Source organism: Misgurnus anguillicaudatus, chromosome 19 (genome assembly GCF_027580225.2).
Source record: "Misgurnus anguillicaudatus chromosome 19, ASM2758022v2, whole genome shotgun sequence".
Lineage (NCBI taxonomy): Eukaryota > Metazoa > Chordata > Actinopteri > Cypriniformes > Cobitidae > Misgurnus > Misgurnus anguillicaudatus.
The window spans coordinates 53,104,081-53,176,169 of record NC_073355.2 but is presented as its reverse complement, the minus strand read 5'-3'; the positions used below and the strand labels follow the sequence as shown (position 1 = coordinate 53,176,169).

At 39.6% G+C, this 72,089-nt stretch overlaps 1 protein-coding gene and 4 long non-coding RNA genes across 5 annotated transcripts in view; 3 read left to right on the top strand and 2 right to left on the bottom strand.

Moving 5' to 3' along the window:
- The window catches only part of LOC141350944 (uncharacterized), a 10,206-nt gene extending 8,645 nt beyond the window's left edge, over nucleotides 1–1,561 (top strand). The window contains exon 5 of the long non-coding RNA XR_012359040.1: nucleotides 1,470–1,561. This is a non-coding gene — a long non-coding RNA (uncharacterized lncRNA). The remainder of the gene's footprint in view (nucleotides 1–1,469) is intronic.
- Nucleotides 1,562–5,095: 3,534 nt separating this feature from the next.
- On the bottom strand, nucleotides 5,096–5,796 carry LOC141350943 (uncharacterized). Its single transcript, XR_012359039.1, has 2 exons — nucleotides 5,600–5,796; nucleotides 5,096–5,251 (listed from the first exon to the last, which is right to left on the bottom strand). It is a non-coding gene; the product is annotated as an uncharacterized lncRNA (long non-coding RNA).
- Nucleotides 5,797–7,310: 1,514 nt separating this feature from the next.
- Nucleotides 7,311–8,451, bottom strand: LOC141350942 (uncharacterized). The gene is made up of 3 exons (XR_012359038.1): nucleotides 8,287–8,451; nucleotides 7,589–7,913; nucleotides 7,311–7,522 (listed from the first exon to the last, which is right to left on the bottom strand). It is a non-coding gene; the product is annotated as an uncharacterized lncRNA (long non-coding RNA).
- A 38,059-nt stretch (nucleotides 8,452–46,510) lies between these two features.
- LOC141350885 (GTPase IMAP family member 4-like) lies at nucleotides 46,511–53,202 on the top strand. Its single transcript, XM_073856734.1, has 2 exons — nucleotides 46,511–46,562; nucleotides 52,436–53,202. Exons 1-2 carry the CDS (start codon nucleotides 46,511–46,513, stop codon nucleotides 53,200–53,202), a joined length of 819 nt encoding a protein of 272 aa, XP_073712835.1.
- A 13,880-nt stretch (nucleotides 53,203–67,082) lies between these two features.
- On the top strand, nucleotides 67,083–70,500 carry LOC141350941 (uncharacterized). Its single transcript, XR_012359037.1, has 3 exons — nucleotides 67,083–68,161; nucleotides 68,276–68,423; nucleotides 69,160–70,500. It is a non-coding gene; the product is annotated as an uncharacterized lncRNA (long non-coding RNA).
- Nucleotides 70,501–72,089: the final 1,589 nt, after the last annotated feature.

The window sequence follows — 72,089 nt, the reverse complement described above, 5'->3', positions numbered from 1 at the left end:
TGTCATTAATCATCATTACTCTCTGTACAAGATTTAATTCTTCACATGTTTGAATCCCCAATACTGGCTTTACTTCTCTCTTTGTCACAACAAATCTGACAACCAGTGGCATAGTCTTATATTTCACTGCCAAGTCACACTGACCTTTCACTGAGATCTTCTCTCCTGTGTATGTAGACAGTTTAACATTTGAGTTCCTTAACATTCTTCTTTTGCCCATTTTTTCTAACAGGCTATAGGGAATGACATTTGCTTGTGCACCTGTATCAAGCTTAAAATTCACACAGGTTTTTCCTATTTTTAAATCAGTTGTCCATTCTTCTTTAAGTGATGCTTTTGTGTGCTTCAGTGACTGTGCTTGTACTATTCCCACAAATAAGTCATCACATAATTCTGTGACGTTTCCTGCAACAGCATGCACTTTCTTAGACCTGCACATCTTTGCAAAATGATTCATTTCGTCACAATTTCTACACTGTTTGCCAAACGCAGGACAACTACGTGGTAAATGTTCTATTCCACATCTTTTACATTTGAAACTTGCTCTCTCTGTTTTGGTCTTTGTTTTCCACTCATTCTTACACGATTGTTTTTGCTTTACTGCATCAATGTGTCTGCTCTCAGTCATAGTGAGTTGCGCTTTTTTCTCCTCATGCATTTGTTGCATCTGTGCTTTCGTCGTTTCCGACGCGATACATATTTGCACACACTTTTCAAGAGTTGCTTCACTTTCTCTTAAAAGTCTCTCTCTTAAAGAGTCTAAGTTGATTCCACAGACAAGCCTGTCTCTTATAAGAGATTCCTCCAACTCTCCAAACTCACATGATTTAGCTTTTCTCCTCAGCTCTGTTACATATTGACTGATCGACATTTCTCCTTGTACACACGTAAAAAACTTGTATCTCTCATATGTAATGTTCTTTTTCGGATTACAGTATGTCTCAAACTGCTCCATTATTTTCACCAAGTTATATCTTTCATCATCATTTTCAAAAGTAAAAGTATTATAAACTTCAACTGCATCTTCACCCGCAACATGAAGAAAAAGGGATGATTGCACTTTTGCTGTTCTCTTGGCATAGCCACTTGCCACTGAATATAATTCAAACCTTTGTCGAAATCTTCTCCAGTTTTCTGATAGGTTCCCTTGACGCAAATCAAGTCCTGCAGGAGGTTTTAATCCATCCATAATGCGAATTTTAAATCCGTCTTTTACTCTTTCACTTCTGACACCATGTTACGTGTGACAAAATAAGACCAGAGAGTCGTTCATGCTTCTCAATCACCTGGTTCTGTTTTACTAATCAAAAGGTGCAACCGGAAATACTTTTGATCATCACCATGACATACGTTATTTACAAACACTTCCGGTGGTTACAATACATAATTAAATCACATATCACAACAGGAAACCACCCTAATAAATAATAACTACTTAACTTTTAAATGTGTTCATTTCGTTGTTTTAGGTTAGAAGACAACGGAAATATTTGACATCGGAGTCCAGCAGACAGCCAGAGACACGCACACACACGGAGCAGAAGCGCGTTTGACTAATGCGGCTTTCACATAGGATGCGGTGTGCGCTGCGCTGCGCTATGAAACCCATTCATTTCAATGGCTTGCGCCGCGCGAGGGTGGTTTTTTGTTGCGCCGAGCAAAGCGCCTGTGACGATTACCCGCGCGGGCAATAGAAACGGGGCATCCAAACAAGCAAAATGGACGAAAGCTTATACTCCGGATTCTAAGGGCTTTATAATACAAGTTTATGCTCCTACAGAGACATCGGAAGGAAAGCCGTCTCATGGAAACACGTAGCAATTCAAGTTGGCATGTCAGGTGTGTTTTAAGTCAAGCAGCTTGTTGTAGGTATGCTTAAAGTTACGTGAAATGGAGACGAGCAACATCAGTCTCTGTTCCTCGTCGACTATTTAACGCAAATATAAACACCGTAGTAATTTATTGAAAACCCCGCCTACTTTGGTCTGGCCATCAGAGCACAAATCGCTTGGCTGCGCCGAACCCAGCGGCAAGCGCAGCACACACCGCATCCTATGTGAAAGCCGCATGACGCGTACGGGAGATCAGGCACGCGCACGGGAGCTCGCGCACCCACGCACACACAAACACGGAGCACAGGAAAATGACAACTGTTCAATTAAAATAAAGAACTTTGTGGTAAACAATGTTTAGCGTGTCTGCTTTCATTGGTTGTAATGAAATAAAACGACGTGCTGAGGACTTTAGGCGAACGTCCCCTAAAAGTCCCGAAAGTCCGCTGACCGTCCTGCAAACGTCCTTGTGAAAGTCCGGAGGACGTCCGCCCGACGTGACAGGGGACCCTACACGATAAAGTCCGGGGGACGTTCGCAGAGGACATTTAGGGGACGTCCAGGGGACCTTTTTTGTTAGCTGGGGGCCACTGTTGTCAGTGATATAAGTATTTGAAATGAAAATGATTTCTTAATGACATATCAGGGCCATTTTATGATTAATTGATATACATTTCTTACATACTGTTTCTTTAAATCACTCCATAAATAGTGGAAACATGTTAAACATATGCCTGAATAAGTTAAATACAGTCAGCAGTGTCAAAATGCTTTCGTATATCGATTTATTATGATAAATAAAACTAAAATCACATAATACACTATTAATTATACATATCATAGTTAAATTAAATAATTTATTTTTCTTAAAAACATGTTATAAGGACAATTTTGCTATTATTTTGTAAAAAGTGTAATGTTTGGAAAGATTTTGAGGCTTTTACACTATTTTGACCAGCAGGTGTCGCCAGCGTATGCTTTTTCAAAACGCTTCGAAAAACTGAATCATGTTGCGAAGCAATTGGTTTAATTGATTCGAAGCTTCGAAAAGCTTCGTTTCTCCCATCACTATTCGTTCAGCAAGTTGAACCAATCATATGCTCGGACACAGGTCATATTTGATCGCCATTGGCTCGTACTTTTGTCACTCTTTGTAGGCAGAAGCAAGACCGCGCCTCATTTGTCCGTGCTCCTTAAGAGGGGAGGGACATTTCAGTGAACGAGAACGATTCGTTCACCTTAAAGATTCATTTAAAATGAAAGATTTGTTCACGAACGTAACATAGTAGTATGTAGTAGAAACGCAGCTCACAAGTTTCGTTTTTGCATTTCCATTTGAAGACTTGAAAGTTGCAGATCGACTTACAAAATGGGTAACGTTATTATTCACGGTTGTAACTGTTAGTAGATTTGTTTAGATGTTTTTGTGTGTATGCATGTTTGTGTTTTAATTTGATGCGTTGTTTTGTTTAGACACAACACACGGTTTGACAACAGTGGGCATAGAGTTACGTAAGTGACAAAATATATTTTCTCAGTTTTCTAGTAACGTTAACCTTTGTTCTTCGGGTGTTGTTAGTGTAGATCTGGTTAAAGAATCTATTTTGAACTTTATTCCAGTCGTTTATGATGTTCGTTGTAAAACCTTGGCGTTTCACACGTATTCAATAATAATAACCGTTTGTGTGCGCGTGTCTTGTTTTACTTCCAGGGAGCAGAAAGCAGCAAAGTCTAATTCCTGGTATTTACAGTGCTGATATTCACAGCAGTAAGTCATTGGCACATTTACGTCCACATTATTTAGGTTAGGCTAAGATCTGTGTTTTTGAGACCGTATTAAAGTTGCTTTTAGGTTCAATTATAACGATCAATTCTCAAGAATCAACCCAGCAAACAGAGGACATTCCCCTAAGGTTCCCATTTGGTTCATTTTTGGAAACAAAATAATAACGTTCTGGGAACGTTCCCTGTAGGTTATATTTATAATAACCTACAGAGAACGTTCCATGCAGGTTATTTTTAGGTTTAATGTATATCCTGGGTCATTCTACGGAAATGTCAATTTTTCTGTCCTTAGACTTTACAGAAATATTACACTTGAAAAACACTTTAGGGTTACAATTTTTTATATTTTAAAATTAAACTATGTTTTTTTTAAACAATTACTATGGAAGTAAATCTGTGCCGTTGGGTTTTGAATTCTAATTCTTAGCACTGAATTTTTTTACATCAAATTTTTAACATTGAATTTTATTTTGCATCTAAATCATACTTTGAATTTTAAAAGCCATCGAATTTCTAGCACTGTTTTTTTGCTTATGATATTTTTTTCAATGCTTTAAAAAAATCAGTGTAAAAAAATTCAATGTCTAAAAAAATTCAGTGCAAAATAATTTAGCGTCTCAAAAAATTCTGTGTAAAAATATTCAGAGTCAACATCCGGGGAAGCAAGGAGAAGCAATCGATCCCTGTATCAAATCATTCAACATCCAGCCAATCATTTATGCTCTATTCATGTGACACCGAAACGGGAAGTCGGTGAAGTTCAGGCAAAGGGTTTATTTGCATTAACATACGAACACATTTTTCACATCTGGCAGATCGTATCATCAGTATATCAGGACCCTATTACATTTACATTTATCAACATCAAAGTGGCTTCTGTATTTAGATGTGTGATCGATCCCGTGCGGGGAGACGCGCTGGATGAATAGCTGTCAATCTAGCTACAACTGGCTTTAACCATACCCAGTCGGCATTTCAACGTTGATTCAACGTCAGGTATCAACGTTGGATTACCTTTCAGTTTAGCAAAAAATTTCAACGTTGATTTCACGACGTTGTTTCAACGTCACACTTTCAACATAGGTTAATTATGGTTGATATCATGACGCAATTTCAACCTTCTATTTCCTTGTTGTTTTTAACACTAAATATAGATTTTTACTTTACACTGCTATACTCACTAAATGATTTACTGTAAACGTGTAATTTTTAGTGCAATTATCATATGAATGCAACTTGCTACGCATAACTTACAGTACAACCCCATTCATAAAACTAAACACTTAAGGAAGGTAAAGTTTAAATGTGGAAAAATAAGATGGCAGGTGCCTACCCTTTCCAAATAAACATGAAAGCAGCTGTTAAAAATATTTTTTATGGATAAAAACACATTCTTTCAAACAGTTAGGTTTCCAGTTAGTAGTGCAGAAGTGGAATTTTCTAAATATAGAATAAAATCATAAAATATGAAAACAAAATCATGTTTAAAAGTCATTTTATTAATCTGAATAGAAAAACTTTATTCAAGAAAAACTGCAAATATGAATTTTGTTGTTGGTTTAGTTGACAGTCTTCTTATGGCCACCACCACCCATCTATTCTAGCTCATGCTGTACTTAATACGATGACAGCATCTAAAGAGGGAAAAAACAAGATATTTAATTTTCAAAAAATGCTGCATTTTAGCCCATGTACAAAAAAATCATGTTATTGCACATCAGGGCAAGATGCCTTTTCTTTGATAGTCTGACTTGAAACATTGCATAGCCATCTGATGAAGGAAGAAAGCTGTTGTGTTTACGAAGATGACAATGAGGTTCAATTAAGATCATCTACAGTGCATTCAGATATTATCATACACCTTTCACTTTCAAATTTTATGTTGTTGCATGATACTGCAATTGTTCAGATATTTTTACAAAGTAAAAACAGAATTTTAGAAACTTTTGCAAATGTATGAAAAAAGAAAACATCATATTTACATTATACATATTCAGACCCTTTGCAACAACATCTGCAATTTAGCTCAGTTGTCTCCAATTTCTCTTGAGGTTGCTGAGATGTTTCTACACCTTAAAGCGTCCTGATGAACACAAAATATTTTTTAAGGAATGTCTGGAACCAAACTGACAAGAAGCACCATTGACTTACATAGTAAGATAAAAGAATACTATGGTAGTGAATGTTTTTTTTTTTTACTCAAACCTTTATTTAACCAGGATAAAAACTCCTTGAGATTAAAAATCTCTTTTACAAGAGTGTCCTGGCAAGTGGCAGCAACGTGGTTACAAATAAATAAAAAACATTTACAGGTAAATACATAAACACACTTTCACTCATCATACACAAACAGCAATGTCATCAAAAAATTCCTGGGACCCAATTCAATTTAAAACAATGACAGACAGACTGCCTCTCTTCAAGATCCTTTAAAAAACCCTTAAAAGAATTAAGTGAAACCAACTCTTTCAAATGTAACTGATTCTGAAGCTGATTCCAAGCAGATGCAGCTGCATAACTAAACGCCTTTTTGCCAAAATCAGTGCGGGCTTTAGGGACTATCAATAAAAACAGATCATGTGAACGCAGATAGTGTGACCCAGCAGATCTAGGGAGAATATAAGTGTTCAGATAAGGAGGAAGTAGTCCTAAAACTGCTTTATAAATAAAAAGATGCCAATGCATCCAACGCCGAATGGACAGGGAGAACCACTCGACCCGAGAATATAACAAACAGTGATGAGTATGAGATTTTATATTGGTGATAAATCTTAAGGCTCCATGAAACGCCGTGTCCAAAGCATGAAGACACTGGGAGGATGAACGCATGTATAAAATATCACCATAATCCAAGACAGATAGGAATGTTGCATTTACAAGTTCTTTTTTGCATCAAAAGATAAACAAGACTTCATTCTAAAAAAAAACTAATTTCAATCTCAGTTTTTTAACCAAATCTTGGATATGCAATGTAAAAGACAATGATTGATCAATAGTTATACCCAAGTATCTGTAATGTGACACTTCTTCAATTTCTGTTCCAGAAAATGTATAAATGGCTGGAACATTGTTTTTAATTAATTTTCCACGAGTGAAAGTCATAACTTTAGTTTTTTTAACATTTAATACCAGTTTTAAAATAGCCAGATTTTGTTGCAAAATGTTAAAAGCAGTTTGTAAATTTGTGATAGCTTGAACAACTGTAGATCCAGAACAATAGAGAACAGTGTCATCAGCATAATAATGATAGTTTATGTTATTTATATTATGGCAGAGATTGTTTGTATAAATAATAAAAAGAAGAGGTCCAAGGATTGAGCCTTGAGGCACCGCTTTTAAAATATTTAGAGAGGCAGATGTAAGGCCGTCTACTTGCACACATTGTGTTCTCCCTAATAAATAACTGTTTAACCATCCCACTGCTTGTTCAGATAGTCCAATAGAGGCGAGTCTATGAAGGAGTATTTTATGGTCCACTGTGTCAAAAGCTTTTGACAAATCAACAAACAGTGCTGCATGCTAACAAATGATTCCATTAGTTTGGCTAATACTGACAATTTAGAAATAGGCCTATAATTATTTATGTTAGCCGGATCACCACCTTCATGAAGGGGGAAGACATTGGCAGATTTCCAGATAGCTGGAATGGTGTTTCTGATCGATTTGGTTACAAATTAATCCAATACCGAATGGTTAAGTGATATCAACTTTATATTTTCAACATCCCCAAATGAGATGCTTAACAAAGCAAACACTGACAGGTTGCTTTACGTTTGGGTCAAACAGCCTTTTGTGTAGTCCCTTACCAATGAAATTGAAGATGGACTTCAGAACCTCTGGACGGTCTGTGTAAGACTTTAAACTTGCCCAGACCAGCAAGGCATCTTGTTAGCAGACATCCCGACCTGATCAAAAACTTTTGATTAGGAGATGTTCTGGTTCTATTTTTAATATATGTTTTACAAACTTACCACATGTGATCTGGCAAAGCGACTTATGAAACGGCATCTTCCCAAATCTCCTCTTCAGGCTCATCTTAGCGATCATTGCATTTGATAAAGTTTGGAAAAAGAAAAACATATTTCATTAGTATAGAAATATAAATGCAATGTTTTGGTTAGAAATACAGAAAACTGTGGCCCAAGTACAACTTTTAAAGAAATTAAGAATGTTTAAATTTTTTGTCATAACACTATTCATTACCTTTTAAGGGGGAATGATTTGGGGATCTGGAAAGACACACAACTTCAGCTCTCTGTATTGTATCACACGTCTTCAAATTGCATGTTGATCTGCCTACAATTTAAAACACATAATAAAATAAAAACAAGTCATGGTCCCTTTTAAAAGGAAACATAAATTGTGAAATACAAAACACTGTATCTTAATTATTAGGATTTTTTCTGTCAATTTGAAGCCTCTCTAAAACTTGCATCAACATCCACTATGAACACTGGATTAATTTTTGTCTGTGTCTACTGAAAACAAACTGTTTGAAATATGTAGGCCTACATACTGTAGAAGGAATAGTGGCATACAAAAAGATTAATTGCTGTGCTGAAAAGTAACCATTGTCAAATTTGTTTCTTATATTTTCCTAATGACAATGATAAACCATTCTTGAGAAACAAGTAGCAGGTGTTTTTAAAAAGCCACTCTCAATTCTCACCTGTGAAGTTTCTCGTGTTTGTGTGTCATTCTGTTTCTGACCTGACAACCCTTGCTGTCTGTTTCTTGTTCAATCTTGACAAAATATAAAAAAGTAAAATTAGTGCAATATTGGGAGAGAATTCTATAATGACCTTTATCAAAACATGAATGCATACACTTGCATACTGCAAAGTAAATATTGTAGAATAGCAGGGTTAACACAACATTACCTGATCCAGACAGATGTAGTGGCTGTTGATGCATGAAAATCTCAGCATTGACAAGATCATCACTATTCTAATTTGAAGGGCTCTGATAACGAAGACATTACAAAAGAGTTATAAAAATATACTAAAAACAAGAGCACATTTGTCTAGATAACCAATATTTTCTATTTCCATTAAAACTTGCTAACTATTCATCAAGTAAGCAAAATTACACCGTTACAATGTATTTTAATTCAAATAGAACATGCCAACTTACACAACATGATATTTTCGTACAAAGAGTTAACTTAAGTGTTTTATGCGCTTAAAATCATGGATACTGCGCGAATGACCGCAGCATAAACGTAACGTGATTGACTGATTGCCATGGAAACATGAGGGTCACGTCGACTATCTTGTCCCTTTTAATTTTATAACTGCATTTATACACATTACCCCGTCGAGAAAACCTCAGCATGATTAATATTGGATTCAACGCCCATGTTATAACGTCATCAATAAGTTTGGATTAATGTCATTAACACGAACTACTATACGTATCCGTTATTGCGAATTCGTGAGCCATAAAACACCAACATCTCATCTAAGTTTTAACACTTTATCAGTAATATGAATTTGAGAAATAGAGCAGCTTAACTGACCGCACCACACTCGAGCTGCTCCTCCTTACAAAAGGCTGATAGGTGTCTGTGGCGCTTGTAAGACCTCTCGGATATAAGTTACGCTGACTGAACTACGAAATCAACACCTTTTCACCGAAGTTGTCCAAAAAAGCCCTTACATTTATAACTAGTTGCTTTACCTGAACTTGACTTTCACTCACATGCTTTTTACCAACAAAGTTAATGTGAAACATGAGGATGACCATCCCGACTCCACTGTTTTAGTCTGCCTTAATAACGGGCTTTTGGCTCTGTCTGAAGTTATACGTTTTTGTTCTGTAGCCTACTTTGTTCACTCACATATTTCTATATCAACCATAAACTGTTTTTAGTTGGCTTATAAAAGCCAACATACTGTTCTTCAGTCTAAACTTATTATTATTAGTGGTGGTGCTTGCATTTATGCAAGGCATCACTATTACTATTGCTCATACTTATTATGTTGGCTTGAAAAAGCCAACATACTGTTCTTCATCTTAATCTTATTATTAGTGCTGCTTGCATTTATGCAAGGCATCACTATTACTATTCCTCAGGGATATTATTAGCCAACATACTGTTGTTGTATCTAAACTTATTATTATTAGTGGTGCTTGCATTTATGCAAGGCATCACTTTTATTATTAGTGGTGCTTGCATTTATGCAAAGCATCACTATTACTATTCCTCAGGGATATTATTATGTTGGCTTTGAAAAGCCTTATATCTCTGGATCCGAACATCATAGAGACATGGGGGTTGGGTCTTTTGGTCATGTTAGCCTTATGCTAGCTTCATGCTAAGTCATACTAGCTTCATGCTAGTTTCATGCTAGCTTTATGCTAATTTCATAATAAATCTTGCTAACTTTATGCTAAATCATGTTAGCATGATGCTAGCTTCATGCTAATTCATGTTAGCATGATGCTAGCTTCATGCTAATTCATGTTAGCATGATGTTAGCTTCATGCTAATTCATGTTAGCATAATGCTAACTTCATGCTAATTCATGTTAGCATCATGCTAGCTTCATGCTAATTCATGTTAGCATGATGTTAGCTTCATGCTTATTCATGTTAGCATCATGCTAGCTTCATGCTAATTCATGTTAGCATCATGCTAGCTTCATGCTAATTCATGTTAGCATGATGTTAGCTTCATGCTTATTCATGTTAGCATCATGCTAGCTTCATGCTAATTCATGTTAGCATCATGCTAGCTTCATGCTAATTCATGTTAGCATCATGCTAGCATCATGCTAATTCATGTTAGCATCATGCTAGCTTCATGCTAATTCATGTAAGCTTCATGCTAGCTTCATGCTAATTCATGTTAGCATCATGCTAGCTTCATGCTAATTCATGTTAACATCATGCTAGCTTCATGCTAATTCATGTTAGCTTCATGGTAATTCATGTTAGCATCATGCTAGCTTCATGCTAATTCATATTAGCATCATGCTAGCTTCATGCTAATTCATGTCAACATCATGCTAGCTTCATGCTAATTCATGTTAGCATCATGTTAGCTTCATGCTAATTCATGTTAGCATCATGCTAATTCATGTTAACATCATGCTAGCTTCATGCTAATTCATGTCAACATCATGTTAGCTTAATGCTAATATGTGTTAACATAATGCTAACTTCATGCTAATTCATGTTAGCATCATGCTAGCTTCATGCTAATTCATGTTAGCATCATGCTAGCTTCATGCTAATTCATGTTAGCTTCATGCTAGCTTCATGCTAATTCATGTTAGCTTCATGCTAGCTTCATGCTAATTCATGTAAGCATCATGTTAGCTTCATGCTAATTCATGTTAGCATCATGCTAATTTATGTTAGCATCATGCTAGCTTCATGCTAATTCATGTTAGCTTAATGTTAATTCATGTTAGCTTCATGCTAATTCATGTTATCATCATGCTAGCTTCATGCTAATTCATGTTAGCATCATGCTAGCTTCATGCTAATTCATGTTATCATCATGCTAATTCATGTTAGCATCATGCTAGCTTCATGCTAATTCATGTTAGCATCATGCTAACTTCATGCTAATTCATGTTAACATCATGTTAGCTTCCTGCTAATTCATGTTAGCATCATGTTAGCTTCCTGCTAATTCATGTTAGCATCATGTTAGCTTCCTGCTAATTCATTTTAGCATCATGCTAACTCATGCTAATTCATGTTAACATCATGTTAACTTAGTGCTAAATCATGTTTACGGAAAGTTAGACTACTAAACTAAACTTGTTTTAAGTTTCTCTCAAACTGTTTTAAACGTTTAGGCCAAGCTTTGTCAAGCCAACATAAAGTTTGTCTTCAAACTTTTCTATCTAGTTGCTTTTAAACTTATATCTTATTATTATTCTACCCCTCCAAAATTTCTGACACTAACTCGTCCTAGAGCTTTCAAGCAACATGCACCAAATTTTCCACGGACCTTCAAACTGGTCTGACTTAGTGTGCTATATCTTTTCTAACTGGTGGGACCTTCCGAATTCCTAAACGGGGCGCTCAAACGCCCCAAAATTCCCATTGACTTAACATTGAGACAAACATCATGCTAGCTTCATGCTAACATCATGCTAGCTTCATGCTTATCATGCTAAAATCATGTTAACTTCATGCTAATCATGCTAACATCATGCTAATCATGCTCGCATCATGCTAGCTTCATGCTAATCATGCTAGCATCATGCTAGCTTCATGCTAATCATGCTAGCATCATGCTAGCTTAATGCTAATCATGTTAACATCATGTTAGCTTCATGCTAATCATGCTAGCATCATGCTAGCTTCATGCTAATCATGCTAACATCATGCTAGCTTCATGCTAATCATGCTAGCATCATGTTAGCTTCACGCTAATCATGCTAACCTCATGTTTACTTCATGCTAATCATGCTAGCCTCATGCTAGCTTCATGCTAATCATGCTAGCATCATGTTAGCTTCATGCTAATCATGCTAACATCATGGTAGCTTCATGCTAATCATGCTAGCTTCATGCTAATCATGATAGAATCATGCTAGCTTCATGCTAATCATGTAAGCGTCATGCTAGCTTCATGCTAATCATGTTAGCATCATGCTAGCTTCATGCTAATCATGCTAGCATCATGTTAGCTTCATGCTAATCATGTTAGCATCATGCTACCTTCATGCTAATCATGCTAGCTTCATGATAATCATGTTAGCTTCATGCTAGCTTCATGCTAATCATGCTAACATCATGCTAGCTTCATGCTAATCAAGAAAGCATCATGCTAGCTTCATGCTAATCATGCTAACATCATGGTAGCTTCATGCTAATCATGCTAACATCGTGCTAGCTTCATGCTAATCATGTTAGCTTCATGCTAATCATGCTAGCATTGTACTAGCTTCATGCTAATCATGCTAACTTCATGCTAATCATGCTAACTTCATGCTAATCATGCTAACTTCATTCCAATCATGTTGTCTTCATGATAAATCAAGCTGTATTCATTCTTAATCATGCATGCAAACAACCAGCTAGACTAAATTGAACATCTTAACTTTACGTTTATCCTGTGAAACTGTTCAGGCTACGCTTTTTCAAGCCGACATAAAGTTTGTCTTCAAACTTTAATATCTAGTTAGTGGTGCTTGCATTTATGCAAGGCATCACTATTACTATTGTGCGGGGATATTATTAGTGGTGCTTGCATTTATGCAAGGCATCACTATTATTATTGCTCATACTTATTATTATGTTGGCTTGACAAAGCCAACATACTGTTGTTGTATCTAAACTTATTATTAGTGGTGCTTGCATTTATGCAAGGCATCACTATTATTATTGCTCATACTTATTAGTGGTGCTTGCATTTATGCAAGGCATCACTATTATTATTCGTCAGGGATATTCTTCTTCTTCTTCTTCTTCTTACATCCGGACACTTTTTTCGGCACGTAACTCGTCCCGCACGGTTTGTTGTAGACCCATGAAAGAGGGCTCAAATCGACCGGATTATTGAGGAGAGGTGTGCTATGACTTTTATAAGGGATCGGGTGCAGGATTTCCGAAAGGGGGGCGTAAAACCACCCGAAAAATCCCATTGACTTAACATTGGGCCCAACTTTGACGGGTCATAGCTCCTCTCAAGGATTTTGTAGAAACATGTGGGTTACAGCATTTAAAGAGGGTGATAGGCTTTGTAAGAACATACATCACATTCGGGTGTGAGCTGTACCCCTGGGGTGTAAGAGGCTCCCAAAAGTGCCCTAATGAAAAGTCAATGGGGCAAAATCCCATAGACTTAACATTGCAAAAACTTTAACGGGTCATAGGAATGAGTGAGGATTTTGTAGAGACATGTTGGTTACTAAATTTGAAGAGGGTGGTAGGCTCTGTAAGAACATACATGACATTGGGGTGTAAGTTGTACCCCTGGGGTGTAAGAGGCACCCGAAAATTACCATTGACTTATAATGGGGCAGGAAAAATGCCCATATAAGGGAATAAAACAGTTCGAGATGGGATATCTTTGCTTTACAGTGTCGTAGAGATAAGTGGGTGGGCTCATTTCACTCGGGCATCCAATCAGTCTCTCAGGATCATCCCAGAGCTATTAAGCCACGCCCCTAGCAACAATTTTGGGCACCCTAGCAACATCTCCCATAGACTGCCATTATAAAATGCCCCGATGGATATCTTTGCAGCACAGTGTCATAGAGACATGGGGGTGGGCTCATTTTACTCAGGCATCCAATCAGTCTCTCAGGATCCTTACATACGTATTAAGCCACGCCCCTAGCAACCACTTTTGAGCACCCTAGCAACATAAAATTCAAATAGTTATATCTCGGCATCCGAACATCGTAGAGACACGGGGGTTGGACCGTTTGACTCGTGACTCAGTGTGTAATCATTATGGTATGACTAATTTTTCCCTAGCAACCAAATACAGTACCCTAGCAACAGAGTAAACAAAGCCTTTTATCTCAGCATCAGAACATCATAGAGACACGGGGGTTGGACCGTTTTACTTGTGACTCGGAGTGTAACAACTGGTCACATCATTGGCCACTCCCAAGCCACGCCCCTAGCAACCAAATTTTAGTACCCTAGCAACTGAATAAACAAAGCCTTATATCTCCGCATCACAATATCGTAGAGACACGGGGGCTGGACTATTTTACTTGTGACTCGACATGTAATCACTAGTGGTTGCCAATTTTTCCCCTAGCAACTAAATACAGTACCCTAGCAACAGAGTAAACAAAGCCTTATATCTCCGAATCAGAACATCGTAGAGACACGGGGGTTGGACCGTTTGACTCGTGACTCAGAGTGTAATCACTATGGGATGCAATTTTTTTCCCTAGCAACCAAATACAGTACCCTAGCAACAGAGTAAACAAAGCCTTATATCTCAGCATCAGAACATCGTAGAGACACGGGGGTTGGACCGTTTGACTCGTGACTCGGCGTGTAATCACTATGGGATGCCAATTTTTTCCCTAGCAACCAAATACAGTACCCTAGCAACAGAGTAAACAAAGCCTTATATCTCAGCATCAGAACATCGTAGAGACACGGGGGTTGGCCCGTTTGACTCGTGACTCAGAGTGTAATCATTATGGGATGCCAATTTTTTCCCTAGCAACCAAATACAGTACCCTAGCAACAGAGTAAACAAAGCCTTATATCTCCGCATCAGAACATCGTAGAGACACGGGGGTTGGACCGTTTGACTCGTGACTCGGCGTGTAATCACCATGGGATGCCAATTTTTTCCCTAGCAACCAAATACAGTACCCTAGCAACAGAGTAAACAAAGCCTTATATCTCAGCATCAGAACATCGTAGAGACACGGGGGTTGGACCGTTTGACTCGTGACTCAGAGTGTAATCATTATGGGATGCCAATTTTTTCCCTAGCAACCAAATACAGTACCCTAGCAACCGGATAAACACAGCCTTATATCTCCGCATCAGAACATCGTAGAGACACGGGAGTTGGATCGTTTTACTTTTGGCTTGAAGTATAATCATATATGGTCCCCAGAATTTTGCCACGGCAAGCACCACTCACATTTTCTTCAGGAAATGTACCTATCTAGTTAGTGGTGCTTGCATTTATGCAAGGCATCACTATTACTATTCCTCAGGGATATTATTATTTTTATATCTTTATTCTTATGTCGCATAAATTTCGGCGCGTAACTCGTCCCACACGGTTTGTCGTAGACCCATAAAAGAGGGCCCAAATTGACCGGTTTATTGAGGAATGGTGTGCTATATCTTTTTTAAGGGATCGGGTGCAGGATTTTCGAAAGGGGGGCGAAAAACCACCCGAAAAATCCCATTGACTTAACATTGCGCCCAACTTTGACCAGTCATAGCTCCACTCGAGGATTTTGTAGAAACATGTGGGTTACAACATTTGAAGAGGGTGGTAGGCTCTGTAAGAACATATATCACATTGGGGTGTAAGTTGTACCCCTGGGGTGTAAGAGGCACCCGAAATTTCCCATTGACTTATAATGGGGCAGGAAACATGCCCATATAAGGGAATAAAAAAGTTCCAGATGAGATATCTTTGCTTTACAATGTCGTAGAGACAAGGGGGTGGGCTCATTTTACTCAGAGATCCAATCAATCTATCAGGATAGTCCCAGAGCTATTAAGCCACGCCCCTAGCAACCATTTTGGGCACCCTAGCAACATCTCCCATAGACTGCCATTATAAAATGCCCAGATGGATATCTTTGCAGCACAGTGTCATAGAGACATGGGGGTGGGCTCATTTTATTCAGGCATCCAATCAGTCTCACAGGATCCTTACATAGGTATTAAGCCACGCCCCTAGCAACCACTTTTGAGCACCCTAGCAACATAAAATTCAAACAGTTATATTTCCGCATCAGAACATCGTAGAGACACGGGGGTTGGACCGTTTGACTTGTGACTCAGAGTGTAATCACTATGGGATGCCAATTTTTTCCCTAGCAACCAAATACAGTACCCTAGCAACAGAGTAAACAAAGCCTTATATCTCCGCATCAGAACATCGTAGAGACACGGGGGTTGGACCGTTTGACTCGTGACTCAGAGTGTAATCTTAATGGGATGCCAATTTTTTCCTTAGCAACCAAATACAGTACCCTAGCAACAGAGTAAACAAAGCCTTATATCTCCGCATCAGAACATCGTAGAGAAACGGGGGTTGGACCGTTTGACTCGTGACTCGGAGTGTAGTCATTATGGGATGCCAATTTTTTCCCTAGCAACCAAATACAGTACCCTAGCAACAGAGTAAACAAAGCCTTATATCTCCGCATCAGAACATCGTAGAGACACGGGGGTTGGACCGTTTGACTCATGACTCAGAGTGTAATCATTATGGGATGCCAATTTTTTCCCTAGCAACCAAATACAGTACCCTAGCAACAGAGTAAACAAAGCCTTATATCTCCGCATCAGAACATCGTAGAGACACGGGGGTTGGACCGTTTGACTTGTGACTCGGAGTGTAATCATTATGGGATGCCAATTTTTTCCCTAGCAACCAAATACAGTACCCTAGCAACAGAGTAAACAAAGCCTTATATCTCCGCATCAGAACATCGTAGAGACACGGGGGTTGGACCGTTTGACTCGTGACTCGGAGTGTAATCATTATGGGATGCCAATTTTTTCCCTAGCAACTAAATACAGTACCCTAGCAACAGAGAAAACAAAGCCTTATATCTCCGCATCAGAACATCATAGAGAAACGGGGGTTGGACCATTTGACTCGTGACTCGGAGTGTAATCATTATGGGATGCCAATTTGTTCCCTAGCAACCAAATACAGTACCCTAGCAACAGAGTAAACAAAGCCTTTTATCTCCGCATCAGAACATCGTAGAGACATGGGGATTGGACCGTTTGACTCGTGACCCGGAGTGTAATCAATATTGGATGTCAAATTTTTCCCTAGCAACCAAATAAACAAAGCCTTATATCTCCGCATCAGAACATCGTAGAGACACGGGGGTTGGACCGTTTGACTCGTGACTCAGAGTGTAATCATTATGGGATGCCAATTTTTTCCCTAGCAACCAAATACAGAACCCTAGCAACAGAGTAAACAAAGCCTTATATCTCCGCATCAGAACATCGTAAAGACACGGGGGTTGGACCGTTTGACTCGTGACTCGGCGTGTAATCATTATGGGATGCCAATTTTTTCCCTAGCAACCAAATACAGTACCCTAGCAACAGAGTAAACAAAGCCTTATATCACGGCATCAGAACATCATAAAGACACGGGGGGTGGACCGTTTGACTCGTGACTCAGAGTGTAATCATTATGGGATGCCAATTTTTTCCCTAGCAACCAAATACAGTACCCTAGCAACAGAGTAAACAAAGCCTTATATCTCTGCATCAGAACATCGTAGAGACACGGGGGTTGGACCGTTTGACTCGTGACTCAGAGTGTAATCATTATGGGATGCCAATTTTTTCCCTAGCAACCAAATACAGTACCCTAGCAACAGAGTAAACAAAGCCTTATATCTCCGCATCAGAACATCGTAGAGACACGGGGGTTGGACCGTTTGACTCGAGACTCAGAGTGTAATCATTACGGGATGCCATTTTTTTCATAGCAACCAAATACAGTACCCTAGCAACAGAGTAAACAAAGCCGTATATCTCCGCATCAGACATCGTAGAGACACGGGGGTTGGACCGTTTGACTCGTGACTCAGAGTGTAATCATTATGGGATGCCATTTTTTTCCCTAGCAACCAAATACAGTACCCTAGCAACAGAGTAAACAAAGCCTTATATCTCAGCATCAGAACATCGTAGAGACACGGGGGTTGGACCGTTTGACTCGTGACTCAGAGTGTAATCACTATGGGATGCCAATTTTTTCCATAGCAACCAAATACAGTACCCTAGCAACAGAGTAAACAAAGCCTTATATCTCGGCATCCGAACATCGTAGAGACACGGGGGTTGGACCGTTTGACTCGTGACTCAGAGTGTAATCATTATGGGATGCCAATTTTTTCCCTAGCAACCAAATACAGTACCCTAGCAACAGAGTAAACAAAGCCTTATATCTCCGCATCAGAACATCGTAAAGACACGGGGGTTGGACCGTTTGACTCGTGACTTGGTGTGTAATCATTATGGGATGCCAATTTTTTCCCTAGCAACCAAATACAGTACCCTAGCAACAGAGTAAACAAAGCCTTATATCTCCGCATCAGAACATCTTAAAGACACGGGGGTTGGACCGTTTGACTCGTGACTCAGAGTGTAATCATTATGGGATGCCAATTTTTTCCCTAGCAACCAAATACAGTACCCTAGCAACAGAGTAAACAAAGCCTTATATCTCCGCATCAGAACATCATAGAGACACGGGGGTTTGACCGTTTGACTCGTGACTCGGAGTGTAATCACTATGGGATGCCAAATTTTTCCCTAGCAACCAAATACAGTACCCTAGCAACAGAGTAAACAAAGCCTTATATCTTCGCATCAGAACATCGTAGAGACACGGGGGTTGGACCGTTTGACTAGTGACTCAGAGTGTAATCACTATGGGATGCCAATTTTTTCCCTAGCAACCAAATACAGTACCCTAGCAACAGAGTAAACAAAGCCTTATATCTCAGCATCAGAACATCGTAGAGACACGGGGGTTTGACTGTTTGACTCGTGACTCAGCGTGTAATCATTATAGGATGCCAATTTTTTCCCTAGCAACCAAATACAGTACCCTAGCAACAGAGTAAACAAAGCCTTATATCTCCGCATCAGAACATCGTAGAGACACGGGGGTTGGACCGTTTGACTCGTGACTCAGAATGTAATCACTATGGGATGCCAATTTTTTCCCTAGCAACCAAATACAGTACCTTAGCAACAGAGTAAACAGAGACTTATATCTCCGCATCAGAACATCGTAGAGACACGGGGGTTGGACCGTTTTACTTGTAACTCGGCGTGTAATCAATATGGGATGCCATTTTTTCCCCTAGCAACCAAAAACAGTACCCTAGCAACAGAGTAAACAAAACCTTATATCTCCGCATCAGAACATCGTAGAGACACTGGCTTTGGATCGTTTTACTCGTGACTAGAAGTATAATCATATACTGTCCCCAGAAATTTGCCACGGCAAGCACCACTTCACATTTTCTTTAGGAAATGTACCTATCTAGTTATAATTATTATTCTTATGTCTGGACACTTTTTCGGCGCGTAACTCGTCCCGCACGGTTTGCCGTAGTCCCACGAAAGAGGGCTCAAATCGACCGGATTATTGAGGAGAGGTGTGCTATGACTTTTATAAGCGATCGGGTGCAGGATTTCCGAAAGGGGGGCGAAAAATCACCCAAAAAATCCCATTGACTTAACATTGCGCCGAACTTTGACGGGTCATAGCTCTGCTCGAGGATTATGTAGAAACATGTGGGTTACATTGTTTGAAGAGGGTGGTAGGCTCTATAAGAACATACATAACATTGGGGTGTAAGCTGTACCCCTGGGGTGTAAGAGGCACCCGAAATTTCCCATTGACTTATAATGGGGCAGGAAACACGCCCATATAAGGGAATACAAACATTTCCAGATGGGATATCTTCGCTTTACAGTGTCGTAGAGATAAGTGGGTGGGCTCTTTTTACTCGGGCATCCAATCAGTCTCTCAGGATCATCTCAGATCTATTAAGCCACGCCCCTAGCAACCACTTTTGAGCACCCTAGCAACATCTCCCATAGACTGCCATTATAAAATGCCCAGATGGATATCTTTGCACCACAGTGTCATAGAGACATGGGGGTGGGCTCATTTTACTCAGGCATCCAATCAGTTTCTCAGGATCCTTACATAGGTATTAAGCCACGCCCCTAGCAACCACTTTTGAGCACCCTAGCAACATAAAATTCAAACAGTTATATCTCAGCATCAGAACATCGTAGAGACACGGGGGTTGGACCGTTTGACTCGTGACTCAGAGTGTAATCATTATGGGATGCCAATTTTTTCCCTAGCAACCAAATACAGTACCCTAGCAACAGAGTAAACAAAGCCTTATATCTCCGCATCAGAACATCGTAGAGACACGGGGGTTGGACCGTTTGACTAGTGACTCGGAGTGTAATCATTATGGGATGCCAATTTTTTCCCTAGCAACCAAATACAGTACCCTAGCAACCGAGTAAACAAAGCCTTATATCTCCGCATCAGAACATCGTAGAGACACAGGGGTTGGACCGTTTGACTCGTGACTCGAAGTGTAATCATTATGGGATGCCATTTTTTCCCTAGCAACCAAATACAGTACCCTAGCAACAGAGTAAACAAAGCCTTATATCTCCGCATCAGAACATCGTAGAGACACGGGGGTTGGACCGTTTGACTCGTGACTCGGAGTGTAATCATTATGGGATGCCAATTTTTTCCCTAGCAACCAAATACAGTACCCTAGCAACAGAGTAAACAAAGCCTTATATCTCTGCATCAGAACATCGTAGAGACACGGGGGTTGGACCGTTTGACTCATGACTCAGAGCGTAATCACTATGGGATGCCATTTTTTTCCCTAGCAACCAAATACAGTACCCTAGCAACAGAGTAAACAAAGCCTTATATTTCCGAATCGGAACATCGTAGAGACACGGGGGTTGGACCGTTTGACTCGTGACTCGGAGTGTAATCATTATGGGATGCCAATTTTTTCCCTAGCAACCAAATACAGTACCCTAGCAACAGAGTAAACAAAGCCTTATATCTCAGCATCAGAACATCGTAGAGACACGGGGGTTGGACCGTTTGACTCGTGACTCAGAGTGTAATCACTATGGGATGCCAATTTTTTCCATAGCAACCAAATACAGTACCCTAGCAACAGAGTAAACAAAGCCTTATATCTCAGCATCAGAACATCGTAGAGACACGGGGGTTGGACCATTTGACTCGTGACTCAGAGTGTAATCATTATGGGATGCCAATTTTTTCCTTAGCAACCAAATACAGTACCCTAGCAACAGAGTAAACAAAGCCTTATATCTCCGAATCGGAACATCGTAGAGACACGGGGGTTGGACCGTTTGACTCGTGACTCGGAGTGTAATCATTATGGGATGCCAATTTTTTCCCTAGCAACCAAATACAGTACCCTAGCAACAGACTAAACAAAGCCTTATATCTCAGCATCAGAACACCGTAGAGACCCGGGGGTTGGACCGTTTGACTCTTGACTCAGAGTGTAATCACTATGGGATGCCATTTTTTCCCTAGCAACCAAATACAGTACCCTAGCAACAGCGTAAACAAAGCCTAATATCTTTGCATCAGAACATCGTAGAGACACGGGAGTTGGATCGTTTTACTATTGGCTTGGAGTATAATCATATATGTTCCCCAGAATTTTGCCACGGCAAGCACCACTCACATTTTCTTCAGGAAATGTACCTATCTTTATTATTAGTGGTGCTTGCATTTATGCAAGGCATCACTATTATTATCTTGCATACTTATTATTATAATTATTATTATATCTTATTCTTATGTCTGCACGTTTTTTCGGCGCGTAACTCGTCCCGCACGGTTTGCCGTAGTCCCATGAAAGAGGGCTCAAATCGACCGGATTATTGAGGAGAGGTGTGCTATGACTTTTATAAGCGATTGGGTGCAGGATTTCCGAAAGGGGGGCGAAAAACCACCCGAAAAATCCCATTGACTTAACATTGCGCCCAACTTTGACGGGTCATAGCTCCGCTCGAGGATTTTATAGAAACATGTGGGTTACAACATTTGAAGAGGGTGGTAGGCTCTGTAACATCATGGATCACAATGGGGTGTAAGTTGTACCCCTGGGGTGTAAGAGGTGCCCAAAAATGCCCAATGAAAAGTCAATGGGGCAAAATCCCATAGACTTACCATTGCAAAAATTTTGACGGGTCATAGGTACAAGTGAGGATTTTGTAGAAACATGTGGGTTACTACATTTGAAGAGGGTGGTAGGCTATGTAAGAACATACATGACATTGGGGTGTAAGTTGTACCCCTGGGGTGTAAGAGTCACCCGAAAATTCCCATTGACTTATAATGGGGCAGGAAACATGCCCATATAAGGGAATAAAACAGTTCCAGATGGGATATCTTTGCTTTACAGTGTCGTAGAGATAAGTGGGTGGGCTCATTTCACTCGGGCATCCAATCAGTCTCTCAGGATCATCCCAGAGCTATTAAGCCACGCCCCTAGCAACAATTTTGGGCACCCTAGCAACATCTCCCATAGACTGCCCTTATAAAATGCCCAGATGGATATCTTTGCACCACAGTGTCATAGAGACATAGGGGTGGGCTCATTTTACTCAGGCATCCAATCAGTCTCTCAGGATCCTTACATAGGTATTAAGCCACGCCCCTAGCAACCATTTTTGAGCACCCTAGCAACATAAAATTCAAACAGTTATATCTCCGCATCAGAACATCGTAGAGACACGGGGGTTGGACCGTTTGACTAGTGACTCGGCGTGTAATCATTATGGGATGCCAATTTTTTCCCTAGCAACCAAATACAGTACCCTAGCAACAGAGTAAACAAAGCCTTATATCTCTGCATCAGAACATCGTAGAGACACGGGGGTTGGACCGTTTGACTAGTGACTCGGAGTGTAATCATTATGGGATGCCAATTTTTTCCCTAGCAACCAAATACAGTACCCTAGCAACAGAGTAAACAAAGCCTTATATCTCCGCATCAGAACATCGTAGAGACACGGGGGTTGGACCGTTTGACTAATGACTCGGAGTGTAATCATTATGGGATGCCAATTTTTTCCCTAGCAACCAAATACAGTACCCTAGCAACAGAGTAAACAAAGCCTTATATCTCCGCATCAGAACATCGTAGAGACACGAGGGTTGGACCGTTTGACTCGTGACTCAAAGTGTAATCATTATGGGATGCCAATTTTTTCCCTAGCAACCAAATACAGTACCCTAGCAACAGAGTAAACAAAGCCTTATATCTCCGCATCAGAACATCGTAGAGACACGGGGGTTGGACCGTTTGACTCGTGACTCGGAGTGTAATCATTATGGGATGCCATTTTTTTTCCTAGCAACCAAATACAGTACCCTAGCAACAGAGTAAACAAAGCCTTATATCTCCGCATCAGAACAACGAAGAGACACGGGGGTTGGACCGTTTGACTCGTGACTCAGAGTGTAATCATTATGGGATGGCAATTTTTTCCCTAGCAACCAAATACAGTACCCTAGCAACAGAGTAAACAAAGCCTTATATCTCCGCATCAGAACATCGTAGAGACCCGGGGGTTGGACCGTTTGACTAGTGACTCGGAGTGTAAACATTATGGGATGCCAATTTTTTCCCTAGCAACCAAATACAGTACCCTAGCAACAGAGTAAACAAAGCCTTATATCTCCGCATCAGAAAATCGTAGAGACATGGGGGTTGGACCGTTTGACTCGTGACTCGGAGTGTAATCATTATGGGATGCCACTTTCTCCCTAGCAACCAAATACAGTACCCTAGCAACAGAATAAACAAAGCCTTATATCTCCGCATCAGAACATCGTAGAAGCACGGGGGTTGGACCGTTTGACTCGTGACTCAGAGTGTAATCACTATGGGATGCCAATTTTTTCCCTAGCAACCAAATACAGTACCCTAGCAACAGAGTAAACAAAGCCTTATATCTCCGCATCACAACATCGTAGAGAGAAGGGGGTTGGACCGTTTTACTTTTGGGTTGGAGTATAATCATATATTGTCCCGAGAATTTTGCCACGGCAAGCACCACTCACATTTTCTTCAGGAAATGTACCTATCTAGTTATTATATCTTATTCTTATGTCTGCACGTTTTTTCGGCGCGTAACTCGTCCCGCGCGGTTTGTCGTAGACACATGAAAGAGGGCTCAAATTGACCGGTTTATTGAGGAGAGGTGTGCTATGACTTTTATAAGCGATCGGGTGCAGGATTTCCGAAAGGGGGGCGAAAAACCACCCGAAAAATCCCATTGACTTAACATTGCGCCCAACTTTGACGGGTCATAGCTCCGCTCGAGAATTTTGTAGAAACATGTGGGTTACAACATTTGAAGAGGGTGGTAGGCTCTGTAAGAACATGGATCACAATGGGGTGTAAGTTGTACCCCTGGGGTGTAAGAGGTGCCCAAAAGTGCCCCATTGACTTATAATGGGCCAGGAAACACGCCCATATAAGGGAATAAAACCGTTCCAGATGGGATATCTTTGCTTTACAGTGTCGTAGAGATACGTGGGTGGGCTCATTTTACTTGGGCATCCAATCAGTCTCTCAGGATCCTTATTGAGGTATTAAGCCACGCCCCTAGCAAACACTTTTGAGCACCCTAGCAACATAACATTGAAACAGTTATATCTCGGCATCAGAACATCGTAGAGACACGGGGGTTGGACCGTTTTACTTGTGACTCGGAATGTAATCACTGGCCACATCATTGGCCACTCCCAAGCCACGCCCCTAGCAACCAAATATGAGCACCCTAGCAACCCAATAAACAAAGCCTTATATCTTCGCATCAGAACATCGTAGAGACACGGGGGTTGGACCATTTTACTTGTGACTCAGAGTGTAATAACTGGCCACATTATTGGCCACTCCCAAGCCACGCCCCTAACAACCAAATAAGAGCACCCTAGCAACATAATAAACAAAGCCTTATATCTCTGGATCCGAACATCATAGAGACATGGGGGTTGGGTCTTTGGGTCATGTTAGCTTCATGCTAGCTTAATGCTAAGTCATACTAGCTTCATGCTAGTTTCATGCTAGCTTAATGCTAATTTCATAATAAATCTTGCTAACTTCACGTTAAATCATGCTAGCTTCATGCTAACTTCATGTTAACTTCTTGCTAATCATGCTAACATCATGCTAGCTTCATGCTAATCATGCTAACATCATGCTATCTTTATGCTAATCATTCTAACATCATGCTAACTTCATGCTAATCATGCTAACATCATGCTAGCTTGATGCTAATCATGCTAGCCTCATACTAATCATGTTAGCTTCATGCTAGCTTCATGCTAATCATGCTAGCTTCATGCTAGCTTCATGCTAGCTTCATGTTAGCTTCATGTTAGCTTCATGCTAATCATGCTAGCTTCATGCTAATCATGCTAACTTCATGCTAATCATGTTAGCTTCATGCTAGCTTCATGCTAATCATGCTAGCTTCATGCTAACTTCATGCTAACTTCATGCTAATCATGCTAACATCATGCTAATCATGCTAACATCATGCTAATCATGCTAGCTTCATGCTAATCATGCTAGCTTCATGCTAGCTTCATGCTAATCATGCTAGCTTAATGCTAGCTTCATGCTAACTTCATGGTAATCATGATAGCTTCATGCTAATCATGTTAACATCATGCTAGCTTCATGCTAACTTCATGCTAATCATGCTAACATCATGCCAACTTCCTGATAATCATGCTAACATCATGCTAACTTCATGCTAATCATGTTAGCTTCATGCTAGCTTCATGCTAATCATGCTAGCCTCATGCTAGCTTCATGCTAACTTCATGCTAATCATGCTAACATCATGCTAACAACATGCTAGCTTCATGCTAATCATGCTAACTTTATGGTAATCATGTTAGCTTCATGCTAGCTTCATGCTAATCATGTTAACATCATGCTAACTTCATGCTAACTTCATGCTAATCATGCTAACATCATGCTAATCATGCTAATCATGCTAACATCATGCTAATCATGCTAGCTTCATGCTAATCATGCTAGCTTCATGCTAATCATGCTAGCTTAATGCTAGCTTCATGCTAACTTCATGCTAATCATGTTAGCTTCATGCTAGCTTCATGCTACTCATGTTAACATCATGTTAGCTTCATGCTAACTTCATGCTAACTTCATGCTAACTTCATGCTAATCATGCTATCATCATGCCAACTTCCTGATAATCATGTTAACATCATGCTAACTTCATGCTAATCATATTAACATCATGTTAGCTTCATGCTAATGATGTTCGCTTTATGCTAGCTTCATGCTAATCATGTTAACATCATACTACCTTCACGTTAATTATGCTAACATCATGCTAATCATACTACCTTCAATAAACAAAGCCTTATATCTCCACATCAGAACATCGTAGAGACACGGGGGTTGGACCGTTTGACTCGTGACTCGGAGTATAATCATACATTGCCCCCAGAATTTTGCCACGGCAAGCACCACTCACATTTTCTTCAGGAAATGTACCTATCTAGTTATTATTATTCTTATGTCTGCACGTTTTTTCGGCGCGTAACTCGTCCCGCACGGTTTGCCGTAGTCCCATGAAAGAGGGCTCAAATCGACCGGTTTATTGAAGAGATGGTGGCTATGACTTTTATAAGCGGTCGGGTGCAGAATTTCCGAAAGGGGGGCGAAAAACCACCCGAAAAATCCCATTGACTTAACATTGCGCCCAACTTTGACGGGTCATAGCTCCGCTCGAGGATTTTGTAGAAACATGTGGGTTACAACATTTGAAGAGGGTGGTAGGCTCTGTAAGAACATGGATAACAATGGGGTGTAAGTTGTACCCCTGGGGTGTAAGAGGTGCCCAAAAATGCCCAATGAAAAGTCAATGGGGCAAAATCCCATAGACTTACCATTGCAAAAATTTTGACGGGTCATAGGTACGAGTGAGGATTTTGTAGAGACATGTGGGTTACTAAATTTAAAGAGGGTGGTAGGCTATGTAAGAACATACATGACATTGGGGTGTAAGCTGTACCCCTGGGGTGTAAGAGGCACCCGAAAATTCCCATTGAGGAAACATGCCCATATAAGGGAATAAAACAGTTCCAGATGGGATATCTTTGCTTTACAGTGTCGTAGAGATAAGTGGGTGGGCTCATTTCACTCAGGCATCCAATCAGTCTCTCAGGATCATCCCAGAGCTATTAAGCCACGCCCCTAGCAACCACTTTTGGGCACCCTAGCAACATCTTCCATAGACTGCCATTATAAAATGCCCAGATGGATATCTTTGCACCACAGTGTCATAGAGACATGGGGGTGGGCTCATTTTACTCAGGCATCCAATCAGTCTCTCAGGATCCTTACATAGGTATTAAGCCACGCCCCTAGCAACCACTTTTGAGAACCCTAGCAACATAAAATTCAAACAGTTATATCTCGGCATCCGAACATCGTAGAGACACGGGGGTTGGACCGTTTGACTTGTGACTCGGAGTGTAATCATTATGGGATGCCGATTTTTTCCCTAGCAACCAAATACAGTACCCTAGCAACAGAGTAAACAAAGCCTTATATCTCCGCATCAGAACATCGTAGAGACACGGGGGTTGGACCGTTTGACTTGTGACTCGGAGTGTAATCATTATGGGATGCCAATTTTTTCCCTAGCAACCAAATACATTACCCTAGCAACAGAGTAAACAAAGCCTTATATCTCCGCATCAGAACATCGTAGAGACACGGGGGTTGGACCGTTTGACTTGTGACTCGGAGTGTAATCATTATGGGATGCCGATTTTTTCCCTAGCAACCAAATACAGTACCCTAGCAACAGAGTAAACAAAGCCTTATATCTCCGCATCAGAACATCGTAGAGACACGGGGGTTGGACCGTTTGACTCGTGCCTCGGAGGTTAATCACTAGTGGATGCCAATTTTTTCCCTAGCAACCAAATACAGTACCCTAGCAACAGAGTAAACAAAGCCTTATATCTCCGCATCAGAACATCGTAGAGACACGGGGGTTGGACCGTTTGACTTGTGACTCGGCGGGTAATCACTAGTGGATGCCAATTTTTTCCCTAGCAACCAAATACAGTACCCTAGCAACAGAGTAAACAAAGCCTTATATCTCCGCATCAGAACATTGTACAGACACGGGGGTTGGACCGTTTGACTCGTGACTCGGAGGGTAATCACTAGTGGATGTCAATTTTTTCCCTAGCAACCAAATACAGTACCCTAGCAACCAGATAAACATAGCCTTATATCTCAGCATCAGAACATCGTAGAGGCACGGGAGTTGGATCGTTTTACTTTTGGCTTGAAGTATAATAATATGGTCCCCAGAATTTTGCCACGGCAAGCACCACTCACATTTTCTTCAGGAAATGTACCTATCTAGTTAGTGGTGCTTGCATTTATGCAAAGCATCACTATTACTATTGCTCATACTTATTATTATATCTTATTATTCTTATGTCTGCACGTTTTTTCGGCGCGTAACTCGTCCCGCACGGTTTGCCGTACTCCCATGAAAGCGGGCTCAAATCGACCGGTTTATTGAGGAGAGGTGTGCTATGACTTTTATAAGGGATCGGGTGCAGGATTTCCGAAAGGGGGGCAAAAAATCACCCAAAAAATCCCATTGACTTAACATTGCGCCGAACTTTGACGGGTCATAGCTCCACTCGAGGATTTTGTAGAAACATGTGGGTTATAACATTTGAAGAGGGTGGTAGACTCTTTAAGAACACACATGACATTGGGGTGTAAGTTGTACCCCTGGGGTGTAAGAGGAGCCCGAAAATTCCCATTGACTTATAATGGGGCAGGAAACATGCCCATATAAGGGAATAAAACAGTTCCAGATGGGATATCTTTGCTTTACAGTGTCGTAGAGATAAGTGGGTGGGCTCATTTCACTCGGGCATCCAATCAGTCTCTCAGGATCATCCCAGAGCTATTAAGCCACGCCCCTAGCAACAATTTTGGGCACCCAAGCAACATCTCCCATAGACTGCCATTATAAAATGCCCAGATTGATATCTTGGCACCACAGTGTCATAGAGAAATGGGGGTGGACTCATTTTACTCAGACATCCAATCAGTCTCTCAGGATTCTTACATAGTTATAAGCCACGCACCTAGCAACCACTTTTGAGCACCCTAGCAACATAAAATTCAAACAGTTATATCTCCGCATCAGAACATCGTAGAGACACGGGGGTTGGACCGTTTGACTCGTGACTCGGAGTGTAATCATTATGGGATGCCAATTTTTTCCCTAGCAACCAAATACAGTACCCTAGCAACAGAGTAAACAAAGCCTTATATCTCCGCATCAGAACATCGTAGAGACACGGGGGTTGGACCTTTTGACTTGTGACTCGGAGTGTAATCATTATGGGATGCCAATTTTTTCCCTAGCAACCAAATACAGTACCCTAGCAACAGAGTAAACAAAGCCTTATATCTCCGCATCAGAACATCGTAGAGACATGGGGGTTGGACCGTTTGACTCGTAACTTGGCGGGTAATCATTATGGGATGCCAATTTTTTCCCTAGCAACCAAATACAGTACCCTAGCAACAGAGTAAACAAAGCCTTATATCTCCGCATCAGAACATCGTAGAGACACGGGGGTTGGACCGTTTGACTCGTGACTCGGAGGGTAATCACTAGTGGATGCCATTTTTTTCCCTAGCAACCAAATACAGTACCCTAGCAACAGAGTAAACAAAGCCTTATATCTCCGCATCAGAACATCGTAGAGACACGGGGGTTGGACCGTTTGACTCGTGACTTGGAGGGTAATCACTAGTGGATGGCAATTTTTTCCCTAGCAACCAAATACAGTACCCTAGCAACAGAGTAAACAAAGCCTTATATCTCCGCATCAGAACATCGTAGAGACACGGGAGTTGGATCGTTTTACTTTTGGCTTGGAGTATAATCATATATGTTCCCCAGAATTTTGCCACGGCAAGCACCACTCACATTTTCTTCAGGAAATGTACCTATCTAGTTATTATTATTCTTCTGGTACAAACTTTTTCTCACAGTAACTCCTCCTAGAGCTTTCAAGCTACACCCACAAAACTTTACAAAACTTTTAAGACTGGTACGTAGATTGTTGCTATGACTTTTCTAACTGATGGGACCTACCGATTTCCTAAACGGGGCGCTCAAAGACCCCAAATTTTCCATTGACTTAACATTGCGACAAACTTTGACGGGTCATAGCTGCAAGCGAGAAATTTGTAGAAACTTGTGGGTTATCACAGTTGAAGAGGCTGGCAGGCTCTGTAAGAACATACATCACATTGGGGTATAAGTTTCACCCCTGGGGTGTAAGAGGCACCCAAATTTCCCCATTGACTTATAATGGGGCAGGAAACATGCCCATATAAGGGAATAAAAGCGTCCCAGATTGAATATCTTCACTTTAGAGTGTCATAGAGATATGGGGGTGGGCTCATTTTACTCAGGCATCCAGTCAGTCTCTGAGGATTCTTATTGAGGTATTAAGCCACGCCCCTAGCAACCAAATACGAGCACCCTAGCAACATAATAAACAAAGCCTTATATCTCTGGATCCGAAAATCATAGAGACATGGTCGTTGGGTCTTTTGGTCATGTTAGCCTTATGCTAGCTTCATGCTAAGTCATACTAGCTTCATGCTAGTTTCTTGCTAGCTTTATGCTAATTTCATAATAAATCTTGCTAACTTCATGCTAAATCATGTTAGCATCATGCTAGCTTCATGCTAATTCATATTAGCATCATGCTAGCTTCGTGCTAATTCATGTTAGCATCATTCTAGCTTCATGCTAATACATTTTAGCATCATGCTAGCTTCATGCTAATTCATGTTAGCATCATGCTAGCTTCATGCTAATTCATGTTAACATCATGCTAGCTTCATGCTAATTCATGTTAGCATCATGCTAGCTTCATGCTAATTCATGTTAGCATCATGCTAGCTTCATGCTAATTCATGTTAGCATCATGCTAGCTTCATGCTAATTCATGTTAGCATCATGCTAGCTTCATGCTAATTCATGTTAGCATCATGCTAATTCATGTTAGCATCATGCTAGCGTCATGCTAATTCATGTTAGCATCATGCTAGCTTCATGCTAATTCATGTAAGCATCATTCTAGCTTCATGCTAATACATTTTAGCATCATGCTAGCTTCATGCTAATTCATGTTAGCATCATGCTAGCTTCATGCTAATTCATGTTAACATCATGCTAGCTTCATGCTAATTCATGTTAGCATCATGCTAGCTTCATGCTAATTCATGTTAGCATCATGCTAGCTTCATGCTAATTCATGTTAGCATCATGCTAGCTTCATGCTAATTCATGTTAGCATCATGCTAGCTTCATGCTAATTCATGTTAGCATCATGCTAATTCATGTTAGCATCATGCTAGCTTCATGCTAATTCATGTTAGCATCATGCTAGCTTCATGCTAATTCATGTTAGCATCATGCTAGCTTCATGCTAATTCATGTTAGCATCATGCTAGCTTCATGCTAATTCATGTTAGCATCATGCTAGCTTCATGCTAATTCATGTTAGCATCATGCTAGCTTCATGCTAATTCATGTTAGCATCATGTTAGCTTCATGCTAATTCATGTTAGCATCATGCTAATTCATGTTAGCATCATGCTAGCTTCATGCTAATTCATGTTAGCATCACGCTAGCTTCATGCTAATTCATGTTAGCATCACGCTAGCTTCATGTTAATTCATGTTAGCATCACGCTAGCTTCATGCTAATTCATGTTAGCATCACGCTAGCTTCATGCTAATTCATGTTAGCATCATGCTAGCTTCATGCTAATTCATGTTAGCATCATGCTAGCTTCATGCTAATTCATGTTAGCATCATGTTTACTCATGCTTATTCATGTTAACATCATGCTAACTTAGTGCTAAATCATGTTAACATGCTAAGTTTTTGTTAAATCATGTTTACGGAAAGTTAGACTACTAAACTAAACTTGTTTTAAGTTTCTCCAAAACTTTTTTAAACGTTCAGGCCAGGTTTTGTCAAGCCAACATAAAGTTAAACATAAAGTGTCTTCAAACTTTTCTATCTAGTTATATTTTATTCTTATGTCTGCACGTTTTTTCGGCACGTAACTCGTCCCGCACGGTTTGCCGTAGTCCCATGAAAGATGGCTCAAATCGACCGGTTTATTGAGGAGAGGTGTGCTATGACTTTTATAAGCGATCGGGTGCAGGATTTCCGAAAGGGGGGCGAAAAACCACCCGAAAAATCCCATTGACTTAACATTGCGCCCAACTTTGACGGGTCATAGCTCCGCTCGAGAATTTTGTAGAAACATGTGGGTTACAACATTTGAAGAGGGTGGTAGGCTCTGTAAGAACATGGATCACAATGGGGTGTAAGTTGTACCCCTGGGGTGTAAGAGGTGCCCAAAAGTGCCCCATTGACTTATAATGGGCCAGGAAACACGCCCATATAAGGGAATAAAACCGTTCCAGATGGGATATCTTTGCTTTACAGTGTCGTAGAGATACGTGGGTGGGCTCATTTTACTTGGGCATCCAATCAGTCTCTCAGGATCCTCCCAGAGTTATTAAGCCACGCCCCTAGCAACAATTTTGGGCACCCTAGCAACATCTCCCATAGACTGCCATTATAAAATGCCAGGATGGATATCTTTGCAGCACAGTGTCATAGAGACTTGGGGGTGGGCTCATTTTACCCAGACATCCAATCAGTCTCTCAGGATCCTTATTGAGGTATTAAGCCACGCCCCTAGCAACCACTTTTGAGCACCCTAGCAACATAACATTGAAACAGTTATATCTCGGCATCAGAACATCGTAGAGACACGGGGGTTGGACCGTTTTACTTGTGACTCGGAATGTAATCACTGGCCACATCATTGGCCACTCCCAAGCCACGCCCCTAGAAACCAAATATGAGCACCCTAGCAACCCAATAAACAAAGCCTTATATCTTCGCATCAGAACATCGTAGAGACACGGGGGTTGGACCATTTTACTTGTGACTCAGAGTGTAATAACTGGCCACATTATTGGCCACTCCCAAGCCACGCCCCTAACAACCAAATATGAGCACCCTAGCAACATAATAAACAAAGCCTTATATCTCTGGATCCGAACATCATAGAGACATGGGGGTTGGGTCTTTGGGTCATGTTAGCTTCATGCTAGCTTAATGCTAAGTCATACTAGCTTCATGCTAGTTTCATGCTAGCTTAATGCTAATTTCATAATAAATCTTGCTAACTTCACGTTAAATCATGCTAGCTTTATGCTAACTTCATGTTAACTTCTTGCTAATCATGCTAACATCATGCTAGCTTCATGCTAATCATGCTAACATCATGCTATCTTTATGCTAATCATTCTAACATCATGCTAACTTCATGCTAATCATGCTAACATCATGCTAGCTTGATGCTAATCATGCTAGCCTCATGCTAATCATGTTAGCTTCATGCTAATCATGCTAGCTTCATGCTAGCTTCATGTTAGCTTCATGCTAACATCATGTTAATCATGCTAACATCATGCTAACATCATGCTAACATCATGCTAGCTTCATGCTAATCATGCTAACTTCATGCTAATCATGTTAGCTTCATGCTAGCTTCATGCTTATCATGCTAGCTTCATGCTAGCTTCATGCTAATCATGCTAACATCATGCTAATCATGCTAACATCATGCTAATCATGCTAGCTTCATGCTAATCATGCTAGCTTCATGCTAGCTTCATGCTAATCATGCTAGCTTAATGCTAGCTTCATGCTAACTTCATGGTAATCATGTTAGCTTCATGCTAGCTTCATGCTAATCATGTTAACATCATGCTAGCTTCATGCTAACTTCATGCTAATCATGCTAACATCATGCTAATCATGCTAACATCATGCTAACATCATGCTAGCTTCATGCTAATCATGCTAACTTCATGCTAATCATGTTAGCTTCATGCTAATCATGTTAACATCATGCTAGCTTCATGCTAACTTCATGCTAATCATGCTAACATCATGCTAATCATGCTAATCATGCTAACATCATGCTAATCATGCTAGCTTCATGCTAATCATGCTAGCTTCATGCTAATCATGCTAGCTTCATGCTAACTTCATGCTAATCATGTTAGCTTCATGCTATCATCATGCCAACTTCCTGATAATCATGCTAACATCATGCTAACTTCATGCTAATCATATTAACATCATGTTAGCTTCATGCTAATGATGTTCGCTTTATGCTAGCTTCATGCTAATCATGTTAACATCATACTACCTTCACGTTAATTATGCTAACATCATGCTAATCATACTACCTTCAATAAACAAAGCCTTATATCTCCACATCAGAACATCGTAGAGACACGGGGGTTGGACCGTTTGACTCGTGACTCTGAGTATAATCATACATTGCCCCCAGAATTTTGCCACGGCAAGCACCACTTCACATTTTCTTCAGGAAATGTACCTATCTAGTTATTATTATTAGTGGTGCTTGCATTTATGCAAGGCATCACTATTACTATTCCTCAGGGATATTATTCTTATTAGTGGTGCTTGCATTTATGCAAGGCATCACTATTACTATTCCTCAGGGATATTATTATTAGTGGTGCTTGCATTTATGCAAGGCATCACTATTACTATTGCTCATACTTATTATTTATTTATTTATTCTTATATCTGGACACTTTTTCGGCGCGTAACTCGTCCCGCACGGTTTGTCGTAGACCAATGAAACAGGGCTCAAAATGACCGACATATTGAGGACACGTCTGCTATGACTTTTATAAGGGATCGGGTGCAGGATTTCCGAAAGGGGGGCGAAAAACCACCCGAAAAATCCCATTGACTTAACATTGGGCCCAACTTTGACGAGTCATAGCTCCGCTCAAGGATTTTGTAGAAACATGTAGGTTACAACATTTGAAGAGGGTGGTAGGCTCTGTAAGAACATGGATCACAATGGGGTATAAGTTGTACCCCTGGGGTGTAGGAGGCGCCCAAAAGTGCCCCATTGACTTATAATGGGTCAGGGAACATGCCCATATAAGGTAATAAAAATGTTCCTGATGGGATATCTTCGCATTACAGTCTCGTAGAATCAAGGGGGTGGGCTTATTTTACTCAGGCACCCAATCAATCTCTTAGGAGAGTCCCAGAGCTATTAAGCCACGCCCCTAGTAACCATTTTGGGCACCCTAGCAACATCTCCCATAGACTGCCATTATAAAATGCCCAGATGGATATCTTTGCACCACAGTGTCATAGAGACATGGGGGTGGGCTCATTTTACTCAGGCATCCAATCAGTCTCTCAGGATCCTGACAGAGGGATTAAGCCACGCCCCTAGCAACCACTTTTGAGTACCCTAGCAACACAAAATTTAAACGGTTATATCTCGGCATAAGAACATCGTAGAGACACAGGGGTTGGACCGTTTTACTTGTGACTCGAAGTGTAATCACTGGCCACATCATTGACCACTCCCAAGCCACGCCCCTAGCAACAACTTTTGAGCACCCTAGCAACATAAAATTCAAACAGTTATATCTCGGCATCCGAACATCGTAGAGACACGGGGGTTGGACCGTTTGACTCGTGACTCGGAGTGTAATCATTATGGGATGCCAATTTTTTTCCCTAGCAACCAAATACAGTACCCTAGCAACAGAGTAAACAAAGCCTTATATCTCGGCATCCGAACATCGTAGAGACACGGGGGTTGGACCGTTTGACTCGTGACTCGGAGTGTAATCATTATGGGATGCCAATTTTTTTCCCTAGCAACCAAATACAGTACCCTAGCAACAGAGTAAACAAAGCCTTATATCTCGGCATCCGAACATCGTAGAGACACGGGGGTTGGACCGTTTGACTCGTGACTCAGAGTGTAATCATTATGGGATGCCAATTTTTTTCCCTAGCAACCAAATACAGTACCCTAGCAACAGAGTAAACAAAGCCTTATATCTCCGCATCAGAACATCGTAGAGACACGGGGGTTGGACCGTTTGACTCGTGACTCGGAGTGTAATCATTATGGGATGCCAATTTTTCCCCTAGCAACCAAATACAGTACCCTAGCAACAGAGTAAACAAAGCCTTATATCTCCGCATCAGAACATCGTAGAGACACGGGGGTTGGACCATTTGACTCATGACTCGGAGTGTAATCATTATGGGATGCCAATTTTTTTCCCTAGCAACCAAATACAGTACCCTAGCAACAGAGTAAACAAAGCCTTATATCTCCGCATCAGAACATTGTAGAGACACGGGGGTTGGACCGTTTGACTTGTGACTCGGCGGGTAATCACTAGTGGATGCCATTTTTTCCCCTAGCAACCAAATACAGTACCCTAGCAACAGAGTAAACAAAGCCTTATATCTCCGCATCAGAACATCGTAGAGACATGGGGTTTGGACCGTTTGACTCATGACTCGGAGGGTAATCACTAGTGGATGCCAATTTTTTCCCTAGCAACCAAATACAGTACCCTAGCAACAGAGTAAACAAAGCCTTATATCTCCGCATCAGAACATCGTAGAGACACGGGGGTTGGACCGTTTGACTCGTGACTCAGAGTGTAATCATTATGGGATGCCAATTTTTTCCCTAGCAACCAAATACAGTACCCTAGCAACAGAGTAAACAAAGCCTTATATCTCCGCATCAGAACGTCGTAGAGACACGGGGGTTGGACCGTATGACTAATGACTCGGCGTGTAATCATTATGGGATGCCAATTTTTTCCCTAGCAACCAAATAGAGTACCCTAGCAACAGAGTAAACAAAGCCTTATATCTCCGCATCAGAACGTCGTAGAGACACGGGGGTTGGACCGTATGACTAATGACTCAGAGTGTAAACATTATGGGATGCCAATTTTTTCCCTAGTAACCAAATACAGTACCCTAGCAACAGAGTAGACAAAGCCTTATATCTCCGCTTCAGAACGTCGTAGAGACACGGGGGTTGGACCGTATGACTAATGACTCAGAGTGTAATCATTATGGGATGCCAAATTTTTCCCTAGCAACCAAATACAGTACCCTAGCAACCAAATAAACAAAGCCTTATATCTCTGCATCAGAACATCATAAAGACACGGGGTTGGACCGTTTGACTCATGACTCGGAGTGTAATCACTAGTGGATGTCAATTTTTTTCCATAGCAACCAAATACAGTACCCTAGCAACCGAATGAACAAAGCCTTATATCTCCACATTAGAACATCGTAGAGACACGGGAGTTGGATTGTTTTACTTGTGGTTTGGAGTATAATCATATACTGTCCCTCGAATTTTGCCACGGCAAGCACCACTCACATTTTCTTCAGGAAATGTACCTATCTAGTTATAATAATAATTATTATTCTTATGTCTGGACACTTTTTCGGCGCGTAACTCATCCCACACGGTTTGCCGTAGTCCCATGAAAGAGGGCTCAAATCGACCGGATTATTGAGGAGAGGTGTGCTATGACTTTTATAAACGATCGGGTGCAGGGTTTCCGAAAGGGGGGCGAAAAACCACCCAAAAAATCCCATTGACTTAACATTGCGATGAACTTTGACGGGTCATAGCTCTGCTCGAGGATTTTGTAGAAACATGTGGGTTACATTGTTTGAAGAGGGTGGTAGACTCTGTAAGAACATACATCACAATGGGGTGTAAATTGTACCCCTGGGGTGTAAGAGGCGCCCAAAAGTGCCCCAATGAAAAGTCAATGGGGGAAAATCCCATAGACTTAACATTGCAAAAACTTTGACGGGTCATAGGTATGAGCGAGGATTTCGTAGAAACATGTGGGTTACTAAGTTTGAAAAGGGTGCTAGACTCTGTCAGGACGTCCCCCACAATGGGGTGTAAGGTTACCCTAGCAACCATTTTGGGCACCCTAGCAACCTATCCCATAGACTGCCATTATAAAATGCCCAGATAAATATCTTTGCACCACAGTGTCATAGGGACATGGGGGTGGGCTCATAAACCTGCGAACCTCTGACTTGCGGTCAAACCAACATTTCATCTTTCTCTGAGCTTTTTCCAGGTTTTCCTTTGCAAATTCTCCAGCCAAAATTAAACGTCGACAAAAACCCTGCACATATTGAATCAAACTCTGTGGTGGCTCCGGTGGCAAAACACCATCACACAATACTGCCAATGGTCCTCGTACACTGTGTCCAAAAACTAACTGATTAGGGCTTAGCCCCAAACTCTCCTGAATAACCTCACGAGCAGCCAGCAACATCCATGGCAACCCTTCCTCCCAATCACCCTTAAGCTTAGTACAATATGCCCTCAATAGAGACTTTAAAGTCTGATGGAAACGCTCTAAAGCACCTTGACTTTCAGCATGGTATGCACTTGACCTGTTGTGTTTGATGCCAAGCTGTCTCAACACTTCCTGAAACATATTTGACGTAAAATTTGTACCCTGATCACTCTGAACAATTTTTGGAATTCCAAAAATAGATATAAACTGGGTCAAAGCTTTAACAACAGACCGTGTTGTAAGGGAACGCATGGGATAGGCTGCAGGATATCTAGTACTTTCACCTGCCAGGTTATTTCCCAAAATAACTGAAACTCCCTCCACTGGCAGAGAAGGTTGAACTCCCAACACCACTGGTGCATTTACTAAATCTGATTGAAGGAACACATTATGCAAGGGAACAGAAAGTGTTTGCAGTCCAATACCTCTAATTAACACACTATTCCCTGTATCAGATTTCTGCGAAAAAGGCAGAACAAATTCCAAGATAAATGACTCTGATGCACCAGTATCTCTCAACACCTTAACAGGGGCCTGCTTGTCACATCCAAGTAATGACACATAGCCATCTGTAATAAAAGCAGCATAGCCAGTGTCTCCATCATTACAAAGTACCACAGGTTTCGCCACATTCTGTAAAACATCAAGGCAACAATCAATATTAATGTCACTCTCAACAGATGAAACAGTAAGAGTAGGCTTTAGTTCAGATTTGGTACGCATCACTTTTCCTTTAAGTGCTAGACAATCCTTTTTCCAATGTCCCTTTAGATGACAATAAGCACAACGGTCATTATTGTCAACATCATTTCTCAAATTCCTCTCTCCTTTATCAGAAGGGACATGACGGGGAACTGCACCATCTTCAGGATTATCAGTGAACTTTGACCTACCTTTCTTAAGTTCTACCTTATGATTGAGTACATACTCATCAGCAAGAACTGCAGCTTCTTCTGTAGATATAACATTACAATCGGTCAGAAAAATGGACACATGCTCAGGCAAAGTACTTTTAAATTGCTCTAACAAAAACAATTCAAAGATTTTCATACGCATCTGTTCCTGAGGCAGAACACAATCTTTCACAAATTCAGAATACGTCTGTTCTGTAAGTTTCCGCATGTTCCTAAATTTCTGCCTATAGGCCTCTGGCACCAACTCATAAACCTTTAACACAGCCTCTTTTACCTTTTGATAGCTTTGACCATCATGAGTACTTAAGGCAGAAATGGCCTTTTGTGCCTTACCCGCCAACACACACTGCAGCATTACGGTCTGCTCCTTCTCAGGCCATTTCATCATACTTGCCAAACGTTCAAATAAACTGAAGAAAGTATCAACATCAGTTTCACTGAACTTGGGCAACAGTCTAATATTATTGGCAACATCCAACCCCATTACAGAACTGGATACACCAGTCCCTGCCAACTTGCCTTCCCCAATCAACTGAAAACGCACAGCCTCAACCTCCAATTTACGAATCTCAACTTCACGATTCAGTCTTACCTTTTCTAACTCTAAAAGCATCAGTTCTTTCCTCTGCTCAAAAGAGAATGTTGAAGCCATTTCGCCAACACGATCAGAACCAAACTCACTAGTATCAAGGACATTCAAGTTAATAAGAGCAGTTTTAACAATTAATGCAACACTGTCCTTCAACTTTTTATCCTAAGTATTTAACTGTATATCATATTTTGCAGCAACCACCAACAATTGTTTCTTTGTTAGCTGATCAAACAGTTCCTCACTAGGAGACTCAAAAAATAAGTCTAACTCAACCATTTACAACGAGATTCAACTGTTCTCAAACTACCTGTAAACACAAATCGTGATTATTCCCCCCTACTCTATTTCCCTTTTTCCCTACAATAAGTAGACCCTAATCTTCATGCCCATGCCAAGAGTTGAGTCTTTTTAAGCACTCAAATACCGTCAATCGTATAATCTCACGGACAAACCAGTGAGACACGCAAAAGCGGCAGTGCTCTCAACCCAGCAAAAAGCACAAAAATAACAAACTAAAACAACAAACCAACGCAACGCGTTGTTAAACCTACTGGGGAAATACCACAACTGTGCTACAGAATACAATGAGTTTGTTGACAAACTAACATGTCAATAATAGATTATTGAATATTATGAATAAACTAGACATCATTCTCTACACAAAAATAGAAAAACGTTCTCACGACAATTTGGGAGGAAAGCAAAAGTAACTTACCCAACGTAATGTGGTTTCAGTTTAGTTTTCCTTAAATTTCTCTTTCTTCACCAACCAACAACCAAAGATGAAGCATATCTAATATACAAAAGGACACCAAACAGACTCCTTACTACTCCCAACTAAACACATGTGTGCTTGCTAACACATTAGCTGAGTTAAACACACAGGTGAATCAAATAATGTGCTCCGCCTACATTTCTGCCGGTGCTAGCACAAATTCAAGAGACAAACGTTCCTCTAAATAAAACTGGACCTTACCAAATTTGCTAACAAAATATTTTCCGGACGAGCCCCCATTTTGTTACCACCCATTTCAAGGAAGCAACAAAACACAAAGGTGCAAGTTCAAAATATAATTTATTTAATAAAGGGGTTTAAATGTAACCAAATTAAACATAAACATACACCTAACTTAACAGAAAAATCAACTTAAATATAAAGAGGCACAACAAAACAAAAGGTCCAGCCAGACTCAAAACCAAGCCAAATGAGAATGAGCCCTGGTGTGAGGATCCAGATCTCTTAAGTATCCAACGGAAATTGGAAACAGGTGGATCCAATTAACCTATAAAGAGAAAAGGTAAACAAAACAAACACTACCTCGTAACACACCACATATACCACAGATTCCCAACGATCGGAAATTTTATGCTTTCCTCGGATGTTGACGTTCTTTACAAGAACCCGATCGCCAACTTCTACTGCAGCAGCTGTCACCTTACTATCCCACCTAGCTTTATTCATCAATTGTCGCTTTTCAGCATTTTGAACAGCCAACTGGTAAGCATATTTCAACCGTCGTTTCAACTCTGTCACATAATGAGTATGAGTTGTGGGGTTATGCCCCTTTGGGTTAATACCAAAACAAAGGTCAATCGGCAAGCGAGCTTGACGACCAAACATCAAGAAGAAAGGAGACTCTCCGGTCGCATCACTCCTAGTGCAATTATACGCATGGACTAGGGGACGAACATATTTCCTCCATTGCTCTTTCTTTTTATCACTCAGGGTTCCCAGGAGATCAAGGAGAGTCCGATTGAACCTCTCTACTGGGTTACCCCGAGGGTGATAGGGTGTAGTGCGTGATTTAACCTCAGCTATTGTGCACAATTCTTTCACCAACTCAGACTCAAAATTGGCACCCTGATCACTGTGAATTCTCTTAGGAAAACCGAAATTGCAAATCAGATTTTCCCACATCACTGAAGCCACCGTTTTGGCTGTTTGATCTTTTGTGGGAAATCCCCACGAGAACTTTGTGAAATGGTCCGTAATGACTAAAATGTCATGGGTGTCACTCGAATCCGGTTTTAAGGACAGATATTCAATAAAGACTAACTCTAAAGGAGCATATGCTTTGATGTTTACTAGCTCTGCAGCTCTTTGTGCCCGAGCTTTTCTCTTCACACACCTCTCACATGTTTTGCATTTTCTTTCCACATATTCTGCCATTTTAGGCCAATAAAATCGAGCTCTTGCTAGTTCCAAAGTCCTTTCATACCCCATGTGCCCAGTTTCATCATGAACTCCATCAAGAGCCCTTTTCCTGAAACTATGGGGAACTACCAACTGTCCATATTTTTGGCCATACTGATCAGATACCATACGATATAGCACACCTTCAACTAAACTCATTTTGTGTATCTCTCTCAGCATTAGATTCACTTCTTTTGATTCTTTGAGTTTTTCTGCTCAAGATAAATTCTCAGCAGACTCGACCAGGTGGATTACTCTCCTGATAGAGACATCCTCTCTTTGTAACTTGTACCAATCTGCCGGAGTCATACTGGGTAAAGCAGTTTGTCCAGGCCAGTGGCAAGGCTCAATCAGGCTATCTGGGACAACATTACCATCGCAAAGAAGCATTTCTACAGCCGGAGACGGACTGATGTTGCCTTCCTGCAGGTCTTCTTCCATACCTGACTGTACCGTATGTGTCTCGCAATAAGCCAAATGCTGTAACTGCACGGTCTTAATAGCTTCCTGATCAAACTTCTCAAACTCAGCCTCTGCACACTCTGCTCTATTAATCAAATTAGCCACTCGCTCATCCATACTGATGGTCTCTGCATCATCAATTAATGGCTCTTGAGGATGCCGGGAGAGCCCATCGGCGTCAGCATTAGTTTTGCCGGCTCTGTATTTGATATCAAAATCATACATTGACAGGGCTGAGAGACACCTATGACCAGCTGCAGTGAGCACATACACTAATGGGTTGTTGTCCGCTAATATGGTAAATTTTGTACCATACAGAAAATCGTGAAATTTCTCACACACAGCCCATTTTAGTGCTAAGTATTCTAACTTATGCACAGGGTAGTTTTTCTCGCTCTTTGAAAGGCCACGGCTGGCATAGGCAATTACTCTGGTCTTCCCATTCTGAACTTGATATAAAGCAGCACCTATGCAACTGACGCTGGCATCAGTGTGGACGATATAGGGTAACCTCCAATCTGCAAAACCCAAAATGGATGCTGTTGTAAGCTTCAGTATGATAGAGTCAAAAGCAGCTTGGCAATTATCATCCCATCTTCCAGCTAGAGGTTGTACTTTACCCTTACCACGGTAAGATGAAGTTGAATGTCTGGTAGAGAACTCACACTGCAATAAAGCATTGAGGGGCTTAACTATCTGAGAGTAACCCTCAACAAAACGACGATAGTACCCTGTGAATCCTAGAAATGACCTCAAATCTCTGACAGTTTTTGGGACTGGCCATTGTCCGGGTCAGGGTGTATACCTTGAGCAGAAATAACATGCCCTAGATAATTTACAGAGGTTTGAAAAAATTTGCACTTGGAAGGTGCCAACTTCAGCCCAAAAGCTGAAATCCGTTGGAGTACCTTCATGAGCCTATCCTCATGCTGTTCAAGGGTGTCAGAAAAAATAATCAAGTCATCAAGAAAAGCTATAACCTCCTGCAAATTCAGACCAGCCATGACCTTTTCCATGGTCCTTTGAAAAGTTGCAGGAGAGTTTGTCAGCCCTTGTGGTAAACGTTTGAATTGCCAGTTCCCGAACGGTGTAGTGAATGCCGTTTTATGGTGGTCACTCTCTTCCACTTCCAGCTGATAATACCCACTCTTTAAGTCTAGGACTGAGAACCATTTAGAACCTGACAACAAGGCAAATGTCTCCTCAATCCTAGGGAGAGGGTATGCATCCTTCTTGGTCAACTTGTTAAGCTTACGGTAGTCTACCACCATTCTCAAGTCACCATTTTTCTTCCTCACCAGTACTACTGGGGAAGCATATGGGCTGTTAGACTCCTCTATAATCTCACTAGCAAGCAGATCTAATAAGTGTTTCCTCAGATCCTCAAAATCAGCTGGAGAGACACGTCGAGTACGCTCTTTAAAGGGGACATGTTCAACTAACTCTATGCGATGTGCCACTCCTGACACTCGCCCCACATCTAAGTCATGCTTTGAAAATGCGCTTGATGTTTCACAATTTATTCTTTCAGTGATGTGGGTTTTAAGCTCTTCACAAATAGGAGAGTCACCAAAATCCAAAATCACAGGGTCTTCTGACTTGGCTGAAAGCGGTGCCATCAGAGACGTGATCACTTGGGAGGTGCTAGAGTTTTCATGAATGGGGACAGGCTTAATCCAGTCCACCGCTGAACACTCTGCAAGCACTCCCTTTGGCTGCAATGTCACATTGTGGTTCGAAACGTTTCGAATGACTACTTTGACTTTATTTCGAGCTCTCGGCTCTGCTTGTATCAATTTACATTCCACTACTAAACCTCCTGGAACATGTTGCATCAGCGGTTCATCAAGTATCATTGTCCTGCTCTTACCACAATCCTTAGCTCGATAGACTCCAGTTACTTCACACTTTTCTCCTTTGGCTATAGTTACTGCCTTTCTGCCCGACAGTCTAACTGGAGCAGTGTGCTGTGTCCTATTACAATGTGTCAAAATCTTATCACACTCCTGATATGCAGCTATCCAATGGGTGCCGATGGGGAGATGTTGTAGATATTCACTCCCCCGCAGCACCTTACAATCATTCATTAGCTGGCGGAGGACATTCGTGCCTACCAACAAGGGCAGATGAGCACTGTAGGTTTGATCTGGGCAGACAAGTGCTAATGCACCTACAACTGCATCCTTCCCACAAACAACCTTAGGGAACTGTACTTCTATCTCAATGAACCCCAAATAGGGGACGATTTGCCCTGCAGCTCCTTCTACTCTGAGTAAATTTCTCATGGGAGTTATGGCCCTACTTTGTAAGTATTGGTTGTAGAAAGATTCTGATACACATGTTACCTGTGACCCAGTGTCGATTAGACACTGACATTCAACACCATCTAGCCAAGCTCTGCTTTCCCAAGGTTCTCCGATTAACCCCTTAGGGGCCTGGTTGGTATTTTCAATGGAACTTTTTACAATCCCAGCCTCTGTTCGTTCCACAACAGAGACTACTCTGTGTTTAAATGTGCATTGGGCATTCTATTTAGAGGACTTCTTTGCTCATGCCTCTGCACTAACTTTTGCTGGACCAAAGCTGCATTCACTGGATTAGGACATTGTTGCAAATAGTGAGAGTCTTCGCCACAACGGTAACAAAACCCACTTATAGGCAGTGACCTAGTTTGTATTTGCGGCACAGGGCGTGATAGTTTTGCTTCTTTGCCTCTTTTCTTCTTAGGCATATTTGCAGGACGGTGATCAGCTGTACATGTCTCAGCTGAGGTTGGCTTCTGTGCCTTTGCTTTAACCACCTCAGCTTCAAGCTCTTTTATACGGTTTGTCAATGCCAGATGGTCTTTCTCTTTTGCATTACTTGCTCCAAATCCTGAGTCTACAGTTAACTGCACTTGGCTTTGAGCTCTAACCTTAGGCGTACATAAATGGAGATTCATACGGTTCTCTTTGAGCTGCTTCTCATGCTCATAAGACCTCAATTTGAATAGCAAGCTAGAATAGCTCAAGTCAGGTTTTGGCAAATCTGTTAGTAAATCTTTAAGACGCAACTGAGTTATCAGAACTTTGTCCCAGCACCCTCTGATGAACTGCTTAAGAAGCAGTGTATCCGAATTTTTGTCAATCACTCCTTTCTTTTCAACTACTTCCTGCATCAGAGAATGGAGCCGCCTCAAATAATCAGAAGACTTCTCACCCTGGTTTTGGTGCGTCTCAATAAACTGTATGTAGAGTTCATCTCCACCAGTTACACTACCATAAGCTTTATCTAGCTCCAGCACATACACTTCTGGTTTTACATCCATGCCTACGCTTAAAGCGACATTAAGAGCAGGGGGGGGTAGGCTATCCAAGATAAGTCTTGATTTATGTCTTTCCATCACAGCAGTATCTGCTAGTAGTTGCTTCACATACAATTGCCATGTGGTGAAGTCTACTTCACCATTAGGCTTGGGAAAATTCCCTGAGAACATTCTCAATTTATGAGGTGAGGATACATGTCCTATATAGTCTTGGTTATGTTTAACTACATGTTCCACCACTACGCGCTTCACCTCCTGCGGTATGGTAAATGTGACAGGAGTCTCGTTCATTACATTAGCCTCTATTAGAGGTGGATCGGCTTGCTTTGCAAAGGACACTTTTGATGCAGACTGTAGTCGTGAATTTACCATAGCTGCAGGGCGGTCACAGATTTTTCTAGGAGCGGGACTTGATGTGCTAGGGCCTCTGTCATCTCCGTCAGATTTGTGTGCAAGTTTAGATGCAACCTGTATACTTAAATCGCCTGCATCTACATGGTGTAGTTGGGCTAAACTTTCTATTTGTGCCAACAGCTGATCAGCCATATCATCCGAGGTTTAACATGTATATGTAGTCTGTGATGCTGTCAGACTGTTAGAGGAATGCTTCTTCTCTTTGATCTGTCCAACATCTAAGGGTACAATTTTCAATATACTTTTGCCATCAGCACTCAGATACTCTTCTTCTGCTATTAATGGGGTAGCAACCTCCTGAAATTCACAAATCATCTCCCCTGAAAATCTGTCACCTACCCATTCTGTCTTCACTACCTCATCTAGATGATCGAAAAATCTTCTCACATCCGTGAGGGTAGTATTTGGGTCTACATTGGTAAGTAACACAGACCTTTCAGGATCACAGTTATACTGCTTACACAAGTCCACGTTGAAAGGAAAAAGAAAAAAAGTATTCAAGACAGTGGAAAAAAAGGTTAGAAAATAACTGAATTAATAAAGATTAGTTTTATCACACAAGCGCAGCCCCACGTTGGGCGCCAAATTTTTCACTCTCTATTCTGTAACCCATACGTTGGATTCACTTTAAAGAAAATGAGGAAAAATATCTACTAGGTCTGAGATCACTTAAATCTCAGCTTATCTTAATGTTTGGAGTCCTGGGTTCGGGGTTTCACACAACAACAAAAAAATATATAGTTTAAGAATAGTGTGTCTGCACTTATATGAAATCAGATCTTATTTAATTTATATATATATATAACTGCTTGAATAAAGGCACGAACACAAGAATTAACCTGAGTGAATAGTAGTGTATTTACTACCCTTTTTCTTCTTTATAACTTTGAACTGCATTGCAAGTTTATTCAACTTTTTCTTTCCGTTCACAATTGACCCATTGAACAATAAAAGATATCATTCAACAATTGAAGTAACAAAAAAAATATACATATCCCAAACAGTATGAATCCAAATATTGTAAAGTACCAAAGTTCTCAATTTGAGGTAGAAATGTGTTTAGCTCAGTTCAGTCTGTGTGTGTGTATATAAAGGAAAGAAAGCCTACAGATTTCCCAACGAATCCAAACGAATCCAAACGCTGAAGAAAAACTAACTTTAGTTGTCGAGTCCTGTGAGTGCGCAGTGCATCTGTAGCAAATTCCACCGTATCGCGTCCATATCGACCCGAATCCCAAAACAATCACAGCGTGATGAAACAGTTCAATTTCATCAAACACATGCTGCAATCCTTACCTAACGCAATGAAACAGTTTAAGCATGTATTTAGATAGAGATTTGCAAGGATGGATTAAGTTGAGCAGCTGCCAAAATGCAGCGCACATCTTTCACCACAAGCTGGCGCACAAGTGACGTCAACGTCACTCCACTACATTCACATAACGTTTATCACTTTCAACTTAAAACATTATGTAAACATATATTGTTTAAATACAATCTCAAAACTATTTAAACAACAATGACTATAATATGAAGAAAAGGAAAGAGAAGAAAAAAAACTCAGTTTGCAAACTTTATGCCCGATTCACAGACGGCACCACCCACCATCATCTTACATTAAAAATTAAAATACACAGAAATTATTAAGAAAATAAGAATGATTAAACCTTACCTAACGCTATGAAACTGTTTTAGCATGTATTTAGATAGAGATTTGCAAGGATGGTTTAAGTTGAGCAGCTTCCAAAATGCAGCGCACATCTTTCACCACAAGCTTGCGCACAAGTGACGTCAGTATCAATCGACTCAACTTCTCTAATAATCCATTACAATTCACAAAAAAAAAATAATACACACATATATATAAATGAATTTTACATGACTAAACATGCATCAGGTAAAAAAAAATACAAATAAAAAAAAACAATGATAATAAAAAAACACTTATTCTCAGGTATGAGTGACAGAAATATTCAATCCATCAATTCAATTATTTGAGTGGGTTACATCTGCATCACCAACGGGTTGGCACGTATGGTCGGGTTGTGACCATTTGCCACTGAACCTGCATTAACGACGACAGTGGGGCCTCCAGCCTTGTCAAACGGGTTGGCACGTATGGTCGGGTTGCGATTTTGGCGTTTTCGTGTGTCTTGTGAATAGTATGCCATACAGACCCGTTTGCCACTGAACCTGCATTAACGATGACAGTGGGGCCTCCAGCCTTAGTCAAACGGGTTGGCACGTATGGTCGGGTTGCAATGTTTGGCGTTTTCTCATGGTCTTGTAAATAGTATGCAATATAGACCCGTTTGCCACTGAACCTGCATTAACAACGACAGTGGGGCTTCAGGCCTTAGTCAAACGGGTCGACAGGTTTCATTTTCTCTTAAAGATCGAAAGGTGACCCTTAGTTACCATATATACCTTCGCAGTGGGCCCCCAATTTGCAAAATCCTCAACTGTGGATAACATAATTATGCCGCAATAGTTAGTCTGTCTGGAACTAAGCTGATTTAAACCACATCACTGTGTGACACTTCATTACATGTGAACGGCCCCTACGCTAATATGAGTTTGCTATTCTCTCCCTGTCTTGTCATTGACCCAGAGGGCAATGAGACAAACAGACCCAGTTCCAGTAGATGTGGAAGTTGCCACACCTATGATCTATTGGCGTCCTTCAACGTGATGCCCAGCTGATGCCTGACCAACAATCACCAGCAGAACCCGCTTACTCTCCGCATAATCTCCTTATTCATTTATATGTGTGTGTATATATATATATAAATATATAATATCTCCCAAGGGTTTTTCCCTCCTAGGGCTTTTGTTTACTTCCTCGGCTAAAAAACCCGGGTTTTTTTCTCCTAGGGGGGTTTTTACCCCGGGGAGGCAGCCTTTTTGGGCTTAACTTAGCTTCCACTTCTAGACGTTACTTTAGTAATACATTCGCTTATAATATCATAGCCGCAGCAAATTTAATTGCTTATGCTATCGTGTATTTTTTTGTGCTATCTGTTGTTTTTCTGTGCTTTTCACTGCTTCTATTAATGTAAAGCTGCTTTCAAACAATTAACTTTTGTGAAAAGCGCCATATAAATAAAATTGAATTAAATTGAATTGAACTTACCTTCAAAATCTTCCCTTTATCCGCTTTGGTGAAATTGACCAAAACAAATTGTTTTCATAAATCCCCAAGAGTCCAAGAAAATTGAATATCCAAGCATTTTATTCCAAGCATATTAAACGATTTGTTTGCCTCACAATCTTGACGTTTCTGACTAAATTACGATATTCAATTCAATTTTATTTATATAGCGCTTTTCACAATAGTTAATTGTTTCAAAGCAGCTTTACAGTAATAGATGTATGAAAAGCATAGAAAGCGAGCATAGTAATGATGTAACGTATACAGTAAAGTAGTAAGTTAAGGCAAAGGTGGCGGACTCTCCAGGGGATGAAAAAACCCCTAGGAGAAAAATCCTCCTGGCTGGTCCAGGGGGAAAACTCCTAGGAGGGAAAAAACCCTTGAGAGCGATACATATATATATGAAGAGTTTGGTTCCAAAACGCGATAAACGCCATTTTTGAAAAAAATGAGTTACTGCCAAAATCAGTATTATATCAGGTCAGTAGTTAAAAGTAAATTCTTAATTTTACGCAAAATGCAATATCCGCCGTGTTATTCTGTCATCTTTTCTCCCTTTTTTCCCAAAATGCGATAAACGCCACTGCTCCTTTTTTACAGAATGCAATAAATCCATTTCTGATATTAGAGCGGACCATTCACGCAATGTAAACAAACAATGGCGGACGCGCTGAGTCCACGGAGTCCTAGTTTTCCTCATCTACTTTGTACTTCGTGATCAACAAACAAAACAAAATAATACTTTAATTGCATCGCTAAACCTGTGATGGTTTTCTGTGACGGGAAAGAAACGTAAGCCATCAGCATCTAATATTTCCCTGAGAGGCACTCGGGAGACGGGTGCTTGTTCTCCCGACAGCAAGCTTCTCATGCTAACACATTGACCCCAGAGGATCTTATGAAAAACTTTACATAATTTTACTCAAAGTCAATGAAAATCGAGCAGGACCAAAAACATTTTACAGCTGATCTCTGTGAAAGACGTTAAGCGAGGACGTCAAGTAACCGCAATGACAGTGATCTTAATATGACAAAGTAAGTGTTTTGATTAATGACATTAATGTTTATATTTTTAATTAGTGTGTACAACTAGTCAACTAAATGAATATAACATGGCAAAGATGAATGCACATTTATATAGGCTATTGATGCAATAGATTTATAGCATTTTGAATAAAAACTTGTCATGGATTTAGTGCATTTTGTGGAAAAAATGATCCGTTTTTATAATAAATCTTTGAAAATCAAGTTATGGATTTGAATTTTTTATGTTTTTATAACCTAAAGATGCTATGTGAAAGTTTGTAACAGAAAATAGTTGTTTTCATCTTGTCACTTTCTTGGTATAGAAAACACGTTTTTACCAAAATTTGTCAAAATGGATTTATTGCGTTTTGGAACCAAACTCTTCATATATAAATACTATGGGGGTATGTAAATGAGTAAGCAAATTAAATTGGTTCTGCCGGTGGTCGCTGGTCAGGCATCGGCTGGGCATCTCGTAGAAGGACAGTCAGTAGATCAACGGTGTGATGACCTTCACGGTTGCAGGAACTTTCAGGGTCGAGGATGAGACATGGAGAGAGAAACAGAATCCTATTAGCGTAGGGGCTGTTCACATGTAATGCAAGTGTCATACAGTATAGTGGTTTAAGTCAGCTCGGTTCCAGACAGGCTAACTATTGCGGCATAAGAATATTACCCAATATGAGGTGTGTGAGTGCTTTGTTCTAGACAAAATAACTACTGCGGGAAAAGTACATTTACTGGACATTTTATGTGAATGCTTTGTTAAAGAAGATTGTCTTAAGTTTAGCTTTAAATTGATCGACTGTGTCTGATACTCGAACATTATTTGGTAAATCATTCCAGAGCTTAGGGGCTAAGTAGGAAAAGGATCTACCACCTTTAGACACTTTTGATATTCTAGGGATAATTAAGTGGCCAGAATTTTGTGATCCCAGCTTACATGATGGATTGTATTCTGATAATAATCCTCTAAGATATGAGGGTGCTAGGCCATTTAAGGCTTTGTAGGTGATTAGTAATATTTTAAATTGTATACGATATTTAACTGGTAGCCAGTGTAAGGATGCCAGAATTGGGCTTATGTGGTCATACTTCTTAGATCGAGTAAGTACCCTTGCAGAAGCGTTTTGAACTAGCTGTAGCTTGTTAACTTGATTTGCATGGCATCCCCCGAGTAACGAGTTACAATAGTCTATACTAGAGGTCATAAAAGCATGGATAAGCTTCTCTGCATCTGATGCAGACAGTATATGGCGTATTTTTGAGATATTTCTAAGATGGAAGAATGCTGTGCGGCAGACGTTGGCGATATGACTATCGAAGGATAAGTTGCTGTCGAACATCACACCTAAGTTCCTAACTGTGGAAGATGGCACCACCGTGCAGCCATCTATGTGCAACTTGTAATCTGACATATTATGTTTGGAGCGATTTGGTTCAATAATAAATATCTCTGTCTTATTGTCTTATCTCTACATAAAAAAAAAAAATGTGACTTGATATAAATACTGTAAACAATTAGTTCACTGCCGGACATTCTTTCAACTCTCATTTCCCATTCAAGACTTATAATGTTACATTTTAGTGTCACGTTTGTGGAGCAAAGTCTAATGAATCAAATATGCCCTCCTGTGGAATTTCAGCCATTTTATAAGAGATTAAGTAAGACCTAAACCATGCTAATGTATAACCACTAATGCCGACATAATTTTCTAGTCTTTTGTCACGTTTTGCATATTGTTAACATGAACTAATACAAACTTACACACCAAAGGAAATGAAAAATCATGAATCGGATAATTGGTGCCCTTAAAAAAAGTGTTGCTCTTGTAAAAACGGTTTGAATCTCACGGTCGGCAGGTTGTGATTGAGGTGCCCTTGAGCAAGGCAACTTAATCCCAATTGCCCCCCGGGTTTCACTGTGATGCCTGCGAATGTGTTTGTGTGTTCGCTACTCATTGGGATGGGTTAACACGAATTCTAATTTCATACTTGACACGTCACACTTTTTCCCACTTTAATTTTATTTAACAAAACAGACAATTAGTTATGTATTTTTTTTTAAATAAATCACAGAAGTTTTTTGTGTGTTTCTTTGTTTTTCTCACCAGTTACGGAACAGGCACAGACAAACTCACCTGATGTAAGGATCCTCCTTCTCGGAAAGACTGGTGTTGGGAAAAGTTCAACAGGAAACACCATAATAGGAGAGGAGAAATTTTTATGCAAGCTAAGTCTGATCTCTGTAACAAAGTCTTGTAGTACTAAAGAAGCAGTTATTGATGGCAAAACTGTGTCTGTCATTGACACTCCAGGGTTTTTTGACATTGATCTTCCAGAAGAAGAGTTGGCAAAAGAGATTGCAAAGAGTGTATTTCTGTCTTCACCAGGAGTGCATGCATTCTTATTTGTACTTCCTGTAAATAGATTCACAAAGCAGGAGAAAGAGGTATTGACACAAATTGAAGACATTTTTGGTAAAGATGTGCTGAAGCATCTTATAATCCTCTTCACAAATGGAGATGGTATTGACAGTGAGACATTTGAGTCAGAGATAAATCAAGTTAAGGAATTAAAATCAATTGTAGATAGCTGTAGTGGTTATCATATCTTTAACAACAAAGATTTAAGTAACAGACGGCAAGTGACAGAACTACTGAAGAAGATTGACAACATGATAGTGCAGAATGGAGGACACTACACTAGTGAGATGTTTGAGGAAGCACAGAGAATTGAACAAATGGAAAATGTTCAGGATTTTATTGCAGAGGAGGAAGATGAGGGAAATTCATTTAAAAGATTCTGGGAAAAATTCAAAGATTTTTTTAAAAAAATTGCACAAAGATTTAAAAAAAAACCAGCGTACAGACGTGTGTAGTCATTTCACAGTGAAATGTTACTTTTTTTATACAAATATCACTTTGTTCATGACTGTAATAGCTATTATTGCTTAGAGAACATAGTAAATTATTGAAGCATGCTCATAAAGTGCGGTCAAAACATTGTAATTAAAGTGTTTTCTTAATGTTTTATAAAAATATAGGGGACGGATATAGACATTTTGTAAATTGCCATTTTGTTCTTTCTGTTTTGCTCTTTTTCCATATATTGTTGAATCACATGTAGGACTCATACTCTTTTGTTATTTTACCATCAGAAGGGTGATGTGATAGGTTTAAGGAATAGTGCTATGTTCATTTTAACTCTGCTTTCTACATTACGCAGATATATGTTGTGTTGGTTGTTATGTGTAAACCGATAATCATTAAATGCAATTATATAACTAATACCTGTAAACTCTTAAGACTGTTAACTGTAAGTTCAGCTTTTTTCCTTTGTTATTATCTAAACCAAAATTGCATACGGACTATAAAATGTTAGTAATTCAAAATCAAAATGTACTATTACCAATAAATACGCAAGTTGCTTAGACAGTGGTGGTCAGATGTCCTTTTTTAAACAAACTCAAGCAAACAAAACTAGGGTTGTGCAACGGAGTCAGTATTTGTATCTGTAACAATCTCAAAATTATTTGTATTTGTATTCGGATGAAACCGTAAGTGGGGTGGGGGGGTGGGGGGGGTCTTAAACCGGAAGTTTGTCATATTACATGAAAATGGCATTTTAAATGCATTTTTGCCTTTTATTATAATTATAACATAAATAACTGTAATATTAATATTAATAAAAAATAATAATACAAAATTTTAATCATAAAGACAACTTGATTCTCGTTACTAATAAGCAGAGGTGGGACAAAGTCATTGTTATGCAAGTCACAAGTAAGTCTCAAGTCTTTGTTCTAGTCCCGAATCAAGTCGAGTCAAAGATGAGGCAAGTCCCAAGTCGAGTCCAAAGTCCTACCATTTTAGTTTAGAGTCATTTCAAGTCTTCTTACAACAGAAAGAAAATGTATAAAAATCATGTATGTCTGTAAGATTTGTATTTATTTAAACCTTGCCATGTCAATGTAGTGACTTAGCTGCAGTGGTGTAGTCTACTCTAGATTTTTGCAGTGAGTATACTGTGATTTTTCCCTCTCACTCTTAAGGGGGTCGCACACCGGCCGCGCAGCTCAGCGTCCCGTTGCATCTAGGACAACTCGGATATATTGTAAACCGGAAGTGCAAATAGCGTGAGCTTCGTCAGATAGCATCTAATTCAAAATGCAAAATATACGTTAGCAGCCAATGTTAATCATTAATGATTTGGGACAAATATGATGTTATTTAATGTTAAACTATGTGAGTGGTGCTGTGTGGCGCGATAGGGATTTGAGCAACTTCCTGAGTCACAGCTGGGCGGCGCCGGTGTGCGTATACTCATAGAAAACAATGTGTTCGATTTTTTTTTTGAGCTGCGCGGCCGGTGTGCGATCCCCTTTATGCTCACTTGTCCCAGCGCGACACCCCATAAGCACCACCACACTTACAGATGCATACAGTATGGATCTTCATGTAACTGAGAGCATTCTGAAAGTGTACTCATAAACACATAAACTGAATGTGTTATCAACATGTCAGTTTATTATAAGAAAAAAAAGACTTTGGGGCCAATCACACCAGAAGCGTTTATGGCAGTTGCAGGCGCCTTTTTTGAATGATATTCTATGGGCAGTGAGCGTATGCGGGCTGTTTGTGCGCACTGAGCGCCTTGCGTTTTTTTTGCCGCCTGCCGCGCACGCGTTTTTGTAGGAGCGCTGAGAGCGAGAAGCACCCAACGTCATTCGCGTCTTTTCATTGTCCAATCGAATGAGGGGAGAGGCGGGCCTTACGTTGTGGTGAGTGAAGTTTACAGTTGCTTTGAAGAAGCGGACTCCACTCGCTCACTCTCTCCTTCGTGTTTGTGCACCTCTCACCCTCAAACAAGGTCAGAGCAAGTGTCCTCTTTTTAAAGTTTCTGCTAATATGACAGTTAACAGCAAAAGAGCGCTCACGCTTCAATATTTGATTGACAAGACAGCTGACTCGGTGGTTGCTTAACAATATGAAAAGCCGCGTCGCACTGCTCTTTTTTAAAAAGGCAGTGCATCGTGCCTTGCGTTTCCAAGCGTTTAAAGTGCGTTTGGTGTGATCAGCCCCTTAAACAGTCAATGGGTTTACAGCTGGGGAAAATGGACATATTTTTAGACTGGTTAAGTGTTTATCAACATCTAACTCAGGGCCAAAATTTACACAACGGTTAATTAAAATTAAATAAACTGTAACTGTTTACAATCTTCAATCCGTGGCTAACACATGCATTGAAGGAGATAAAAATCCACCCTTTCAATAGCTATTATCTGACAACTATTGATAACATTACCATGTGTAATTTAATGGTGTAAATGTTTTTAATTAATACACATTTAAGATGACTATGAATTAACTCTTAACTTATAGTCATTGATATAAAAAGCTTCTTTTTTTGCATATAATACAAGCATTGTCTAAAAGGCGAAAATAGGCTTTTACTTAATTATTATTACAAGACCATCATGTAGCCTAATATTAGACACCCAAACCAAAGTGAAGAAAATGATCTTTAATTTTCAAGTGTGAACTAAACATCAACGCAGACATGAATTTCCTCACAGAAGTGTAAGATCATATAAATCTTCAACGTAGATATATAAATGAACACAGAGAAGGCAAGTGTAACATCGTGAAGCACAAGCAAACATGCTGAAGAAAGCTAAAAACCATCAGGATATAATCACGGGCTTATTTTATTGCACTTGAAACCTTATCTCCAGATAAAGTATTAAACTGGACTGATGATTTAAATGTTGTTTACTCACATGTGCGTTGTTAACTCTCAGATTTTATGTTACAGCACTCATCCACTCATTCAATTCTCCACATGGACTGTTTCTTTACAGTGCTTCACATCTAAATTATGAGTAAAAGTTTGAAATGTCACAAAACCATGCTGTTACGCATCCTCACGCTATTTTAAGCGGGTATACGGAAATTCTTTACAATTCCTAGTGGGTATAAGGTGTGTACCTGCGTATCAAGTAGACTACACCACTGCTGAGCTGTACTGCTGTTACGGTCCCAACATCCAAACCAACGTGGGACTGCAGTGATTGGATGTCGTGCAGGCGCACGCAGATTTTTTCACAGATGCAGATACACTGAGAGCGGCACGGCCGTGTGAACATGTTTTTCCCCAGGTTTTCATGTGAAGTAGCAAGTCTTCTTGAGTCAAAAGGCACAAGTCCAAGTGAAGTTACGAGTCATTGATGTTAAAGTCCAAGTCGAGTTGCAAGTCTTTGTTCATTTTGTCGAGTCGAGTCTGAAGTCATCAAATTCATGACTCGAGTCCAAGTCACATGACTCGAGTCCACACCTCTGCTAATAAGCATGGAAAACAAACTTCTCATTTTCAAAGCCTCATACACTTATACTTTTTATTTATAGGGCACAAATGTAATGTGTTTGTTAATGTTGTTTAATGTAACTTGGTTTTAATACTTTATTTGAACCAATTATTATTGCATCTTTGTTATTATGTAATTTTAAAGGCTACTGCTCATTTGGGTCTATTTTTATTACCCAAAAATAACAAATTACTTCATTATCAGTTAGCAAAATAATTGTTAGGGACAGTCCTTGATTAGTTAAAACTTTTAAAAATGACGTGATTTCAGTTTCTTATTCATTTATTTTATCATTGAGGATTTCTTAACAAATGTAAAAATATCGTCTCGTTCTCGTGAACCCAATCTCGTGTCTCGTCTCGTCTCATGGATTAATTGTCTCGTCACACCCCTAGCATATAGCATATATATTTGTCCAAACCTTGAAACAGGAGAGTCCCCATTAGAGAAAAGACGCCAACAATTATCTGTTGCTTACTAGATCAATTTACAAAGGCATACGCAGCCATGCAGATATATTAGGAAATGAAAGATCTGATAAAATGGCTAAAGAGTGACTTAATGCAACTGTAATAGTACACTGTAAAAAATCCAATTAATGAAATGTTGGACGGGCAAAAATATATAAGTTTAACCAATTTTTTTGTTTGAGCTAGTTGAGTAGACATATTTTTTTAAGTCTAGATAAATCTGTGTTTAAAACATTAAATGAATGGTTATTTTCAAATTCAGTCAACATTCAGAGTGGCTATGTTGACTGAACTAATTAAGACAAATCTTGTCAATAAGTGGACTTATGACAGCTATGTTTCCTGACAACAAAATGCTCATAATATTACTGTTATTTGGTCACAAAATGTAATTGTAAAAGTTGTTCAGGCGTGAATGTATGTGCTTTAAGTTTAAATATGCGGTCGGTTAATAAAGAGCGTCTATTTAAAAATGTGCTCGGACACTTTCGGACGGAGATGAGAAAATCACCGGCGCTCAAGCACTCACACCCCGCCCAGCGCAGCCTCGCCTCGGCAAGCCCATCAGAAATCGACTGCTGGCTCTGATATCTCTGTGGCATTTAGACGTGATTTAATTCATTTTAATTTCTCATACTAAATAATGAAAGGGTTATGTTTTAAATCATATTTTAGAATTGCACTTAATTGATAGCGATGTTGAGTGATGTTTCATATCTTTTACATTTGTTATAACCGGACTGCCTGCGAATTTGAACTTCAGAGCTGAAGGAGCGGGTGGAGAAATAGTCCCAATGTCATAACAATCTTAAATAAAACTTCTTAATATACCCGCGTGTGTGTACCCGTGTGCGCGCCGTGTGCGCTCCGTGTGCGCGCCGTGTGCGCTCCGCGTGCGCGCGACCCGCTCGCGCACGTGTGTGTATGTACAGTATGTGCGTGAGTTTTTAATTTAAAATGTCTTAACTCGGAAGGATCTGGATCACAGGTCATTTCATCTGAGATCATTCCGCACCTAACAGCTGAAATCACTCACTGTTTCCCACAGCGACACAAGTCATCAGCCGTTTCCTCAAGTTCACGTCAGGTAAGTGTTTGTAAAAAAAAAGTGTTTGTTACTTTTAGACTATATTAATTAGCAAAGACAAAAATACTCGACGTTTTTGTAAAGATATAAGTTATATAAAGGTGTGTTATGTGTCCGAGTTAAAGTGGAGCTATTTTATTACCGGACAGGGTTTAGGTCTTAATTATAATTGGGACTTTTTTCCAAACAAACCTTATAAAATACAATACTGGCGGGCATTTTGAGACAAAACAATAGCACTCATATGTTAAGAGATGTCAGTATTTTAGTCAGTGATAAGCCCTGTCTGAGAAAACCGCCCAATAGTGTTTAATTCAATTACGTGTGATGTCTGAGGGAAATTTGGCAATTTTAGGGTATAACGTTAAAGTCTTTCACCGTCAAGCTTTATTATATTAAACATGCATTTATTTATGTATGTGTGTGTGTATTTATATTCCTCTGTTTATCAAACCAGAGCGGTGATGATGGAAAGGCAGACCAAAGGGATACATGGTGAAAGAAGTTCTTCTAAATGGCCCTGCAGATGTTCTGACTGACTTTGGAGGCTTTTTGGACTGTTTTGCCTTCTATTTAGAAAAGACTTAATTCTGTATGTTCAGTCTGTATGATAAGTCAATAAAGCTTTTGTTTTTATGTGACTGAAGTTCATTATTTGTTAACAACACCAGCATAAATTATTTGATAAATAATTTTAAAAAGTTTATTAAAAATTCCCAAATAATAAATATTAATTGAAGTAACACATAAAACATTGAGTAAATACTTAAATTTTAATTGACAGAGTCTTTGCTGTAAGTTTTTAAAGATTCAACTGATTAAAACATTTTAGTTGAATGAACTATAAAGCTAGTTGAGCAAACATACTTTTTTATATTTGAGTCAAGATTGGGCCAACTAAAAAACATCAATCCAGGTAACACTTTGGAGTCAGAAATTGAGTGAACGTAAAATTTCTGTGGAACTAGTTACTAAAAAATAATTAATTGAGCCAACAATTTATTTTTTACAGTGTAGGGATGTTCAGTTTAAGTAGCATGGAAGGACAATGTATCATTAAAGAAGGTTGCAATCAGAAATGGCAAGTCCAGACCTTGCAGACCTTCAACGTGAGCAGACCTTCAACGTGATGCCCAGCTGATGCATGACCAACGACCAACGGCAGAACCCACTTTACCTCCGCCTAATCTCCTTAATCGTTTCAATGTATATATAAATATATCTCCCAAGGGTTTTTCCCTCCTATGACTTTTTTTTACTTCCCCGGCTGAGCCTGGGGTTTTTTTTCTCCTAGGGGGTTTTCAACCCGGGGAGGCAGCCTTCTTGGGCTTAACTTAGCACCCTTTTCTTTACGTTACATTAGCAATACACACGCTTATAATGTTGATTCATAGCCGCAGCAAATTTAGCTGCTTGTGCTATCGTGTATTATGTTGTGCTATCTGTCGTTTTCTGTGCTTTCCACTGCTTCTATTATTGTAAAGCTGCTTTGAAACAATCACCAATTGTGAAAAGCGCTATATAAATAAAATTGAATTGAATTGAATCTAGGGAAAAATTATTTCCCTAAGTATACCAATCACATTACCATCCCTTAAAGTAATATTCTAAGATTAGATCATACTCATATATAATTGTTGGAAGACTTCCCCGTGGTTGATTATTTGAGATAAGTTCACGAAAGCAGAGTTCTTCTTGTCTTTTATAAAATGTATTAATACACTTCAATTGTTTGCGATTACAAGTTTTGCCGAATTAAAAAGAAAAAGAAAATAAATAAAAATACCAAATTAGCTAAAAGTAATAAAACAAAAATACAAAGTCTAAAAAAGTATTAAGTCTAGAGCTGCACTGCTTGCGACCCAGGCTCTCTCTTGCTCTACTGCATCCAGATGTTGTTTGTTTAAGTTTGTCTGTTTTTAGCATATTTTGAATTTTATTTTATTTTAGTAATTGTAATTGTGCCAATGTCAATATAAGTACAACAATGTTCGTTCAACTGTGTTTAGTAGTTGTTGTACTGGGATATCTTAAATGGTGCCAAAACTACACGCAGGTGTAGCAACGTGGACGCCAATTAGCTACACCAGAGACACATTACTTGCAAATCCGCCATGAAGGGCTACCTCCCCTGAATCTGCCTGGTTGTGTGAGGTTGTCATCTGAACGCAATAGAAGGCAAAGGAGATGAGGGCAACAAGGCGGAATATGGCAATGTCTTCGATGACGAGGAAATCGACCACCTCTTCCGTCGATGATACTGTGCAACGCGAGATCACTGCACGGTAAAGTAGAGGAACTTCGAGCTAACGCCAAGGCATGTTTCGAATACCGTACTTCGAGTTTGATGGTGTTTACGGAAACATGGGTGCACCGCGATGTCCCGGATGCTGCTCTGGGTCTGGAAGGATTCTCGCTGGTGCCGGCGGACAGGAATGAACAATCAGGAAAAATCAGAGGTGGCGGTTTGGCTGTGTGTGTGAGTAACGCTTGGTGTAAGCAGTACACAATTAAAGACACAATTTGCTGCCCCGATCCTGAGGTTCTGTGCTTGAAAATAAGACCCTTTTATCTACCGAGGGACTTTGTTAGCGTCGTTGTTTGTGCGGTCTATGTCCCTCCCAGTGGACATGCAGCCAAAGCAGCAGAATGTATAGCAGATTGTGTTTACCAACAAATACAGTGCTCTCCTGAGGCTCCGGTGTTTATTTTAGGTGGTTTTAATCAGTGTAAGCTTGAACTGTTTTTGCCAGGTTTTGATTAATACATCAAATGTGTGACAAGAAAGGACAGAACTCTAGACGTGTTATGGTAACATTAAAAAGGCTTACGAGGTCAGAGCGAAACCACCGCTGGCTAACTCCGACCACAACACTATCCATCTAATTCCTACATACAGGACCATGCTTAAACGCAGTAAACCATGTGTGAAGGAAGTAACTGTATGGTCAGACGATGCCATAGAGACACTTAAGGGTTGTTTCCTATGCACAGACTGGAACTGGATATGGACATTAATACTACTGAGGCAATAACGGACTATATCAGTTTTTGTGTGTATAATGTACTTCCTAAAAAGAATGTTATTATATATATCCAAACAACAAATCTTATATAACTAAAGAAATTAAGAACGGAATTAACAGGAAAAATGTTGCATTTAAAAATCATGATCTTGCTGGGTTGAAAACAATACAAAAATAACTTAATCATCAACTAAAAAGGGCAAGGGGACATCAGAAAGATCTTATTGAACGTCAGTTTTCCACGTCAAATTTGAAAAAAAGTGGAATCAAATAGACCACCTATAACGAACTTAATTTTTATCTGCGGTTTCAAACTCATGATTTTTCTGATAAATGCATATCTGTTATAGGTTCTCTGACGGATGGTATGAGCACTAGATTACGGGTAGATAGTTCAAAGGTGCAATTAATATTTCATCAGTGATGTACAAAGAAATCTAAGGGACCTGATGGGATCTCCGCACAGCTTTTGAAGACCTGTGCTGCAGAACTTACTCCAGTGTGGTGTACAGTCTTTCAGCGTTCATTGGATACACATACAGTTCCTGCGCTATGGAAAAAAGCTGTGATCCTTCCAATTCCAAAAAGGCCACATCCGTCCGAGAACAATGATTTTAGACCTGTAGCATTGACACCAAAAATAATGAAATGCTTTGAAAAGTACATGGTGTCTTTATTGAAAAGTGAAGTAATGTCAAATTTAGATCCATGGCAGTTTGCGTACAGACAGGGCAGGATCACGGATGATGCTGTAGGAAGTATCACCCATCTAGTATCTAAACATTTGGATGATTCAAAGGCATATGCACGCCTACTTTTTATTGATTTTAGCTCAGCTTTTAATACTTTGCAACCGTATTTATTATTGGAGAAATTAAAACAGATGGATGTAAATCCTTTTATTATTGAATAGTATTTTTCTTTTTTAACAAATAGAACTCAACAGGTTAAGGTTAATAAGAAGATCTCTGATTCTCATGCTATTAGTACAGGAGCCCCGCAAGGGTGTGTGAGTTCCCCATTTCTCTTTCCATTGTACACAAACAGTTGTGCGAGGAATAATAGTAACAACTATATTGTGAAATTTAGTGATGATACTGCAATTCTGAGTTTATTATATAAAGATCAAGACATTTCGTCTTACTGCTCTGAGATTAGCCAGTTTATAGAGTGGTGTGATGACAATCTTCTGATTGTTAATGTGAAGAAAACTGAGGAGATGATATTTGATCCAAAGTCAATCGGAAACCATAGCCCTATACGTATTCATGATGTTCCTGTTGCACAAGTGTCCTCATATAAATATCTTGGCGTTTATATTGATTGTTCTCTTACATGGCAGATTCATATACCTTGTGCACTCGGTTACAACAAAGAATGTACTTTTTGAGAAGGCTCAGACTTTATGGTAAGATCATGATGCTGTTTTATCAGGCTGTATTTGAGAATGTGATTAAATACGGAATACATATTTGGGATGGGAATTTAACGGTACATCTGAAATCTAGGCTTGGGCGTCTTGTTCACACGGCTATGAAGATCATGGGCAGAACAGAACCTTTTTATCTCCAGACTCTATATGAAAATTTGAGGGAGGCAAATAAGATTCTGTATGATATAACGCATACCCTGCACTCTGAGTTTGTGATGTTGCCATCAGGGAAAAGAATGCCTAGCTGTAGACTAAACCGGTATAAGAACTCATTTATTCCTTCAGCTGTTAAGTTATTAAATAATATTAAGTAGAAATCATGATTGGCACTCGTGTATTGTTGTTTTTTCTTTTTTTTCTTTAGTTTTGCTTGTAAATGTGTCTTTTTTTATTGTTATTAATGTGTTTGTTTTGTTATGTTTGGCAATGCAGTGGTTGTATTCGTGAGCCCAAGACAAATTTCCCATTGGGACAATAAAGTATACCTTAACTGGGGGCGCTGTGCAACAAAGCGACTCTCGACACGGCCAGGCTCTTTGTTTGTTTGTTTTACACTTTGTTTGTTTTACACGTTGCGTTGTGTTTTATAGTGTGTTTTAACGTTTGACGAAATGTCAATAATAACAGTTTTACAATTAGTGTGCATTTGGCTCGCGATTGCGAGCTTTTATCGTGTAAATGGACTTTTTTTGGGATCTGATGTTCCGTTTACCGCTAGCCCAGGCAGGCTCGTTTACACACGGACTCAGCTGCTGGAGCTGAGTCGGCTTAACTTGGAGCCATCGCAATTATCCCTCTCTACAACACTGATTCCTTTGGAGTTAATACGTGGCAGTAAACGGAGGCAAATACGGAGGAAGCGAGGGTCTAGAGGAGGCATTCGTAACAGATTGAGGAGAAGAGGAAGCAGATTACCGCTACCTGCAATCACCTTGTCAAACGTACGATCATTGCGGAACAAGGCTGACGAGCTGTCTACACTTTTGAGTTCGCACTCGGATTACAGGCAAACAAGCTTATTCTGCTTTACAGAAACATGGCTTTCTGAAGATGTGGATTTTGAGTTGGATGGCTTTAACATCATACGCTTTGACAGGGATGTACGGAAAACACGGAAGTCGATTGGTGGTGGGCTCTGCATAGCTGTCAACAACAAGTGGGCTAATAACTTCACGGTGAGAGAGACTGAGTGTTGCAAGCACTTTGAAATAATGACTGTGTCCTTCAGACCTTACTATTTACCCCGAGAATTCTCACAGATTACGGTGATTTTAGTATATGTACCAGGACCTGATTTTACACTCGCTGCTGAACATATAGCGAACAGTTACAATAGGGCTGTCAATCAAGTTGGTGAACAACCTGTATTTTTGCTGGGGGATTTTAACAAGTGTGACGTTACCACGCATTTACCTAATCTGGAGCAATATGTTACAGTACCCACTAGAATGCATAATAGACTGGATTTGTGCTATGGTAATATTTCGAATGCGTACATATCAAAATCACGTCCACCTATTGGTCGTTCTGACCATAAGGTTATTCTGTTGTTGCCAAAGTACAGATCAAAACTCAAGAGGGAAGTACCATTGAAAAAAATAATCAATGTGTGGAACGAAGAGACTTCAGAAACACTAAAAGGATGTTTTGAGTTGACTGACTGGGGTTTGTTTTTTGAGGATTGCGGGAACGATTTTAATCTACTGACTGATGTAGTAACTTCTTACATCTTATTCTGTGAGGATGTTGTAACTCCAACCAAACAAATAATAATACATCCAAATAATAAGTTGTGGGTCACTAAGGACATGAAAGCCTGTCTAGTTAGGAAAAAGAAGGCTTTCTTAGAAGGTGATACACTGCTAGTGCGGGAGTTACAGAAAGAATTTAGAAAGAAGGCTAAGATGGCAAAAATTCATTACAAGGAAAAATTAACCGCTGGGAATGCGAGAGAGGCATGGCAGGGGTTAAACATCATGATGGGGAGAACATCTAAACCTTTAGCGATTAACTGTCAAGACCCTGCCTCCTTTGCAGAGCAATTAAACCACTTCTTTAGTAGGTTTGATAAAGGCAGTACATCAGCCAGCTGGAATCCACCTAGCCCCAATCTATTCCACCAGACTATCATCATTGAGGAGCAAATGGTCGCATCTATCCTGAGGCGAGTGAACCCACACAAAGCCCCTGGCCCTGACAGGCTCAGAGGTAGAGTGCTTAAAGATTGCTCCACCCAGTTAAGTGGAGTTTTCACCAAGCTCTTTCAGGGCCTCTTGGATTCAAGCTGTGTTCCTCACCAGTGGAAAGAGTCAACTGTCATCCCGATTCCTAAAAAGACATATGCCAAAGACCCCAAGGATTTTAGGCCAGTGGCCCTGACATCGCTGCTATGTAAATGTATGGAACGAGTGGTAGGTAACCACCTTTCCAGCTATGTGTCAGAAAGACTAGACCCACTCCAGTTCGCTTATAAAGCTAAACGTGGAGTGGGGGATGCAACTTTAACTCTCCTGGACACTGTAACCAAACAGCTGGACTCATCACATACCCACACAAGGATTTTATTCATGGACTTTTCATCTGCTTTTAATACTGTACATACATATACACTTTTGCACCACCTAGATGAGCTTCAGGTCCACCCAACACTGATTTTATGGATTAAGAACTTTTTACAGGACAGACCACAACAGGTGTGTGTGAATGGTTTTAATTCTAGGAAACAGATTTTAAATACTGGACTCCCCCAGGGATGTGTTTTATCTCCTTTTCTTTTTTCTGTTTACACAAATAATATCTCATGAAACAGGGAAGGAATGACCCTTTTAAAGCAACACTATGTAGTTTCCATGTAAAAATGACTTACAGCTCCCCCATGTGGTTGAAAAGCGCAACAGTGCCTAGTATCAGATACTCTTCTGCAGGCAGGGGGAGGGGTGGGGCTGTGTGCTCTACCCTCCACCGCCACTTTCAGAGTGTTCTTGTAGCAGCTAGGAGGCTGCTCAGGTTGCAGCAACAGTACAATTTGTCCAGTTAAAAGTTGTTCTATCAATGAAATAATTTTAGAGACATTATTTAAAGGTAAAAAAACTACATAGTGTTGCTTTAAAGTATGCTGATGATATGGCCTTAGTAGCCCATCTGTCTGACGCGAAGGCACTGTCTGACTACCATCAGACAGTTAACAATCTGGTCACAACATTCCAAAACATCTTTTTAGACCTAAATATTGATAAAACCAAGGAGCTGTGCTACCAGAGTAGGGAAATTAAGAGTACACAGCACATGTTTCAACCACTCAGTATCAATGGCAAGCCAGTTGAACAAGTTAATGTTTTTAAATACCTTGGAACAGAGATTGATTGATCTATGTCCTTCTCACAGCATGTAGACACTGTGTATAAAAAAGCCCAGCAGCGTCTACATCTGCTGCGGAAACTCAGACATTTTAATGTGAGTAAGGACATTTTAATCAGGGTTTATCAATCACTCATCGAATCCTTACTAACTTTTGATATTTCAGCCTGGTATAATGTCCTTACCGTTAAGTATAAAACAAAACTTGCACGTATAATAAACCAAGCCAGCAAGATAATAGGCCTCCCTCAACCCCCCTTAACAGAACTTCACAGACGGTCAGTGTTGAGGATAGCCACTACAAATCACACAGGACCCAACACATCCACTTAATCAATCATTTCAGCTATTACCATCAGGTCGACGTTATAGGGTCCCACTTGCAAGAAAAAATATACACAAAAAATATTTTATTCCTACAGCCATTACTATACTAAATGATTATTTATAGACCAAACATATTTTATATTTTGCACATGTATGTTGTAGAGTGAAATTGTTTACTGTCTATTTGTTCTTATGTTTTTACTGTTTTAATGTTATTTGAGCCTGTCTTGTCAAAGACAAATTTCTGTCACTTGTGACAGACAATAAAGTTTTCCTTATCTTTATCCTTAACTTAGTGCCCCTAACACAGGCCCAGCGCCACGAGGGGGCAAAAGGGGGCATTGCCCCCTCAGATCTGATTTGTGCCCCCTTTGTTTAATTTTTGTATTCATGGTTACAAATAAAATGTTCAACCTTTGAGTTAAATAATAATTTAAACTTATCCCCATATGGGATTTATAATGTTAAGTGATGTGACATTACTGCCAGATTCAAACGTCTTTCGCGTTGCCTGGCGCTGAGTCAGACGGACGAGCTCAGCGCTGTCATATATCAATGTAGTGTTTTCAACCTCATAATGTTTATTTTAGATTTCGGACATTTAAATACACATAAGCACTGGTAAAACAATAGCCTACACTGAAAAAATGGACTTGGTGGGTCTTTGAATATAAATAAAATAAACATGTATATGCAACACAAAATATTTATATTCCTTGTGTAAACATAATTTAATTGATTAGGATGAAAATGTTTTGTTTGAATGTAAAATGAACACATTATTCTCACATTGATTAAAATTGATTGAATTGAATACTTTATGCAATAAAATTGAGTTTGCATACAAAATGGCACCTCCTGAGCAGCAGGGGCAGTATAGCTCAATGAAAAGGACGTCAACTGCCATAAAAGAATAATAAACATCTTTTGTTTTGGGCGCCAAAATGAGCAGCAGTCAGTCAGAATAATTCTCTCAGACGGACACCACGTTATTAAAGTAAGTTCTATTATTTATTTATGTTCACTTTATATGTGATATATCTTCACTAGATAGACAGTTTTTTTTACAATATGTAGCCATTGCAATGACTTGTAGTAAAAATTAGTTTGGAGCAGGTTGGTGGAGTAAGTTAACGTTACAGTCAGTAAGGCTCATAAAGAAAAACACAGTGTTTTAAAAATGTCAGCTGTATAACGTTATTTCACGTTTGGTAGTTTTATCCGAGTTGAAAACTGTCAGCTTTGAGTTGACTTTTGAGGCACTTTTTACTCAGCTGTTCTATGGAAACTGTTCAGGACAAATAAAACGCTAACCAAACCTTATTCTGTCCAGAGTAACGTTATCCATGTAAGTAATTTACCAGATGATATCAATTGACTACATTAATAATGACATTGCGTATTAAACAAACGGTCTGCTTAATCAGATTATCAGACCCGCGTCAGTTATTCATGACTTCGCTACGTCACGACTCGAGCAACACTTGATTCTATTAGAAAAAGCTTTTTGAAATGCCTCGCGTGAAGTCTGGTATATTCACTGAAAAAATTGCTTTATAGTGCCACACCTTAAAGCTGACATTTTCAGAAGAGAACCTTGTTGTTTTAAGATCTAATTTTGTCCAAATTTTGTATGACTGATATAATACTTATTTCATTATTGTTCTGTGTATGTGTGGTCTTAATCATTTGAGGTTATGTGTTGATTTCACCTCTGAATATTTCTTTTTTTAGGTCCATCATCCTTGCATGCGCTACACACTCAAAAGCATTGGTAAGTAATTCCTATCACTTTTGGAGCTAAATCTTATTTTTGTAACTAATATACATGTATTATTCTTTGACTCGCAGTACTCAAATATACAATGGTTGGTTAATCTGTTTTCAGATAAATGCTGAATTTAAAAGAATTGCTACTGTCTAATGTTCCTGCGTGTCACCTGGACCTCCAATCCAAAAACCTGATGAAACTCTTCTATCAGAAAGGAGGACAGCTAGCAAAAAGACTTCAAACAATTAATGATCAAATGACAGAAGTAAGTAATATAGATTCATAGACATAAAAATGTGTAAACCTTGTTGGAAGTACAGAAAATGTAGTATGTTTTAGTTACATCTTTTGGCACAAGGGTCATTAAAACACCTGGGAAGATTTAAAGGGGTAGTTCACCCAAAAATAAAAATTCTCATCACTTACTCCCTATCATGTTGTTACAAACCTTTATAAATGTCTTTGTTCTGATAAACACTAAGGAAGATATTTTGAGGAATGTTTGTACCCAAACCAATCATAAGCCCCATTCACTTCCATAGTGGGGAAAATAATACTATTGAAGTGAATGGGGCTCATGAACAGTTTGGTTGCAAACATTCCTCAAAATAAATGTCTTCCTTCGTGTTCATCAGAACAAAGACATTTATACAGGTCTGTAACAACATGAGAGTGAGAAAATGAGAGAATTCACTTTTGCTGTGATTGTCAGGTGTGGTAGCACACACTCGAAATGTGGCCTCTTTATTTAACTCATCCCAGTGTAGTGAACACACACACACACACACACACACACACACACCTGGAGCAGTGGACAGTGCAGCTGCCTTGCTTTGTAACCCATATATTTGTAACCAATTGTAACATGCTGTGGCAATGCACATGGGTCTGCATACTTACATTTATATTTGTTTGCATTGTACTAATTTCCAATGACACTTTTATTGTAACAGTAACCTTTTTTTTCTGTTTCTTTAACTACATTTGTCTGTTTTGTACAGGGCATGGATGAAGTCAGCATCAGTGAGGTCATTTGAAGACACCAATGTTGGGATTTGGGCTCTCAAACAACATGCTGCTTGTGATGAAGAAGAGGATCTTTGTATAGTCCTGGAAGCCATGAAGGTGCCATGTTGTTTGAGCTGATGTATGCCTTAAACCTGACCTATCCTGATCTCCGCTTTATTTTTGAGGAAATCCAAAAGATTTTAATGGAACTGCATTGAGCGTAACTTTAAGTTTCTTTCAGTGAAAGGATCAGAAAGACCGTGCTGCTCATTTTCGACTTTGTTTATCTGTTTTAAGTGTTTTCTCTTATTAAAACATTAACAGTTTGCTGCTCAGAGTTGATTTTGGAAATGGTTGTTCTATTTTGTTTTTGTTGAATCTTTGATTATCAGTTTATACAAATGATGTAGCTCTGACTTTCTGAAGGATTGATATTTTCCAGTTTGTAAATCCATTTAAAAAATAATAGTACTTACTGTTTTGCATTCCTCTTTGGAATGCAGTGTTTGTGTTTTAGCACTTCTAAATCTATTGTGATAGTAACTATATTTTAAACATTTGGGTCAGTTTCACAGATGGGGCTTTTCCTAGACCCAGACTTTTGCAATGTCTTAATTTGAAAACATATTGCACTGCCATATCTTGACATATATCAGTGCCGTTGTTTTGCCTCAAGATTTACTCCAGTGTTGTTTTTGTAAGGTAGGTTTGTTTGTAAACTTTTTTTTGTAAAAAATATCCTATTATAACTAGAGCCTAGTCATGGATTAATCTACAACCTGTCTGGGAAATTGCCCCTTTGTATGTACTGCATGTGCTGATTGTTGTAATAGTTATTGACTGTTAATGAATTAATGTGTAATGATTTAAATGAATTGATGATCTGAAAGCAGTGGTTTGCCTCAATATCACTAAACATTTGTAAAACTCTTTGCTTTTTATGCCAATGCAAATGTATTTTGTATTTAAAAAAGAAATAAATAACATGTGGATAATTATGGGTGATTATTCTGGTGTCAGAGACATAATGAAATTGCTTTAGAGTTACATAATCCCATAATATAAGCATTAAAAAAGCATGTTGGAATTAGAGATGAAAATCTAGTCCCCTTACATAATAAAATTACTTAGACATTACAAAATAAATGTGTTATAGGAAAGAGAAATAGCACTTTGAGTCAACATATTTATATTAGACTACTTAAAACAATTAAAATGTTTTGGTCTGACACATAAAAATTAAATGAGGAAAATTATGTTGGTTTTATACAATCGGATTATGTGGGACCGATGTACACATTAAAATTACGTAAATTGAAAGGATTTTTTTTTTCAGTGTACATTTAGTGTGTAAATTACACACCGATGTCTGTGGACGCAGCAATAAAATTATATTCAAATAATAACAATTTGCCGACGTGTGTTATTCATGTCAGACAACCACAGTGGAAGCAACTATAAAGTTTACTCTATTGTTATAATGATAACTGTTTGAAAGAAGGAGATGCGCACCTGTCAAGCAGCTATTACATAACAGAGCGAGACCAGAGACGAACGTGCTCTTAAACAGGAATTAATATATGGAATAATTTGTGCATCTTTGAATAACTGTAAGAATACGTTTCCTTTAAATATCATTTTTGTCACATAAAGTTTTAAGAGATAATAATGTTTTATCCACTTTTATTGTTTATTTAAACTTGCGGTTAACAGCGTTTGGCGCATTTAGCCTACCTCAGAGTTTATTTCAGTAATATTGCTGTTATTCCGGTAATAATAATAAAATTAACATGTCAATCCTGCTTCCTTCTCTGTTTTTGAATTTCATTATGCTGCTATGTTAAGTTATATGTGGAAATGTATTGCCATATGAGACGTCCGTTGCCGTTATATAAATACCCTCGTCTATTCAAATCATATGCGGAATAATGTGTAGTGGTAGGCCCAAAAGGGAAAACATTTTACAATGTAGCTGACTACGCCACCCTGTAAAACAGGGAAATAATATAATATAATATAAATCAATTTTATTGAAAAAAAAAGCTCACAGGAACACTGCTTCACAAGAAGGGGTCTTGAGACATGGATACCAAAAATACAAAACTTTATTATATTAAAACAGGAATCTTAAAATCAATTATGTATGGTGGCATCAGGCTAGAAAATCTAGAAGTTACTATGAGGGAGACCGAGGCATGCCTATGGTAGTCCAAATTAATTAAGGAGCACACAGCCCCGGTATCACTGCAACCTTAAACACCCGGTGCTCCACTCTCACCACACTACACACACAGGCATCAATGGTGAACACACTGCACTCCGGAAGTCCCACCACCGTACTCGAGGCTTACTAATGGACAGCCGGCAGCCTCGGCTCCTGTAACAGAGGAATAATGAACCAAACAAAAAAAAGATTTAGTATGAGAAACCTAAATAAAATAAACAAAGAAAAGATTTTCCAAAGAAAACTACTAAACCACAAAATAACCCAGCTACCGAAATGAGGTCTTAGCAGAATGAAGAAGTGTACCTCCAAACTCACAGCTATTATCAAATGCTAGACCACATACAAAATAAGTAACTGGGGCAAGTACATAAAGAAACCAAATGAAATTCAATACACCAACCAAATAAACAAAATAAGACAAATACTTACAAATAATCAAATACCAAATTACGTAAATACCACAAAATAATTCAAAATGAATAAATATTAAACAAAGGAACCACAAAAGCTACCTGCATTAAGATCAAAAGTCCAGCCAACTGGGGAAATGCACCTCCAGATCAGATTAATGGTGCAGGACAATTTACAACCAAAGCAGGTAGAAAACATAAGAAATACAAATAAATGAATAAACAGATTTAACCAAAAAAGGCCCAATTATACATTTATTTGACGGGCTTTAGCCGACGCCTTAGC

What these genes read in the sequence shown, in the direction of transcription:
- LOC141350885 (XM_073856734.1), top strand. Translation starts at nt 46,511, where the DNA reads ATGATCGAAAAATCTTCTCACATCCGTGAGGGTAGTATTTGGGTCTAC. An exon ending in TAGTATTTGGGTCTACATTG is followed by an intron (nt 46,563 to 52,435) that starts GTAAGTAACACA and finishes TTTTCTCACCAG; the next exon opens with TTACGGAACAGGCACAGACA.